The following is a 66,642-nucleotide window of genomic DNA, read 5'->3' as shown; positions in this document are numbered from 1 at the left end:
ATTGACATCATAATACGTAGACGCCTCATCGACTGCGGAGGGACATGTCAACAGCGCCGCCTGGACCGGTGGTGGTGGAGGCAGCGGTGCATGAACATAACGACAGAAACAGGTATTTCTCAATCTCTAAGTAGATTTATTTGTTGAATTTTGAACCAATATCCAAACTGTAAAATGTTTTTAAAAACGTCACACATATGGATATATTTATATATATTGATATATTTATTTTTACCACTCAACACTTAATAATAGTATAATAATAATACCACTAACTATAATATAAAATATTAACAATAATAGAAAATACAATAATATGAAAATATAAAGATGATTATAAAAATAGCAATAACAATAATACAGTAGTAGTAAAATTATACAATAATAATTGTCAAAAGCAATGAGAAAAACCTGAGCACATCTGAACGTTTTCTAGGTTCTTGTTCTATTTATGCCAATCTACCTATCTATATATCATGTCTGTCCCCGTGAAAATTGCTTGAGAATTGAGCGATATATGACAACTCTAATAGTGTAAACACATCATTCCTCTACAGATGTAAGGCACTGTAGGAGTGATTGCCACCGGTCCAAGATGGCCGCCCGGTACAAGCATCGCTCGCGTGGGCGGCAACAGTCGACGCGGCGTCTACATATTAGGGCGGTTCCTTTCCGCGGAGGGTGCAATTCTAAGTATTGTGACGGACTCATTTGGTGCTTACCAACGGTGCAAAGACATGAACTCCGTCGCTCGCTGTAAGTATATCTATCAATAATGAGTTTTAGTTGATTGACAAAGAGGAAATAAACGTTTGAGTTATTTTAAAGTGTTGTGATTTTGGTTGAATGAACTGGTGTGAATAACTTTTAATCATTAGTGAGTTTATCTCAGCACGAGAAAGTTGATCCAGCGCTTTAATGCGGTAGAACACGTGAAAACAATAAATAAATTAAGATATTATTAATATTTTTTTTGATTATTGTCTGACAAAACAAGTTGATAAATATTGTAATTATTTACATGTTTTTATTTTATTTTTATTTTTTAAACAAGTCATTTAGCGGAATCCAGGTGTTGTGATTGTTAGGACACGAATAAGTATCTAAAAAGTAGCTCTTACAACATGTCACCTGCAGTTTTAGTCAGAGAATACACACGTGATGTTTCGGATCTGATGAGCTCTTCCGGAGCGATGGTGGGGAGAGGGGAATAGGTGCGTGCTGACGTTCGTAAAGGGAAATCTTTAAGTCTTGTACGTATTTTTTGCAGATAAATGTCACATTTATAAAATATTACTCATAAAATACAATATTTTGAATTATTACTTGTTTAAACTAAACATAACGATCATTTTGTTTTAGTAAATACCGTGTGTGAGTTATTTGTACTTGTCTGAAGTCCAATAGGAAAATAGGTAGGTGATCCCAAACTTTTGACCTGAAGTGTAACATAATTAACCATAAGTGCAGTTTTTAATAACGACACCTCTGACTTTTATAACAAACAAAAACGTTTGAAAATCAGTAGAAAATTCATCAAGTTATTGTTATTTAAAAAGTGCATGTGCCATTCCTACAGTCTGCATATTGTACTCAGATAGAATATTCTGTTGTTATCATAGACCTAACATACAAATGTACCGTGTGCCTTTATTTACAGGTTGTCTTTCTCTACTATTTATAATAGTAGTACAATGTAAACCATCTTGCCGTCCCTATCAGAAGGATGGTCTCACACACTACGTGTTGTTAGACCCAGAGGGGGTTTTGAATGCCCCACCCACCGACTGTGATGTTTCATACGAACTTGAAAACGTAAGTCATGCATTTAATTTCAAACAATAATGAATGTGTGTCTTAGAAATGTTGATTATGAATCATTAATATGCATCACATACACCTTTAGAAACATTTTTTGTGATTAAAATTCTATTTAATATCATCATAAATTATGATAGATTGTATTATTAAGAGATTAAGTTAATATGTTATATGACATGTTTAACACTTATAGTGTTTATCTTTATTTCAGGGCACTAATATCGCCAACCTGAACGGAAACAAACTCCCTTACGTGAGAAATGATACCATCAATGGACTCACAACCACGATGTGTATTCCATATATTGACATCACGTGCGCCTGCAACTCAGAGGTATTTATTATTCAGTAAAACAAAGAGCTGTGTTAAATGTTTCTCACCTGTTAACATTATATTCTGTTGTCTGGTGTCTTAGGGGATTCTATATGAAGTACACTGTACCAGTGAGTATTTGGCTCTTCTTTGCATTTCTGCCTTTGTTACTGTTTATCCTGTCGAAGTGAACGTTTGCTCCTCACAATTTAAATATCGAAATTGTCTTTTCTTTTACAGTCAGCTGTAGTGAAACAACTCCCTCCATTGTGGATCAAAGCATCAAACCCACTCCCTCCACTGTGGATCAAAGTAAGGAAATAGTAATGAAAGTCTCTCTCTCTTTTTTTTTGTTTTTCCATCTTTACATTAAATTTTGATAAAATGGAAGAGTGGTTTTTAACTTTTGAGAATGGGATGAAGATCAGCTGATCACACCCTTTGATTACTCTGTGGTTTATCTTGAAAATAAGGACCACACAAATCCCCAAATTAATGTTTAAATATGCAGAAATGGTGAGAAATTACTACCACCAACCTAATGAGTATTTTTCTCATTATGATTTTATATCCAACCAGTTCACCAGTAAAAATCTGACCTTGAAGGGTTAATTGAAGTCAAAAACTGTTGCCTGATTGGCTGAACAGTGTTGATCAGAGACATCTGGGTTGAATCACACTGTAGTTTAATTCAACTAAGCAACCTGAGCAGTCATGTTGTAAATCATTAACAACCAGTTGTATTGTAATGTATCATAACCTCGTGGTATTTACCTGTGAAACTTGTATTCAGGAAACCATCTCATTCTCTTGATTTGCTTGATCATTGGACTTGTGGTGGTGGTGGCCATTGCTGCCATTGTGTGTTGATGCATGGGAACGGAAATCAGGTAAATTTTTCATCATGTTGAGACATGAAAATACTTGCATTTGTTTTTCTTAGAATTAACCAGTATATATTGTGTCACATAGGTCCTGCATGTTAAGACTCTTTACGTGTGTGAGGACAACCAATGAGGAACCCCAAGCAAACGACATTGAGCGTGGAGAAGTGAATTAGTAATTAGTATTTCTAAAATACTTTGGCCCATTTAAAAAAAAACCCAAAACATTTCAAATGGCTTATTTTTAGATACAATACTGTACATGCATCTATAGTAATATATAGACTTATCACCCCACACAGTGCTCTAAGTGATTCTCATGAAATCTTAGCACCTTTTAGAACACATTTTCCAAAAAAATTTCAAAATAATCTAATTACCGCAATGGTCTCAAAACGTCAAGATCACTAGAAAAAAAATAAAATAAAAATTTTCAAATTTTTAAAGTTTGATTACCGACAGTCCTGCACAGTTACTTGAAACTTTATTTAAATGAACACTTATGTGATTTAGACCTATTTCTCTCATTACTGCAACACCGTCCACAATCTGCCACCTAAAAGTTTTGTTATTTCAATGAAACCTATAGTTATTTTCAAAATGATTTGACAAACCTGAAAGGCATAAAGTATATATTATGCACACACATTTTAAAGCTCCTTCTATCTTTCTATTCATTAAATTGACATTAAATTAAACACCTGTTGCAGTAATGATAAATGGGTTTAGGAAATAAGGTTCAAAATTTCAGTGATGATAAATAAATATACTATATATAGTAAGTACTAAGACTGATGTATGGTTAAAAAAAATATAGTTTAACAGATTGGATGCAGGTATAATCAATTACATGACATACATGGACAAAATACATTACACACACAAAAATACAGCATTAGAAAATAAGCTAAAAATATTTTTTTTCTAAGTCACTGATAAGTGACTGTCCATTGAACCTAAATATTCTCAACTACATATTACTAACTCAAAACTAATTCATTTACTTCCTGTTACATTCTATTTACAACTTCTAATTCAACTGTTTTACATAAGCTTTTTTGCGTACTTTGCCCAGATCTCAAGCAACACACATTAGTGATGAGCTGAGGAGGTGCAGGTTGTGGCTCTATGATGATAGCTTTAATGTTATCAAAGTAATACCAGACCTTTTAATTAGCATTAATGTAGCAATAATTTAGCATTAGCCTAGTTAACCTAGCATTAGGCTAACTTTAGCAGTAGCAATAACCTGGCATTAGCCTTGTTATAAAAGTGCTCAGGGGTCAAATTCACAATGAAACGCATGTTGGTATAATAATAAAAGCAATTACAATAGGGTCCTTCTGGCCTTCGGACCCTAATAATACATTTTGTTAATGGAAAAAGCAATTTCTGTTGTTTTCATCTTTCATTTTGTGTTTATAATTGATGTTTTACGCACTTGTGAAATGGCTTTTTAGGGTTAAATTAAATAAATTATATGAATATGCAGCAGTGTGTGTTGAGCTAATTACTCTTGCTGTGACCTCTAAAACCCCTAACCTCTCTCTCTCTTTCCTTCTGTGCTCTTCCAGTAGTTCTGGGTTGGTGAAAAAAATCTTGTCTCTAAAGTTTTTCAGTCAGGTCTTTGCTAAAGCTTTCTTTCTGTCACTTGTTGACTGTCTGCAATAAAACAGGACATTAAAGGTGCAGTCCGCAACTCTCAGATCCCTCCCTCTCCGCTTCTCACTTGCCCTGCCTCCAAACTTTCCAAAGTCCCTCCCTCAGAGGAGCTAACAAGCTAATGTTAGTCCGACAGCAACATCACAGTAATATAACATGCTCTGTTAAAAGCATATTACTGCAGCGCTTCTCTCTCTCAATGTGCACACACCTCAGCAGCAGCAGCAGCAACAACACAGTGTCTTACTTACAGCAGCTCACACGGAAGCTGCTGCGCGCACATGAACAACAAATGCACTACAGAGTTTTAGTGCAACAATTACAAATCAAACATAATGTAAATCAAGCAGCAGTAATTACCTTTCAAGCAGAATTCCATCTTCTACTCCTCCAGACCACGCACTGTAAAAAAGACGGCGCTCTAGCGCCGGGAAAGGGGCGGGGACTGTGAGCAACAGCTGTCAGACACTCCATCAAACACAGTCCTGGCTCTGATTGGTTCTTTTTTGCTTGGTCACGGTGCATTCTGGCAATATGCCAAAGGCTGTAGGAGCAGCAGGGGGACTTTCACACAAACTACTAGTTTCATGTAAAGCTGTCCTTACATAGTGACAGCTCTAGCAAATATGACAAAAAGTCACTTTTACAAGAGTTGCAGACTGCACGTTTAAAGGGAAAATACCAAGTTAGTTTATAATATTAAAGTTATTAGTTAGGCTAGTTAAAAATATAGTTTGTATGGTTAAATTCTCATTACCGAAGTTCTCTCTACCGCAACTGGACTTAAATTGTAGCGGTAAGTGAGAATGGTGTTTCAGAGGATGAGGAGCTATAGCATGTTTTGCTAACAATAGAAAAGCCACAATGACTATGCAAATTTTTATTTAATGAACATAATTAGACAACTAACTTAGTATATTTTCAAAGAAATTTTTAAAACTAACTTTTTTCTTATTGTAGAAAAAAAACAATATCAGTAATGAGAATCAATACTGTGGTAATTGCATTCTGACAACAGCATGTTTAACTTTCAACTGGAGAAATATAAACAGTTCTATTTACCTGGTAACCATCTTGAACATACTGGAAGATGTGTTGCTTCATTCAAAATCAAACTTCATTAAAATTATTTGTGTGTTTGCAAACAGTCCTACAAAAATGTTGCAGAGGATGAGAACATCAGTCAGAGACACTTACATTTTCCATAATATCTAAATAATTAATATACATGAATATTCAGTTAATACTTTTTCTGTCATTGGGAAACATCTAGTACAGATTACATTATTTTTTTCCAAAATATTTTCATTTTACTCTGTTTAAATTACAACACAACATACATTCAGTCAAAACTGGACGAGGCGCGGTGATGAGAATTTAAGCAGAAAATGTGGTTGCTCCCTCCTTCCTCAGTCTGCACTTGTCTTGTGGTCTATGTGGCACTTCCTCAAGTACGCGCGCACACAAACACAATGATCAATGTTGTGCCTAAAACGAAGTTTAAATGAACAGGTTCATTCAGGGAGGATTTGTGATGCTGCCTTTGCCAGTTTGCCTAGTTTATAAGAAAGGATCCCATCAGTCATTGAGTCATGCTGGTGTTTCAAGCATAGTGTGACAGGCCTGAGCCAATCAAAACACCATAGGGCAGTGTTTTTCAACCTCGGGGTTGGCAATTTAAATAGGGTCGCCTGAAATGTCTAGTAATTGATAAAAAAAAAAAAAAAAGCCATAAAATTAATGATTAAAAATACATTCCTGTACGCTCACTTTGTGACTTTGTGGTAAGGATATGAGAAAATACCAGAAAATGAAAACCAAACGCAATCAAATCAGTTCAACTTTAGCTCACCAGCTCTTACAAAGCATGTGTGAAGAAAATATGATCTAAAAGGAAGTGAAAAGGTTTGTGATGTTGCCCTCAGTTATCACACAGCAGACTGCTGTGGTTGACTCAACTTCCGAGATCTGATTGAGAATTATATACTGCCAAATTTGGGTTTGATAAGTTGCTCTTTGAGGTGACCACGCCTGAATGATGTCATGTTTAACACTTCCTTATCTGTGTTTACATCTGGTTCACCAAATAAGATGACAAAATCCGTTGACAAGATCATTTTGATCTCTTTGTTGATATAAAATAATTGTTGATTTACTTTCACGTGTTATTGGACACTTCTAGGGGGTGGAAAGAAAATCTAAATACTTTTTTGAAGTCAAAAGTCTTTTTTTTTTGTGTATAACAAGCTGTTTTTTGTGTTCGTATGGTTAGTGTCCCATTAGTTTAAGTGGTCGTATTATGTTAAACTCTGTGGTAATGTATATTTCTTTTCAATCAAAGCTTAATCTGATTATCAGCTTGTCATGTTTTAACACAATCCTACAACATTTGACACAATTTCAGGTCCTAATTCAAAGCCATGTGAATTTATTTGGTAACTAACACTTTTGAGCTCTACTCATTAAAAGATATTACAGTAAGTGGAGGAAGTTACACAGAATAAAGGCAAAAGTGAAGAGTTGGACCTGCAGCTCCACCTTGTGTTCAAAACCATTACCAATTTGTTATAGTATTTCTGGATTTTATAAGAAAATTGTTGAAAATGTGAAAAAAAAAATTCTGTGTGTAAATTTGACAAACGTTGATCTTGATGTAGTTGAAGACGCAGTTCTATAAACTGCCTTAATACATACGCGTGATGTAAAAACCATACCCAAAGAAATCATTGCTGTTGATAGAATGATGTTCTAATAAAAAAGGTCAATAAATATTTTATTATTTATCTTTTTGGTAGGAATTTAAAGGTACACGTTACTTGTACTTTGAAAGACAGTACTTTCAATTCTTAAGTAAATAACACAACAGCTAATTTGAGACCTACTCAAGTCATATTGTCATTGATGTATTTTATTATTATTACTTGAGTTGTTTTTCAACAACAATTTTTTTTTAACTTTTACTCAAGTCGTCCATGACTTTCAGTACTTTATATATACACTGTATATATATATATATAGGTATATAGGTAATACACATGGAACACTTTACATGCTTTTGCAGTATCTTTACATGTGTGTAAAGTTTTGAATGCTTAATTAAGGGTTTTACAAGTGTTTGTAAACCTTAGGCAGAGGTGAAAGTAATGGATTACAAGTACTTACATTACTGTAATAAAGTTATTTTTATGGGTACTTGTACTTTTTTTTCAGTATATTTCTAAATTAGTAATTTTACTTGTACATAACTACGTGTTAAAAGAAGTAATTTGTTACATTTCTACACCCAACCATTATTGAATAAATTATAATTTTTTTGTTTTAAAATGATTCAATGGACGCTGTGAAACTACAAAAAAAAAAAAAAAAAAAAAAAAAAAAAATGACCAGACAACAATCAAATGCATCACATCATAGCCAACCAATCAGATTAAACGATAAAGTAATGCACTGTGCCAAAACAACATTAAATGCTGGTTACCATGAGTTTATAAGTGTAGCTATACTTTAAAGTGTTTTATTAAAAGAAAAAAAAGAAAAAAGAACATTTTGACACATTTTTTACTTTATACAGATGTCTTTGTGGAAAATAAATTAAATTCCAATCATGCAAGATTTAGTCTCTTCCTTTTTAAGTTTATAAATAAAATGTTTACTGTATGCAAGTGAACCGTGGCAAGATTCACTAGATTATTATTTTTTTTTTACTCAATATTTAAAGTCTCTTACCTCAACTTTTTCCTTACATTTCACTTCCCACTGGGCCACACGTGGGTTAACGCGTGCTGCTCGTGGCGCGCAGGACAGGCTTCCGTTTAATCACGTGCTTTACGTAGTTTAGTTTTAGCGCAACTCGCGCTCACGTGCTAGTTACGTTTTGAACACCTGCGTGCGTCATTAGCAGCTCCTGCTGGTGGCGTGGATGTGAAGCTGCTGGGTTTAAAACTGACGTGAGTTTATCAAGAATTTGACCAAAAAAAAAAAAGTTTAATTTCCACATGTTTTTAATGCTTTAATTTAACCAACTTTTCAGGCTAAAGTTTATCCATGCTTTTAACGGAGTGTCAGTGCTAATGTTAGCTAGCTGTGTGTAATTTTTAACCGATGCTATGAACTAACTACCGTGTTAACAATAGACAGTTATGTATATTTAAAGTTGTTTGCATATAATTTGACAAAGTAGTTCTTCAATATAAAAAAGTGAGGGGTAAATACATTTAACCACCCAATTCAATGTTACCAAAGTGGATTTACCTGGAGTAAGAGAAGTCAACGTGTAGCTTAGCTTAGCATTACTAAGCTACTGTGAGTATGATTATATTAATATACAAAAGCTGCTTGAGTTATTAGTTTAAAACCGAGATGGACAGGTTTTATCTCTATTAAGGCCACAGAAATATAATAATATAATATTTCAGTTACAATTACGTTTTCAATTATCCATGTTCAATCACAATTTAATTACGATTACAGTTACCAGCATTTTTCTTTTTTTTACTATTACAATTAAATTACAATTATTATTTATCTACAGAAAGTCAATTACGATTACGTTCTCAATTATGAAAGTTCAATTACAATCATTCACAATTACTGTGCCTGAAATAAATAACGTTGTAAAAGTTAACCTTCCTCTTCTGTTAGCTTTCTGTTAGCATCTCTTATGATAAGGGGTCCTAAATCAGCTGTAAAACACACGAAAAACAAATATCTATCATCTAATTTCTTTCCTATCTATTGGTTACCTTGTTAGGCTTCCTAATCAGTGAAGCTATAGGTTTTAATATTTTTTAAAAATGGTAAAATGTGGGAAAGCTGATATGAAACACATTTTAATAATTGTTTACTACATATGTGTAGAACTCTACATAGAACTGTAATATGGTTCCCCAGTTTTGTGTTAATTTATTGACATTTATTTTTTTTGTAGAATTTTCATGACAATTAAAATTACAAAGTCAATCATCTCAACTCAATTACAATTTAAATAGAATTACAACAGCAATAGATTCTTTAAATTACAATTATAGTCACACCATGATTTTAATTAATTATTAATTATGCGATTACAATTTTAATTGACCCTAACCCTGCCAGAATCCATAGCATTTTACCACGACCAGTTGCTATCAGGGTTGGGCTCAATTACATTCATAAATTACAATTACGTCTTCAATTATCATAGTTAATTACAACTCGTTACGATTACGATGACCAGCATTTTCTCCAATTACAATTACAATTAAAATTACAATTATTATTTTTTCCCTTGAATTCAATTGCAATTGCATTCCGAATTACTAAAGCTGAATTACTGAGCCTTTAATAAATAAGATCATAAAAGATAACCTTCCTGACGATGATTGACAGCTGTTATGTCTTGAAGAAATGCTGAGACACCATTTAACTAGATATTTGAGTTGAAATATATTGTGTTTTTGTACTAATCTCTATGATCTGAAAAAGTCGTTGGTTGAAGTTCCAATGGGATAGATACTTATGTTCTTATGGCGTAGCTGGGCAGTGTAACTGGGGGTTTCCACTGGATACATCTCCGCTGCGCCACGGCACTGATCCGGCTTTGCCCCGCTGTCCGCCATTCCGGTAATCCCCACTGGTTGGTGCACTCCGGTTGGACGACTGTGACGTCACGAGACAGAGCAGTTCTCACGATATCTATATAATTGTGCGAGAACGCAGTTAAAGGTAAACCTATCGGCTCCAGTGGCGCGGCGGAGATGTAACGGAGTGGAGCTGCATCCAGTGGAAATTGGGGGTTAGTCATCAGAGCAGTACGATAAATGGGCGGGGCGTGTTACCAGGGCTCCTCCCGCCGGACCCTACTGCACAGACTCTGGCTCCAAATGTCGTCACATTTGCAAGATGGAAGCATCCCTAAGTGGCGTATTTTGGCTTAAAGAACGTTGAGTGGGAACTGCTACAGTGCGCGCCCACTGTCTGAACTTCATAACAATTCAATTATGATTCCAACAGCAACATATTTTTTCCAATTACGACTACAATTATGACTACGTCACAATTGTAATTAATTACTCATTACAAGATTACAATTATAATTGACCCCAACCCCGTGTTGCTATTTTATTATCATTAAGTGCTTTATTAAACTTGATTTGTGTGTTTGTGTGAGTGAGATTTTTCTTCTTACAGGTGAGGGCGTAGAGACCAAGGTGAAATCATGACGTCTCACGTTACCTTTGTGACACCTGAGGAGCTGAAAACCATCAAACATGTGGATGAAGATAAGGGCTACTTCTCCCTGTCCACATCAGACTCCAGCCCTCTACCTGGGACATGTAAGGGTGAGCGTCACGTGGATGATGGACGCCTTGAAAAACCATCAGAACCATTAAGTCCCAAAGAAGAGGCAAACACCAAACAACACCTGACCTTCCTGGAGGAGGGGGAGGTGAGTCCCAGTACCAACAGGCAGCCCGTGGAGCCTGGAAACTTGGTGGTGGACTTGTTGGACAGCGATGTCGAGGAGCCGTGGAGCATCGGCACTCCGTTGTTTGAATCCTCCATCTGTCACAATCTGAAAGTGACGGTACACGACACCTCGACAGAACAGATCCGGCACGTGTTGGATGAGTCACAGGAAAGTGTTTCCAGTTCCTTCACCACATACCAGGTAACTTTATTATTGATGATAATGATCATGTGATGAAACACCAAACTTCTTAGCTTTATCATTCATTAGATAAGTTACTGTACATTTGTCTACATTATTCCCATAGTCTGTCTAAGGCTGTGCAATTAATCAAACACTCAACAATGACAACAATAACATAATTGAAATAAACAATTAAAAAAAAAAAAATATATATATATATATATATATATATATATTTTTTTTTTTTCAATTCCACAGCTATACACAAACGCAAAAATAATATAGTAAGCACATTTTCACGATTTAGGGTATCTACAAAGAATACAACTTGGAACGCACGAGAAAAAACAACTTTTAGTTGTTTACAAACATCCCTGAAGCCAGATCACGTAAACCGGTCGGTGTTCCTGGCCAAAAATCTATAACGCATTAAAGTTCAAATGGTTCTATGGTAATTTATAAGTGTTCGTGGCAGTTCAATTGCAGTGCACTGCGTTTGTTTACAAAAGGGAACATACTTGAATAATAATTTAATTAATACTTTGCACCTTTTTATTGATTTTCATTCAAATAATATATAATTTTTTGTTTTGTGCCAAGTGATAATTTACTTTTTGGTTGGCAAATAATTGTTTGAATTACCTTGATTTTTTATTATTTCTCTAATCGAGCTCTAAGTCGATCCCTATGTACACAAGGTCAATATTTTGATTATAAGTACACCTCAAGTAAGAGATTTAAAAATAAAAAATGTCATTTTTTATAAAAGCTAAATCATAAAACCCTAATAGTATGTGATTCAATTAAAGCCTAAATCAATTTGATTCAATGAGTTTTTCCTTCACTACTTTATTTATTCTGCATTTCATGTAGTTTATATACCATATGTCATCAATAAATAACTGCTTTCTGCTCTTTTTAAGGTGAAGTCCAAGGTGGTTGTTCCCCACAAACCTGCAGACACTCAGAGGTACTGTAGGTGGAGCTGTGGGATCAGCCTACAGTTTAATACTATGTGCAGGGAAAACAGGGTTAAATTACCTAGTGTATTGTCATGTGTGAAGGTTTGAATGTTTTTTCCTTTTTGAAACATGGATGTAAATGTAGAAATGGCAGTCAAGTGTTTTCGTTTTGCTTATTTCAGGCCAATCTGCTTTGATGAAGTTGAATGGAAGATAAAGAAGGAATGTTATGTCAACTCAGTGCGTCAACACATGAAAGAGAACAGTGCTCACGGTAAGACTGGAACTAAAACAGCCCACATCACAATATCTCTATCTCCTAAAGCTCTGTTTCTCAAATGGGGGTTCATGTACCCCTAGGGGTACGTGATGGCACTACAGGGGGTACTTGAGAGAGGGAGAGGAAAATTAACAAATGAAAGCATTCAAAAATTGGGGTTTAATAATGTAATTTTTTCATTAAAAATGATAATCACACTGAATATTACCAGCAAATCACAAAGGGAGAAAAACAAGAAAAAAATATACTGAACTGTAAAAAGAACAAACAGCAAAACACACAAAATGACACCGATTTAAATAATACCAATAACACAAAAAACGACAAGATTAGCATACAAAATAAGAGAAAATACTGTATATTGAATAGTGACAAGTACAGACAAACAACAACAAAATGACACAAAAACACAAAATTATGATAGTAATTATTTTAGGTACAACATGAACTGAAAATACAAGAGTCTGTCTTTGTTCCACACCATGCAGGAAATGACTGTAAAGTATAAAAACAATAGAAATAAATTTGGTTTCATTCCACTTGTTTACAAAATGAGGTTATTTAAAATGTGTTATCACTCAGTCATTCCATTATTATGCTTTAAAGGTATTTTTTCACAGAATTCCTAAAGTAAGAGAGAGAGGTTCTTGAGCCAAAAATGTTTAAGAACCACTGTCCTAAAGCAAACTGTATCTGCTCGATTTCATCATTAAAAATTCATCATTCACATGCATTGATCTAAAAATTGTAGAGTTGAATTCATTGTTATGGGCACATAAGATAAAGTATTCCTGCAGACTGCATCCACATACATCTGTGGAAGAATAAGTTGCTCATGATTGATTCATATTGAGATAATTCCAGACTGGATAAAAATTATTCTTGTCTTTAACATTTGCTTGTTTATTAGGATCCCCAATAGCTTAAGCTATCAGCTATTCTTGCTGGGGGGTCCACAAATTACACATTGACAATATAATTTATATAATGAAAATAATAATCACATTACACCTACAAAACAGACATTTCAACAATTACAATTCAAACAAAACTCAATAACAACCGACATAAATGCTCTGAAGTATTAGAATCAGTTTTTGGCACTAAAGTTTCTTAATTATGTTGTTTAATGTCACTTGGTAATGAATTCCATTCATACATAGCTTTGTATGTTACTGAGCACTAGCGCTGGGCAATATATCGAGTTTATTATTTATATATTTATTTTAGGAGTCCCTGCTTTTGCTACTTCTCAGAACAGCATGAAAGACAGTTAGATGGATTGCTGAGTGTGTCCTAATCCAGGCCTTCCTCTAAAAAAAAAAAAGCTACACTACAGAACTCACTCACATGTGCTGACTAGAGGAGAAAAAGCCAAAAGAAGCATGTATTGCGCAGCTGATGGTCAATAAATGTGCTTGTATGGCATTTTTCATCAGCAAATTTAACCGGAATTGTCTTTCTGGTCAGACTTTATTTGACTTAAAAATATCAAGCTTTATATCAAATATTACCATTTTGAGAAAACATGTTTTGGTCCATATGGCCCAGCCCTACTTAGCGCTGTACTAATGAAGTTCTTACTTTGGGTAAAATAAAACAACCACTAACTGCATGCCTAGTTGAGTAATGATGTGTTCCTATACTGAAGGAAAGCTTTTGGTATAAATAAGAATTATTTTTAGTTGTCATAATATTCTACAGGAAGACCATCAATGAAAATAATCTGTTTTTAACATATTAATGACATTTGCTGCAACATGAGTCTGTGTTTCATTGATTTATATTGTCTGATTTGTAGTCTCATGTTTATGTGGGTTTAATGATTACCCATTTATACACACACTCACACTGTGATTGTGGTGTAAAATGAAGACGTCATGTTGTGTGAAGGTGCAGTGTCAGAGCTGGAAAACCTAATGGCTCATGTGGCCGACCAGGCCAAAAGATCAAAGGGGGAGACATGGCAGCATCCATCCGACTTCACACGGCGGTAGGTCATTCCCAACGGAGTTGTAAGTGCGAGGAAAGGTGACTGAGAATTATTTCTTAGCAATGGTACTGATGAAATATCAGGAAATTCTGTTATTTGAAACAAAATGATATTCCTCCCCTGTACTGGATGGAAGTTGACTAAACGATTTAAGGTTGTAATGATTGTCATCACACAACTCTACAGAACGCCTGATAACATCTATCCACTTCATTCTTTTAACCTAGTGGTTCTCAACTGGTGGGTCGGAAACCCAGAAGTTTTAAAAATCCTTTGTTTTTATTTAAGAGACCTTGATTTTTCTCTTCCCTCTAAATTTAATTTTTTTTGATACGTTTGTTTTGCATTTCTTGGTGAAACTGTTTAAAAATAATACATTTTCTCAGCAAAACCCTGAAAATTTGTTTTCACTGTGACATACACTTGGATTTTGACATTTTAAATCTAACTTTTCCATATTTCCCTGGAAGTTGTATTTGTTAAAATTGAAAAAATTACACAGATTTGGGTCAGTTTGATGTTGGGTCCCAAAGTGGTATCATTTGAACCACTGTTTTAACTCATTCAACTCTAAAATCATGTTGCATGCTCAAGCCCTCTTCCGACTGACTCGTATTCTGATACTATTTTATTCCTTTTCTAAAACCTCAACTTAGACGACTGTTCATTTTAAAATGGACGATTAGACACATACAAGACAAATCTTTCAATTTCAACATGTTCAAAGCTTTGTGTCCTAATGCTCTTTAACATTTCAGGAACTACCAGAACCGAAACACGGAACCTAAAATGACGCTTCTGGAATGGCAGACCAAAAGCAACAAAGCCCACAAGCGCTTTTCCACAGTGCCAAAAAACTGTGTAAGATTTTAGAGTCAGTGACGGCGGAGACGACGAAGCAGCACTTCAAGTTAGACTCAGTTGTGTTTTGTACAAAAAAAATATTGTGAAAAATATTTCAAAGTTATCTTTGTCAGTGCTGGTTTATTTGTTTTTTTGTTGTTTGAATGTCTTGAACTGTTTGACTTTGCATGCTGTGTTCTATGCTTTTTTGTTTCATTTTAAGGTTGTGTAAATAAGAACTAAGCACTGAAACCATCAGGAATGACTGATATTTTTCAAACTCTTTAAATGTTTTCTCTCTTTCTTCCATCGTGCTTTGCTTTTTTGTGTTCTTAGTGAATGCATGTTAGATTTCAATTACTGCTAAGCACGTATATATAAAAAAATAAAAAATACACTGGCTTTTGACTAAAGCTGCCTCGTTTATTTTTTACATCAAATGATGTTTAAGGTGCATAAAAATGCATCTCTTGTAGAATAACAAATTGCGAAATAACTTATTTTTTGTTATTACCCTAAACATCACTTGGCAAGTCTTTAGTTTCCTGCTTGGAAAAGATAATTGAATTACTTTAACAAAATGTTTTACATTTCGGCTCAAACCCTGTTTATCTGTGCTCCGATTGTATTTTGTTTTTTTTTACTCTTAACAAGATGGAAACAATATTGAATATCAAATGATTATTTAATTTTTTTTCTTAACCAAAGCACAAATAATTTGCAAATTTTACTGCACTAGGGTTTCACAAAGTCAGCCTGACCTGGACTCTAGTTGCTTCTATTGGTGGGTAAAACTTTGAAGGCATTTGATCACAGATATTCTGTGTGGAAGCTCAATAACAAGTTGTTTAATAATTCAGACCATCCAGGAAACGGGTGTGTACAGTATATCTTTTTGATCCTCAGTGTGCTGACTCTTAATAGTCACGTACCTCTACTATACCAGACATAGGCATTTGGTGGTCCCATAACAAAGCGACAAATGTACAAAAAGGTGACGCAAAACTATAACAAGAACACAAAATGACCCCAAAAACATACAAAGATAAAATGACAAATAAATAAAAACCATTAGGCTTTATTCTCTGTGAACAAAATGTATATAAAAATATATTGATAGTTTTAACTAATAAGAGCCTAGCCGATAAAAACAAATTTTTGCTAAAAAACTAAGTTTTATTTTAGTCAAAAGATATGACTAATGCTACATCAACTTTTGCTGTCATTAACAGTGTCTGGAATCAAACAGCCATCTTTAGAAGAGAAAAACTTGGCCCGTAAAAGCAGAAACGGCTTCTGGTTTGGTTTTAAGATGAAAAACAAACAAGCTACAGGGAAATAAATATATTTTAGAAACATCAATAACGCTTATTTCTGAGAATCAGCTGTTAAACGAGGGTCCCTTAACATTAAAGACTGGTCAAAAACAAGCGAGCTTATACAGCCTCCTTATTAGTCATTACACACATCAGTAGACCAAGAAATGAATATTTGCTTCCTTTAAGTAACATGGCAACAAATTGGTTCCTATCGTTGACTGTAGAAGTATGTGGGTTCAAAAACTTGTTTGCTGTCTCACTAGAAAAAGTTTGGGGTGTTTAACTTTCAATGTGAAACATAAAGAGGATAGCCACAGGGGAATAGTATGAAGGTATAAAACCATGACAGTGATACTGTGTCCTTGAGGATTTTGTTTTTCATATGTCAAATTATGAACAGCACAAGGAATTATAGTTGGAATAAAATAAAACTATTGAACCAGAAACTCACACTGGTTGTTTTATGGATTAAACAATGTAATCCCTTCCTAGAGTACAACATATGCAATAAATGCCTGTAGGGCTGGGTGACATATTGACATTTAATATATGCCAATGTTTTAATGTTATACAATATAAAACAATTCTTTTTTTTTTTAGAGGTTATTTTGTGTAAAAAGTAGTTTTTAGAGTCGAGTAATAGAGCATAGTTTTTTTTTTTTTTTTTCGAAAGCTGCTAAAAAAAAAAAAAAAAAAAAAAAAAAAAATCAAAGAATAAAATTCTCACCAATGTCTCAGATTTATTTTACTGTACTAAGCGGTCATCAGTTTCAATATTCTGGTTGATTGGTTTAGTATTTATGTGTAATTGTAGTTTTTTCTTTCCCAGGCCTTTTCTCAGTTAGGTCAGAATGTTTGTCCCTTCTGATCCAAACCATGCATTTATGGACAAAATTGTGTCAAATCATCATTACAGGTTGAGTAGATTTATTACTCAGGTGGATCCTTTTTTTAATTTCTCAGAACTCAAAGTTTGGCTTTTCAATCACAAACAAATCCCTTGAGCATAATCAGCCCTAATCTGCTGCTCAAAACACGTTTAATATCAATGCTTTGATGTCTCTGAAGAGTGAACAATAAGTGATGCATTTTTTTTTTTTTTAATGTAACTCATGCATGTGTTCCTGCACAAGCTGCTGACTAGACAGGAACATGTATATGCCTGGAACCAGGTTGTCGGGTAAACTTGGTTTCTCTCTGGCAAGCATCAACGTTAGCTGGACAACAGAAGGTTTCTTAACTCTGCTGCTGCTACTTGCTGAAGTCTGAGTGAGCTTCACATGCATTATTTATACAGGAGGGAGAAGCCTGTCTTCTTTGACGTCCTAAAACTGCTTTCAAATCCACTTTTCCCACAGATGCCTTTTCAACGGACTGTTTTTAAAGCCATTTCTTGCTCGTTCCAGTTAGAAACTAAAAGTCTGATTTTTTTTTTTTGGAAAACATTGTTTTATTGAAGCATACACAAGAAAGCATACACCATATTCTTCACATATGAAGTTGTGTAACCTTGTGCATAATAGTTCAACCATGCTAGCCCTCATTAAGCAATGCCTTCATACAGTGGATATAAACATCATGGTGCAAAATTGAAATTTTAGCACATCATTTATTCAAACCATGCATCTTTGCAGAGATCGTTGTTGTGTGGTTCATGAACCCGATGAGGAAAGAGTTTGGTCAACATTACTTTGGGTTTCACTTTCCCAGACTGATACAAAATACTTTAATGTGAGCTTTAATTTGGAATACCTGGTGTTATATTTACAGAGCAGAGTGGATTGTAGTTAAACAGTAATCATCCCTTGAGCAGAGCATAACTGTCAGGAATGATAGTGGACGTACAGTAGTGTAAGTTGTTTGGTACCAAAGGGTTCAAGTGGAATGTTAAGTTAGCATAGTCGACATTGTCCGTTGAGTGGAATCATAGAAAGAAAACCCTAGCCCAGCTAGAGGCATTACACAGCGGTTTCACATTCACTAAAATATATATTCATGGCATTATATTTGTTTTATTTGTAATAACTTCATCGGCCACAAGTGCCAAAAATTTGCCAAATTCAAAACTAATCTCAACAAACTTGGACAGCTGTTAAAACTATTCTAGTTCTACATTAAAATCTTAGTATAACGTTCAGAATTACCAGCTAAATGGGTCATTTAGCTGGTTATACGGTCAACCTCTCAGCATAATTAAACTAAGTTGAGCCACTCAAGCAAGATAAGCGATAAACTAGGGATGTCCCAATAAAACTTCTTCAGTTCTGATATTATACCGATATTACAGCCTTGTGTATCGGCCAATACCGATATTGATCCGATATCAGCATGAATCATACTTTTTTTTTATTTTAAATTTAATAAAATAATAATTACTTATTTTGTAGTGTGAAATGTTAGAAAAGGCTTGATCAAGTGATGTTACTAAAACAGAGAACAATAGGTATGAGAAAAACTAACTCATTTATTATTAACCAATTGGTTTCATACATTTTACCTTCAACATAATATCTACAGTATTCTACAATTGAATAAAAATAAATAAAAAATGAATTTGGGGTGGGGGAATGAATAAAAATCGGTAAATCCGGAAATTTGAATCTGATATTCGTTTTCAGGTTAATATAACAACAAACCGCTATATGTCAATAAATACAAGTGTTTCTTTTTGGAGAAGAAACACAATGAAAAACTCTAGTCACGCTTATGATTGTGATTTATCATATTACTGTAGATCCAGCTATATTATTTAATCAAACATATTAGGGATAAATGCAGGTACATATAATTATCCCTGTATCAGGCCATGGTCTAAGCTTTAGTGGCCCCTAGTGGCTTTTTCAGCTCTATGCAATTACATATAGTCACAATGGGCTTGGATTTCTTACAATCTCAAATACAAAGATAATTATTCATTATCAAACATAATCAACATATCATGTTATCTTTTTTAGCCGTCCAAGCCAAATAAAATGTCACTGTCCTAATTATTGTTGGTTCTTAAACTGACTTACAACACCAGCTATTTGTGTTAAGTATTAGAAGTATTTGTGGTTGACCTTTTGTTCAATGGAATAGAATTCATACATACAACCTCTAGTGAAAAAAGAAGAAATTACACCATAACCTGTAAATATTTGGATAGCATGCTAACATCCAGTTATATGAAAAGCTACATATTGAAATGATGACTTTAAAATCATAGCTACGGCTAAGAGCAACATCTATTACAATTAATAGCTTTCCTGGATATCTGTTACAGATATTTAATAATTTAATTCTGCATAGACGAGATGAACAATGCAGATATCTACAATGTCATTCTGCAGTGGCAAAATTACGTCACTTTTCCTATTTACGTTTATGGGCAAGAGATATCTTAAATGTCATTTTGCCGAGTCAAAACTTGAGTCCAACATATATTCAACTGTATCTCGAGTTTTCACTTGGCAAACTGACACCTGAACAGCATTTTTTTTTTATATTGAGAGGGGTGTGTTACGTCATTTACCATGATAAAAAAAAGAACATGCATACTAAATGACAATGGTGGAATTCATGAATCATGACAAATAGGGGAAATGAGATTACTTGAAATGTTCCTAGAGATTAAGGTTTTTCTGCTGTGAACGTAATCTGCGACACATGAAAACAAGCAGCACAAAATAAGGACCATTTACCATGAAACTGCACAATAACCACATTGTTTATCCCCAGCAGTAACACACAACTGAAAACCATTCTGGGAATTATACACAGAACTTTCCAGCAAATAATTTCCAAGAACAAATATATTATACATTTTTTTATGTTTAAGAGCCAGGGTTGGGTTCAATTACCCATGTTCAATTACAATTCAATTACGATTACAGTGACCAGCGGTTTTTTCCAATTACAATTAAATGGCAATTACAGATACAAAGTCAATTATCTAAAGTCAATTACGACAGCAACAGAAAATTTAAATTATGATTACAATTATAACTATGCCATAATTGTAATTCATTGCCAATTACGCAATTACAATTATAAATGACCCCAACCCTGTTAAGGGCATTGAACATGACTAGGTTTGGTCCGTTCTCACACACTGGTTTAATAAAAACCACTAGCATACGTGATGGACAATCAGGTTTTGTACAGTTCATGTGGACAACTTCGCTCCGAAACTGTATGTTAATAAAAATTACAAATTGTAAAAGCAAGTAAAAGTTTAAAGAAATCTTTTAAGATGTCAAGGATGGAAACATTGTTGCGAAAACATGTAAATCAATTGATCCTATAGGGAAGAAAAGGGTTATGCTGCGTTCACACCGAACGCGTCTTCTGTGGCACCGGAGGCATCTGCCGCACGAAACGTACCGCAAATGTCCCCATTCGATTCATACGCACGTCTGAAGCAAATGGGGCAAACTCGGCGAGTTTCACTGGCTGCTGAAGTGAGGAGCTGCGCTCCTTTTTCTCCTCTCATAAACATAACCCACTCGTGAAAAAAGCCGGTGTGATTAGCGGCTAATGCTATCCCAGCTCAGTGCCGACTTTCAAAGATAAGAACTTAAACCTGCTATTACCACCTCCTCGCTTATTCTCCTCCACGCCAAATCCTTCCTAGTCTGGTCACGGTTATGAAGGCCGTGTCATACAGCTCCAGGTGGTCACACACAGCTTCTACTCCATGGTTGAATGGGTGAACAGATCGGTGTCCGTGTTGACGGCCTGACGTCATCGTCAACAAACACTCTGATTGGCTTTCGTCATGCAAAATGGTCGCAGGAGTTCAATATTTTCAACTCTTGCGAATGTGCGGGTATGCATAAAATCGGGAGCGCGCTCGCACGGCCCACGAACTTGACGTACGAATTGGACCGCACAGGAAAGATTTCACATCTGGGACACATCTATCCATTGACTTTGTATGTAATCTGGACGTACGGACATTTCGTGACGCATCTGGTGTGAACGCAGCATTAAGAAGTCAAAATTTGCCTAAAAACCACACACTGGCTATTGAAACAGTTTTAAGTTCCTCCTCTCTTATTAAACGTACAAGTAGACACGGGGAGGAATAAAAGCCTGCTATTGCATGAGTAATCATTCACTCTACTCCACTCAGGCCTAACCTCTATCGCACCCTTTCAAACTGCTCCAGTCTACACAAGCTGAGCCTACGTCAACTCATCTGTTCATACAATAAATCTGTATCTTTGAATACAAGTTTCCCGCTGCAAAAACAGACCTCATCTATTATGTTTGGATGGCTACTCAAAGTATCCGCTGCTTTTTCACTTCTCTATTTTAAAAGCATTCTTCTCACACGTTGGCGGCACAATGACACAATATAGTAAAAGCACAGAAGAGTAGGAGGAATGTTTTGAAAGGTTCTTCAATAATAAGACTTTAAACATGGTTTAGGAACAAATAAACTGTAACACTTGCCCTCTTACATAATGAGACTACAAGTTTTCTACATCAATTTAATAAAGGTGTGTTAGATAAATAGACACCTCCAAACAAAGATAAAAATATTATATTTACACTTTAAATGACACCTATCTCTGCACACACAGATTCACAGTAAATACTGGGTAAATAATACAACGTGAATGTTAGATACTGGGCTTTTTCCATCTTTCCCATGAATGTATTGGGGACAATTGTTTTAAGGCAATACTATTGTGTGTTAATCAGCCCTCAAATAAAACATTGGTTTCCCATCAGATGCAGGGCAATAAGTCATGTTTTCTTTTAAATTCCTTCTTCCACAAGGAATCTCAACATGACGTCTGACTTGAGGAAAGTCAAAAAGAAGCCCTTCTGTCTCGCTGACATCTACTGATAATGTCATGATTAAGCCCTAAGGTTGTGACTTTAGGCCCGTTTTCTTCCCAATGCTAGCCTTTGGGGTCGTTTACAACAGCGCTCAGTATTCTTAATGGTTCAGTTTCTATTTGTGTTGGAAGTGCAGTTTGTTCACATGCTAGGGGATCCAGTTTCCTTCAAACAGGAAAAGAAGAGTCCATGCTCCTCCATCTCCTCCTACAGATTGTTTTTTTATTGCTTATGTGAAAGTTTTCTTCACTTTCTCTTCGTGGACGCCTGTAGAGTCGAGCCAGTCCAAGAGACCATTATTAAACGATCACGCTCAGTGATGGCAGACCTGCTTAGAAATCCCTCAACCTTAAGCAGAAATACATAATAAAATGCTAAAGGGCTCGTCCTACAAAAAGAATGTAGCATTGCAGGAATCAAAAAGCAAAACACAGCATGTGACTCCAGAATCCAGAAGTTCTATTGTTGAGCTCACGCTTTACATCTTTACAAGTTCCAGATTTTGTTTAACAAATGGCTGCAAAAGGTGGTCAGTTTTATTTCCCAGAGGGGAAAATACGCTGGCCAGAATAAAAACCTTGCCTTTATGACCAACGCGGTTCTGCCTGAGGGAAGACCTAAAAAATTCAGCTCAAAAACGAACACCAGAGCTAAACAGCGCAATGGTGGCTTCTTGTTTCAAGGACTCCACGCTACAATGAGAACAAAACGGTACAAAGAAAAGCAAGGTATACTATAGCAACTACAAAATCAATTGAGGAGATAAAAAAAGGAACCTGTCCTGGGTTTGGTGTTGGAAAATGGGAAAAGAACAGGAAGGATAAGGTCTCTGGCTCGGTCCATGTGCTGATCCCTGCTGGAATTGGTTCCTCTGCAAGCTCTTTACCACAGGCGCCGCTCGGCCCTCGGCTCCCCATTGAGCGTTAGTGGTTGAGCACCTGTCGCAGTCCCTCGCTGCCAAACCGGCAACTCTGTCAGACGAGCTCAAACTGTGCACAAACGCCAAAAACCCACAGCTGGGCGCTTCCACAGCCTCGGGAATGTGGTCGTTCGGCTGAGGGGGTAAACACAGTCCCTGGATCAGCCTAGCAGGCTTCAACGAGGGCCCGCTTGGTTTTAATGAGTCTCTCAAACGAAGAGGAAACATCTTAATAGTCACACTTCGATGATGTTGACAGATGGCATCCTGTTGTTGTTGTTCTTGGTGAACTGTGGGAGAGAATGACAAGCATGAAAACTGACAGGCTTACGTGGAAGGGAGGAGACATTTTTTTTTCTGATTATGACGATGCCTCTGCAATGTTTTATTGCTCTTTTCAGCTTTTGACAAAGGCTTTTTCTGCTCAGAAGAAATGGACATGATATGAGGTTGTTTGTGCCAATCAAAGCAGCGCACATTCAAAGCCATGAATCTGCACTTTGATGCAGATGGCTGCATCATACCTGTCAAGTTTTGGATTTGAAAATGTGGGAAATTTTCTGGCGCCTGCTACAAACCGTCCCCCCACTTCTACCAAGCTTCAGTAGCCCTTATATTTAAAGACGGGTGTACAAGAAATCTAAAAAACCCACTTATATTCCTATGTATAATACAGCCTAAATGAAAACAAGGGTTTATGAAGCACATTTTTTAATTTAATATACTGACAGTTCATATACAAGTCAACACATTGTATATTTACTGTTATGTCATTACATATTTTCTGATATAAATATAGCGGTGTGAAAAAGTGTTTTTTTTTTCTTCCTCATTTATAAAACCCTTCATTTAAAAACTGCATTTTGTATTTACTTGACGATCTGACACATTCAAGTGTGGAAAACATGCAAACAAGTAAAAAATCCGGAAAGGGGCAAACCCTTTTTCACACGTCTTTCATATTTCTCATGCTCACTCGTGGTTCTCTGGTATTCACTAATGACTTATTATACAGATTTGTGGCAGACTTTTTTGAAAGGAGTGTATATTTGTGGTGCTTGTGCGTGGCTGATTTTTTCACGCTGAATTACGTTGTTCCTTCCCCCGTAGAAGACGCTAAAATCTCAGCTACAAACCATACGGAACGTGTAACTGTGCCCCATCCTGCACTATTTAGGAAGGTAAATTCGCTGTCCCATTGTCCCATTTGCACTAATCTCGCAAAAAAAATACGGGAGTTTCCAGGCCAAAACGAGAGACTTGACAGATATGGGCTGCATTGGTCATGCATGTCGCTGCTAAAGCCTGAGGTCGACGCTATGACAGCAAATGAAGCTTCGGTGGAAATGCATCCAGAAGTAACCGGGACAATTCACCTGCCCGGCGCTGAAGAAGGGAGAGGCACCCAGAGAGAGGAGTAGAAGGAGGAGGGGGGAGGGTGGGTTATACCTTACTGCGCAACAGCCCCCCCGACGGGTGCTCGGGAGTGCTGCACTCTGAGGAGTTTTTGGCTTTGTCCTTGTTGTTGTTGGGCTCGTTGTCTTTGATGATGTCGTACTGGCGACAGAAGAGAGCGATCACACCTGGCAGCAGAGAAATAGATTATCCAGCAAACATCCACCATCCTGGTTTGTTGAAGACCTTGGTCCTCACCTGCCCACATGATCAGCACCACCACGATAATGATGAGCTCCCCCGCCCTCAGCTGGGTAGCCTGGCCCACTTCCTCCATTGTCACTTCGTCTGAAAAAGACAAACAGTTGAAGGATTAAGATCAGTGCCACAAATACTTAGTTGTGTACATAGGAAGTAATAAAGTGCAAATATTCAGCTACTGTGATTTAGTTCAGTTATCTATACTTTACTACAGACATGAGCAACTTATTTCACAGCGAAGAAAATGTAATTATCTGATCCAAGGGCCACATGATCAACATTCATGTCAGCATTTAGAATAATGACCAATCTTTTTCTCATGCTGTGGACCTTTTCTCTCATTTTGTCAGTAATAATTTTCAAGTATGATGCTAAGAAATGTCTTGTTCTCCTCTCCTGTTTACACGTACCGCGCCATGTTTTCTCGGAGAGCAGTGGTCATGTGACCAGGTACCTCACGTTCTGTCACGTGTATTTGCAGGAAAAGTGTTTCCATAGCGATTTTGCGACACATTTCAATATCGAAACGTCTGAAAAACCTCCTCATGAAAGACTTTTTAGCAATATTTGGGTGGTTTTTTTTTCCTCAAAATTTAGGTTTCCATCACCAGTTTTTATTGCACTATTTAGATTTTGTGCATTTCCAAGGGTAATGGAAACGCAGCTATTGTCTCTTTTTCTCTGAACGTCTTACTCAATCCAATGAATTTTCAAGATGCATTTATTTCACAGCTGTTCTGTTCTTTAAATGGTGTTGTTCAGATCTCATTGCCTTCTCTGCGTTTAACAGTCAGTTTCATTCCTTCCATTACGGACGGCCGCTAACTCAAAGCCACATGGGTTTTTAGGCATTCGGAATAAAAGGAGGTGTTCTGTAGTGGTTTTAGTGAACCTTCTAAAAAAGCTTCATCTGGACCTATGGGGATCGTACATACAAAGATGAAGATGAAACGTTAATCAGTGGGATCAATTCAACCCAGCCTCAGTGAAATCCCTTCATCACCTTTGAAGTGTTAGCAGCAGAACAGGAGCATGTGCACAGCAGCCTGCCTGCGGGTGCCTGTGGCCTTCTATCTCACAGAGCAGCATCAACACGCACTCACATTTCCTCGCACTGCTGAGCGTGAAGAAAAAGTCCTAAGAGTGAGCGAAAGTTCATGGAGAGCACTCGTGTACTCTTTGTATTAAATGTAGAGGGTGACATTTGGAGGGGCTCAGCGTAGCAGAAATGCTCCAGCAGCTACTACAACAAACACTTCTCGCTGATCGATTTGGCCTCAATGACTTGTATTGAATAAGCTAAGACACAGAGGCTAGCCGCCATCAGCCGGGCTAACCGCTCAGCTGGAACACCTGCAATGCTCAGTGACCGACACAAGCGCTGAATGTATCATTTCACTTAATTCTAACATTTCAAACCAGGAACGTGAAAGGGTATCATCTGGAATTCATTTACATTTTCCCCTCGGGTGAAAATAAAGCTTTTAAAATGCTGAAGATTTTTGTTATAGGATTGAAAGCTAGAGTTCAATGTTTTCATTTAAGAGATTTAAAGACAAACTAAACCCCAAAATAACTTTTTTTTTCTACTGACAACAAATGTATTTTGGCATCAAATAGTGCTTCTGGTCCAACTTTCAACATTTTATTCAAAGTATTGAAATTTCCAGTTTTCGGCCTTTGTTTTTTCATTTCGGTTCTCGGTTTCGGCTAAGAATTTTGATTTGGTGCATCCCTAGTATTAAGTAGGTAATTAGCATAGCATAGACTGTTCTTTGGAGATTTTATAGAACAAACTGGGCGTGTCTTCACTGCTCCAGGAGTCCCGCCCATAAAAAAAAAAAAAAAACATTTTTCGAATTTCCCCCTAGTGGCAGATCACCAAAACTAGAGGGTTTAGTTACTCTTGAAATATAATAGTTCCAGCGAGATTCATTTTTGAATAGTATGTTAATTTGAGGTTTCATTTATTCAGACAAGGTTTTTCGGGACATTTTTTATCTCCTGACATGTTTCGACTGTCAACTGCCAGTCTTCATCAGAGGAGTTCTGTTGATCTCCTTTGATGGTTCCTTTGAAGTTTCACTTGACTTCCATGTAATACTTCCAGCTAGATTCATTTTCACAATAAAGACTGACAGTTGACTGTCGAAACATGTCAGGAGATAAACATTTCCTGAAAAACAAATACAAATAAACAAAACCTCAACTTAACATACATAATGTGTGTACACAGGAAACTGTTGCTTATGTGGCTACCAGAGGCCATGTCTGACATTTCTTTATCTTGAGCAAACAGTCCCGTCTTGGAATGCAGAAGAGAAGAGATGAAGGAGCAGTTCTGCAAGAAGCTGGGATTTTAAGTGTTCCAAGCTTTTTCCCATTATTGGTACATACACCCCCTCCAACTTGAGCGTCTGTTAAGGACTTCTGGTGTTTTCTCACCTGCCGTTTGCTTGGAACATGGAATGTAACACTGGTGCACTCCGTACCATGGAAGGCTGACAAGGCATGAAAGGTTTAAAGTGGTCAAAACAAAACCATATGGCTCTGCATACTGTACGTCCTCGGTGCCAAAACTCATGTTTCTGTGAATTTATGGAAGGAATGGAGGATTATTTAGACTAGTTATAATTCCAAAGAAAAGCAAATATATCAATTACTTCTCCTCAAAATGAAAAGTGATGAATATTCAGGATCATTTCGATGTTTTCTGTTGCATCTTTATAGAAGTCGTTATGCTAGGATTGGCTAGAGCAGTGTTTCTCAAATGGGAGTATGTGATGGCACTACATGGGGGTACAGAGAGAACGAAAAATTAACAAACAAAAGCATTAAAAATATGGGGTTGAATAATGTTTATTTTTTGTTAAAAATTATAATCATACTACATATTACCAGGAACTCACAAAACAACAAGAAAAACACAAAATAAGAGAAAAATATACTGAATAATAAAAAGAACGGACAAACAACATACACAAAACGACACCAAAAATACACAAAATGATGATAGAAATGATCTTGAATAGAACATGAACTGAAAATAAAATTAGCAGTCTTGGTCCCACACCAGGAGGGAGATGAGCAGAAATGATATAAAACATCTGTTCAGGAGGCACTAAATACTTTCATTTTTTTTATTTACAAAATGTGTTTATTTCAAATGTGTGTAATCACTCCTTCGTTCCATCATTGTACTCTGAAGTTATGTTTTCACACAATTCTGAGCTAAATATTCTAGTCGGACATGAGGGGGATTTGAATTTAACAAACAAGTTTGAGAACCACTGGCATAGAAAACATCCTGGCTTTTCTCCTCGCTATCTCTGAGATTGATGAGGATTTTCTGATTTAAATATAAGAAAATAGGAATGTAACGATTCGCTCAACTCCCGATACAATTCGATTCACAATACTGGGTTCACGATACGATTCTCTCACGATTTATTTTACAAAATGGGACTGTAGACAAAAAAGAATCTGTACTATTTTCCTTTTATTTTTCATTGTCAAAAGAATCCCTTGATAAACTATTCAAAACAATGCAATTTAACTAAAAATAAATCTTGAATGAAATAAATAAAGGAATAATACAAATGAAGAAGAAGCCTATTAATTTAAATTCTGGTTCTATAGTAAACAATGCAAAACTGCAAATAGTTCTTTTTCTTTTTAAAAGTGCAACTGAAAATGTATTTTGTGCCTTAACAATTAATAATAAAAAACAGTCATTGCACTGTATTTACGTCAGATATTTGTTTGGACCAGCAGAGGGCGCTGGTAACCCAGTGGTCGGTTGGGATGCAGCTATTCTAACAGTGAAGAAGAGATGCTATGCGCTAGCAGACAGAGCTAATAGCAAAATGTGACTTTTACAGATATTCTCGTAATATTACAGATATTCTTTCGGTGCTAAAGGGGTAAGGAATCATTTATGAACATGTTTAAGAATAGAAGGCTGGCAGAAAGAAAGTAGTAGCAAATTCCGCCCACCGCCTAAACTTCTGGACAAGAAAAGGATAAATATATAGCGCCCTTTGCTGTTTAAAAAAAGTACTGCGATTCAATTTTCAGAGTATCGATGTGAACCGTGATACCTATGAATCGATTTTTAACTGCCTTACGATTAATTGTTACATCCCTATTAGAAAACTATTCATTTTCATTTAATATCTGTTTTAATCATTGCCTTGTGTCATATTTTGATGTTGTTAACCTTGATGTCTAAAGTTTCTGGAAGACTAAAGTTCATTAAAGGATGCTTGCATCATTATTTATGTGCAGTCAGTTTTTCGCTCAGTGCTTGTGTGTAATTCCAATAATTTCCTCGGAATGTGCATCTGCAGTTTGTGTTGCTTGCTGACACTAATTATCAGGACTTCCTCTGCCTGCTCCGTCTGCGACCTCTCACACTTTTCTGCTCATCTCTTCCCCCTCTTCTTCACTTTGTCTCCCTCCCTTCTGGAGTAACTTGGGATTTCTTTCATCTATCACTTCACTACTTCCTTTGATCTCCCAAAGCCTAAAACTTATCATGGAAAAAGGAAATGATGAGAAACACAAATGCCTGACTGCATTTCAGGCTTTTCCTCTGAGACGAGTGTGACGCGACAACAGAAGGACTGAGCAGCTGAGCTGTGATGGAGAATAGTGACGTCGCCTGTCGTATCAGATCATAGTCTAACCCTGAGACACACTCCCAGCTGTGCAGGATAAAGCATTGAAGGAGAACAGAAGAATGGAGGAAAGATCACTGGCTGTGTTCAAAAGCACATACTAGCGTACTACTCATACTACGTCTGACGTCAAAATGAGTATGTAGTGCATTCCAATTAGATAGCATGGAAAGATTGAGTATGCAAGAAATACCCGGATGTATACTATATAGAGATATTTTTCAAGTATGCAAGTCATACTCAACCGTCCCATGATACATTGCGAGCGAAACGTACAATCTTCCTGGGACTGGATTCAAGCCAAAAGTCAAACATCCCCTTTTCAAAACAAAAGTATCTCTTCTTGTCTTCCATTAGTTTTTTTATGCTTTTGTAAATAGGACTCTTGTTTTGAAGTTAACTGGAAGCACAATGGCGGATCTGAAAATCACTGAAATGTCGGCATGAAATGTGTTTCCGAGAGTTTTATGGATCAAATGACCACATGTTGATATTCTACTTGGTCACTTTCTGGCTTAAAATGCTTTCAGAACTTTCAAAGGTGGAAAATTAACAGAGATATTTAGCCTCAGTGTGCTTCAGGTTTTTGTCGTAGGTTCGAAATGTATACTAGTACAGTGCCCGTCAGAAGTCTGTATTCATATAGTAAGTAGAGTTGTCAATTATGGCCAAATGAGTTGAATGTTTTTGAAGGTTGGATGAACAAAGAGGTGTACATACTCTGTATTCTGTAGTGTCATAAAGGGGTATATTTGCGGGTGCAAAATAAAATAGTGTGTGTGATTTCCCTTGTTTAATTGTATGGGACATGTGCATGATAAATGTGTTTGTTGTTTTCTTTTTTTACTCATTTTTATATTTTTTTGTTTAGTGTATTTTTCTGTAATGTATGTTTTTTGGAGTCATGTGTATTTTTGTATCTTTCTGTTGTGTTTTTGTACATTTTTAATATACTTGCCATTGTAGTGTGATTCTGGAGCCATTTTGTGTATTTTTGGATCTTTTTTTAGTGTAGTTTTGTGCATTTCTGTTGTCATTTTGTGTAATTTTTTTGTATATATATATATATACCTGTATATATAGTTTTGTGTATTTTGAGTCATTTTCATATTTTTGTCATTTCGTGTGTGTGTGTGTGACTCGCTACTCTGTGGCTCTCACACACACGTGAACGCACATCAGTGACTCACATCGGGCCCAATAAGTGAGACTTGAGAGCTTTGGTAGTAGACGCCCCTCCCCCCTCTTCGGTCTAAACTATCTTCCCCTCTCTCACTCGTATGTTTGCAGTCCGTGTCTGCTTGGCTGTGTGTGCAGCGATCGGCTCTGGCTGCACACGTGACTCTAGCTCGCCACTGTGCAGTAAAATAGATATAGACACACTGAGGTCAAAGCTGAATAGGTTTGACTTCTGGGCAAACTTGAACGTGCCATTTCGGTGAAATAAAATTTAAATAAAAGATTTGGAAATTACCAAATTACTCCAAAATAACAGATGCACAAACTCGGTGTATCTGGAAGCCATTGACAAAGTTTCAGGTCGAACAGGCCACTCCACACACAGCTTTTATAGATAGATTTCCAGAGGTGGATTGAAGTCTAGCACTCAATGGATCAGGGCTGTTTTGGCTGCCAACAACTGGAAAGTATCCTTCAATATCTCAGGAGAGTGGAGTGCCAATGAGAGCAGGAATAGATGAAGTGTTTGCTCCTGCCAAAAGCGAATTGATCGCCCCTGGCAGTTCACACTAGTTCCTTGGTTTTTGGTGATGTTTGTGAAAGATGAGGTGTGAAAAGATGCATCAGAGCACGGTGAAGGAAGCCCTCCCCTCCCCTCTGTCATTTCTTTACCCTGAGTTGTGGTCAGCGGCTGCAGCTGAAAGCGTTCTGTTGTAAAATTTCATTTCATGCTTTGTCTCTTTATTGATTATTATTTGTCTTTGAGATAAAATTGGTCAAAACATCGTCCAAAGGCTGCGTTGACTTTGATGTTCGGCCTAAAACAGATTTGTTCTCAAGTGTGAGCTTGTTGGGTTGGATGTCTGCGCCTCACCTTTACTCTTAGAGGCCTGAGTCTCCGCCTCCCTCGGTGTTCGAAAGCGCAGCGGTTCGCTCAGTGGACTCGTCCCGGACATGCTGATGGACTGGACATGCACGATGTAATCCGTCTCCCCGTCCAGGTCCCATAATGCACAGGAGCGAGTGGTGGTGTTGACTTCCTGGATGAACCGCAGCATGCGCACATCTTTCTTCTGTTAGAGACAATTGACCATTAAAGTTTGAATTGGTAATGAACAAGGAACTGAGCAACAAAATAACAGATTGAGATGCCAAATTTAGACAACCACCTGCGCCCCTTGCATGCATATGTTGATGATTGGGGTAAACCTAAGGAAAACCATACAATTATGGGAAAACGTGCAAATTCCACATTGTGTGGTCTCTGTACAAAGGTTCCTAGAGCTTCAGTCAAATTAAATTCAATACTTTTTATTGAAATAAAATTTAAGACCAACTTCAAAGTAAACAAAATTGGGGGGAAAAAAACGCCACATCAATTAGATAGAGTTAGGGTAATTTTTTTCCAAGTGTCTAGTGCAGACGTGCAACTGGCGGCCCCCAAAGTAAACACGCAAATACACAAAATGACAGTAAAATACACAAAAAAACTGACTAAAATAAACCAAATCACTCCAAACCCCCCTAAAAAAAGATAACTGCAAAAATAACCAGAAATCTATAAAACAACAAAATTACAAAAAATAAAAACCATTAACAAAAGCTATTGGGAAAATCTTCGTTGGACAGACAATTTTCGTAAAATGTACATTTCCCCATGTTGTTGAAACTTGCTACAAGCATGACGCGCATCTGCAACCACGTCACAAATTTGTAGTTAGTTACGCTGTCGTGATTGCAACAATGTTAGGGTAAATTATATTAAAAAAAAAACATTTATTTTGAAATGTGAGACTTATTACAATCATAAAATCGTACTTATGTGTTAAAATTTAAGACTTTTGAAACACTGATTCAAGACATTTTAATTACAATTAAAGCCCTATTTTTAGATTCATTAATTTCATGTTTATTAAGAATTTTTAAGGAACCGTGGGAACCCTGAGTACAACATAGGAATCAAACCCAGCCTTCTTGCTGAAAGGACAACAGTTGGAACCACTACTACAGCTCCACCACAGGAGCTGAAAAACGTTACTCAGTCATCTGGATCTTCTCCGCTGGATGGGTCAAATATTTCAAAAGTTGTCTGGTCTGCCCTTTCACTTTATATAGACTTTATTTAAATTTGAAAGGGACTGTGCACATCATAACTGCTCATACACTCCATAGGCTTTAAAGAAGAGGTGTGTGTGTGTGTGAATATGTAAGGCTTATTTGTTACAGTTCAGAGGAAATAGACTCAACATGACAGCAGACAACTTTAGATGAGCTGACACGTGTCTCCACATTAGGGGTGTGGGAAAAAAAAAAATCAATTTCACGATATATCGCGATTTTTCGGGTGCCAATTTTTTTTTTTTATTTAAAGAAAAAAAAAATATATGTAATTTTTTAATTTTTTTAAATCAATATTTTTGTGCATTTGTGCAATATTTCAGTGGTTACAATGCTTTCAATGTGTTGCAATGGTTACTTGATTTAATGATGGTAGTGTGTAACAATGCATTTTCTTTTTTTTCAGTGAAAAAGTGCAAAAACACTAACAATAAATAATAAATAGGATGTTTTGAAGCAAATGGTTTAGACTCAATTTGTCCTCTGAATGATCAATATTTTCTGATGAACATATACAGCAACTTGATTTTTCATCTCTACATTTAATTTTGACATTAACTGGGTAGAATATCGCAATATTATCGTATCGCGGCCCAAGTATCGTGATACGTATCGTATTGCAACATCCTTGCCAATACTCACCCCTACTCCACAGTGGATTAAAACTCATGAAAAGGACACATAGTAGTAAACTTGGTTTAAAGTTATAGTTTAGGCCAGCAATTCTCAACTGGTGGGTTGCGGACCTGTACTGGGAAAGGCCGCAGACAGCTGGTCAAAAATAAATAAATAAATAAATAAATAAATAAATACTTATAGTCTCTCATGTTGGACTTGTATTTTATTTTGAAAGAAATTTTTCGTTTGACAGGCATGCTGTGAAATGCATGTTGCACAGGAAAATATTTAGATTTACATTTTATAAAAGATTATATTTGCATGTTTTCATCAGCTGTTTTTAAAAACCGAAATTTGGTTGGTTCAATTAAAAAAAAAAAAAAAAAAAAAAAAAAAAAGTGTGTCGCGATTTAATGACTGTGGCAAAATGTGGGTCCCACAGGGTCAGACCAGTTGAGAACCCCTAGTTTAAGGAACTTCAAGTTCTTATTTAAAGAAAAAAATTACAGGTAAATGAGAAGTGTATCCGTATGCTTATGTTTCCAAAAATAAAAAAAGAATATTTAAAAAAAAAAAAAAAAAACACTTCGTTCACATCATACTGCGTGTTACGCACCTGTTGTGTGATGGCAAAGCCAATGACGGGGTCTCCCTCGGGGATGTCCCATGACACCACAGCAGAGTTAGCCTTCACCTCTCTGATGGTCACATTGACAGGAGGAGACAAGCTATCTGTAAACACACACACACACACAGACACACCTCTAAGCTGGTATCCACTGGCTTCCATCACTCAACCATGTGAATCCCAACGCAACCATCAACTGTTGAAAGGCTTGTTATTTCATCATAATCAGCGACAGTGAAATAGGATTTGACAGAGTGAAAACATTAAGATGTCATCTTACAAAGCCACATCATAAATACTTCCAACACTTTAAATCTATGAATAACAGAATTAAAACACTACTTGCATAACATTTTGTTAAATGGCAAAACTGATCTATTTGTAAATGAGATTGAAACAGAAGCTGTCAGCATCGATCGAGGAATTAATCACAATGATTTCATCAGATCATCTACATACAGTCAAACTTGGGTTTTAAAATAGGATGTGCTTCCAAATAAAAGCAATCTTTCATGTGAAAAATGGTAAAATGCATCGTCAGTTACAGAGTCCTGTAATATCTTTCTATCATTTTCAGGTGGAATGGACTGATGGTAGAAAATGAAGCTCAGCAGGAGTTTTATTAGTGAATGACAACCTGAGGATGGGATAACTGTGTTAATGATGGCACAGTGCAGAGCCACATGTTGGTGGTAAAACAGTGATTAAAAGCATTTTAATGGTAAAAACTTTAGGAATATTCACTATGTTCTATGGATGTCCCGACAGAACTGTTTCACTCCCGAAATGATACCGATATTTCAGCCTTGCATATCGGCCATTGCCGATAATGATCCGATACGATATCAGCACGAATCATACATACTTTTACTGCTTTTTTTGTAGTGTGGAATGTTAGAAAAGGCTTGATCAAGTGATGTTAATCAAACAGAGAACAATAGTCAGCAACAGTAGGTTACTATGTTGGAGTGTGAACCACAGTCACCTATTGATAGGAGTGCTGCAGTCCGATAAAATCCGATTTTCTTTTTCTGGCTGATATCGGACCGATATCGGATTGGGACACCTCTACTATGTACATAAATGACCTACCGCTGCTGTGGAACACAGTAATGTAGGGTTTTTTGTTGCTGTTTTTATGATTTTAAAATGCTTTAAAAATGATTTTATACTTGTTTTCAAGCCTTACATGAATCACTTTGAATGCCTTGTTGCTAAGATATGCTTCATAATGTTGCCTTGCTTTGTTGGGCCAATATATAAATACTATTCAGAATAATCATAGCTTTAATCACACAAACATTATTGCCTTTATTGTAACTTCTGAGAATTTTCAAAGAGAAAGGCAGAAAAGCGCTGAAACGGAGACGTCAGAGTTTTTTTTTTTTTTTTTTGGTTTATTTTAACGAGTCCATCCAGTTTTCTGGCGGCCCACCCACAATCAAAATCCTGGTGCCATTCCTGTTGTGAACTTGAACATAGACTTATTCTTAATAGATACTGATGACTGGATCCTCACCATAAAAGCTAAAGCTTTAAAGATCTTGTTAAATGACTAGAATTAATCATTAGGATTGTGATGAAAATAGATGAGCCGTTGACCTCTACAGTCGCACCTCCTCCACCCTTAATTGAAAATAACTCTAATTAAGCTGTCAATGAGTTATTGAATGTGTTAATGGCTCTTTGATGGCTAAAGATTACCCAGCTGCCATTAAAGAATGATGATATAGCACTTGTCTAACATCCACACAGCATCACTTTCCCTCGAGCCTGACTTTCTTTAGTGAAGTGATGAGATCTGCAGCACAGGTGGTGAAGCTCTGATGTCTGAGGTTTTCATGTTGGCATAGCGCTGTTGGAAACACATTTCTCATCAGAGGCCTGAGGGACAGGCTTCAGGGACTCGGGGAGAGCGTTTGGGACTAAAGACGTCACAGATCGCACTCATTATCTCATCGCACATCCTCGCTCTATTTCTTTCTCTCAATCACGAGTGCTCACTCAGCTCTGAACTGCCCTGAGGGGAGGTAAACTCCCTTATCAAACACTGACCAGAGCTTTCTTTATACAGGCTAAAAACTCACATCATACATTAAAGTGTTTTTAGCTTTTAACACTTCTTACATTCTATACTTTCCACACAATCTGCACAAAGATCATTGCATAAAGAAGCACGGAACAGGTGCTAATCTTCATTTAAAAATCTGAAATTATATTTCATTGATGGAGGTGACCTGAGACCTTCAGAGCACTGGTTTTTAACTCTATCAGTATAATATCAGTATATTGCGTTTCATGTTGTACCCATTTTCTTGTCACATCCGTGTCAGTTTACACTTTTCTGCTTCATTGCTTTTCCCTTTTTAAATGACTTTACTGGCTGTTAAACGTCCCAAAATCGTGTTAACCATTATAATTAATTTCATATTTCTCTGCTGTATCTGTGCCGAATACACGTGCTAAAAAATCATACAAGAACTTTGCATGAAGTTTCCCGTCTGTCTGTTTGCTTATTTTGCTACACATTAGGCCACCTGTTTTATTATAAGAAATTATGCGTAAATGCATGATATTGTCCTAAAATGTGCTTGTGAAAATATAGTCTCATAAAAACTCATAAGCAGCCGTGTGATTGGAGCGGTGTAATGTTTCTGCTGTGACGTGTCATCAGGTAAAATGATCACCAGTTGCCAACAGCTGAACCGATCTTTGTAAACTGGCCAATGACTGACCTATCACATGACCTAAACTGGCCAAATAGGGGCGCCGTGTACGGATAGAATGTCGCTATATATATACAGCAATCATACGGGTAGCCACTGCCTTTAATTAACATTAAATAGCCTCTTCTTGTTATTTGGTCCCCCACTTTATGTTTTTTCATTATTCTTCAGCAGAGAGGAGCGACTTTTATCACACTGGGGACACAAACATGTCTTTTACATATTTGATGTTCTTCTGTATGTTTTTGGAAGGGTTTCGTGTATTTTTGTTGTTCCTTTACATATTTTCCTCTCTTCTTGTATTTATCTAGAATAATTTTGGCCATCTATTTTATTTTATTTTGTGAGTCATTTTGGTGCATTTTTCCTTTTGTGTGTTTTTTATGTTCTTTTGTGCATTTACTTTGGGGGGGCCTGCACAAAATTAGACCGAGGGCAGAATGTGACCCTAGGGTGGCCAGTGGCCAATCTCTGGTCAAACGCTGTTTCCATTTCTTGGCGATACATTTTTTATTAAACGTCTTTCCTGCTCCACTTTATTGACTGAGTGGAAACCTCTTTCAGCGGCACATTCAGAGTTAACTACTTCTGTCAGTGAACTGAGACACCTCATCATTGGCTGAACTTCGTGTTTCTATAAATGAACATGGCCCTCCCACTGGCCCGGAGAAAGCAGCAGAAAGAGGATAATCTGAGAGAGGAGAGAAAATTACAAATGAATAATCCATTATATCTACAATTCAAGGCATTTTGTAAAGCACTGCACCTCATACTTTACGTCTGTTCGGCAAAGAATGTCTTAAGCCTCTACAATCATCCTCCAATCTAGAACTGGCATGTTGACATTTTACGTATTAGGATTTTGTCCTTTAAGGTAAACCTCCTCTCTTTAGCACCTGTTCTCTTCTTTTGTCAGTGTGTCTTTGATTATTCGATAAAAGTGGACGTTGACCATAAATTAATATGAATAAATAGAGAGGATGAAGTCAGCCAACTTTAATTAAACACCACACAGATGTCTTTATAAACTCTCTGGGGCACTAAATCTGTCACCTGAGAGATGAGGGTGACTTTGAGCCATAACCCAAGTGTGTGTGTGTGTGTGTATTTATTGATGATCAGAGTGACAGCTCCTTGTCTAACCCACGCTAAGCAGGGTGAGTGGTGACAGACGTCCTCCTTCATCAGTGAAAAGATGAAACACACACACACACATTCCTTGTTTCTCATTCAAATTTTGAGACAAATCTCACAATTGTTCTTCAGGCCTGAGCCGTTTCTCCACTAGTATCAGGAGTCCTGAACTCAAATCCTGGCTGCCGTCCACACATTTTAGGTATTACTGCTCCAACAGACCTGAATCTGAAGTTGCACAGTGAGAAATCCTTGCTAACTCATTCAGTGCCAGCCATTTTCAGAATTTCTACCTCCTCAGCGCTAGCCGTTTTAGAGTATTTTGACTGATTTTTATAGACCTACAGAAAATTTTGTCCTATGACAACCAGATTCTGACAGATTAGACTCTCTACTTTCATCAGGAAAAGAAAATGCTTCTAGCTTGTTTCGTTCTTCCGTAATCTGCAGTTGAATAGAGGAAAGTTTCACACAAATCGCCAGTTTGTAACAAAAAGCTGAGAAAAACGTCTTTTCCTGAAAAAACCTATTAGTGACTTAGAAGCATAAGTCTATAAGTATCGGTTTTTTTTTCAAAACCTTTTCTGCTTTTTCACTAAAATGTGCAGGTAGGTCTTCACAGAAATTATGTCACTGTTTGTTGAAGCAACCAATATACTGTTTACTGGAACATTGCACTATAATGGTGTCACTGGTAAAAAAAGACCCTATGTTTTGTTCACAGAAAGCACTATTGGAGATACTTATTTGTTACTTATTTGACACTTATTTACAGAAATGTTGCACTAAAATAGTGTCACTGTTCATAGGACACTTCTTCAATTTATTGTCTTTCACAGATATAAAATAAAAATTGCATTTTTTCACTTAATCTTTTTTTCTTGTTATGTCATAGATTATCATAGATTGATTTCTAACCAATATATCGATAATCGCAGCATCGTCATATCGCGAGATAGTCGTTATCGTGAGCTTTGTATCGTGTATCGTATCGTGAGGTACCCAGAGGTTCCCAACCCTAGTAAACAGTAGCGCTCTGGTGTTAGTTGCGGTGTAAATCATACATGTAATGGATAAGAAACACACAATTGAAAGCTCTGAAGCTGCATGTGAGCATGTACCTCACTCGCCACTCACGGACACGGAGACACGGTTAGCTTAGCATGTCGGCAGTAATACACAAAAAAAAGAGAGCAAAGGATCACAATTTGTAATTCCTATAATGCGAAAATAAGTCTGCAAAACAAAACGCTACCTTATTCACCATAAGAAACCACCACACCACTGAGTATGTAGAATTTAAAGCTAGAAATTAAGCTAATGCTAAAGCTAAGCTAGCGCGTCAAATCATGACAGTAAAATAGACCATCCTAAGTCAATCTACTGCAGTAATTCCTCTCTCAACCAGTAGAAAATGCTGTGCGTGGAAAAAAAAATACCATCATATACATTTTTGGTCAAACCGTCCAGCCCTACGTCTACATCTGAGCATGATAATGCTGGAACAATTCTGTACTGTATCTCTGCAAATGTCTAAAGCCTCTGTTCTGGGTCACAGAAAGGTAGCCACAGGCTGGTTGTTTCCATGAGACACACTATGCTAAAGCGCTAGCATAAAAATTGCCTGTTAGCAGCATCACGTTTCAGTGTTTACACTCATTTCAGATGAAGCAAAGCTCCAAGTGTTTGTCCTAATTTAATTGTCAACTTTAAAATGCCTCACACACACACACACTTCACGCTCATGGACGCAAAACAGCTAAATGCTAGCAGTGAGTAAACTGGCACTTTGTATGGATAGTGTGACAAGCAGCAGATGGGTGATGATATCGAAGCCGTGTGGGTTTGGAGAAACATTTCTGTTGGGGGAAGAAATTAAACGCTGCTGCAGCCATTATGACTCAAAAGTGTGAGCCCGGGGGGAATTGGGTGTCTACAAATTAGCACACGTTGATTAATGGCGTCGCTAACAGCAGGAACATGGGAATTGCACTTGGTTGTCGCTCCGTTTCTCAGAGCTTGCCGTGGCACCTCGTCCTCAGCCTCATTCATAGTTAATGTGCCATGATAAAGCTATCAGGGTTTGGTGCTGATGTGTGCACTGCCCTTGCATGTGTCGGAGCAGACCTCGGCATTAGGCCTCGTCTAGGCTCATACACACATCCACGTGCAGCAGAGGAGTTGAAGGTAGAGCTGCTGGAGTGTCTCCTCTAGAAACATCTGGTGTTTGACACGTGTGCGGTCAAACTGCTACTGCGTGTCATGTTTCAAAATTGATTGCCTGTAATGTGTTTTTATGAGAGGCTGACAACTGTTTTACAGTCTCCCATTTAAAAAAACATTACATAAACCACAATAGGGAACTTCCCTGCAGATTTCCTCTTCACATTATTTATTCCGACCAAGTGATTTGGTTAGACGACAGACATTCCAACGCACTGGGACATCTTACGGATCATATCACTCCGCTGTACAGCTGATCTTAATACCGTTGATTACATCTTGGGCTACACTCCGTAAACCGTCACCACGTTCACACTTCAGTTCTCAATGCACAATTCAGATTTTTTGAAAAACTCCGATATTTTTGTGTGAGTGGTCATTTATATTACATATTAAATGCATTAGGGATGTAACGATTAATCGTAAGGCAGTTAAAAATCGATTCATAGGTATCACGGTTGATATCAATTTTCTGAAAATTGAATCGCAGTACTTTTTTTAACCACAAGTGGAGGCGGCGGGCGGAATCTGCTAATACTTTCTTTCTGGCCGCCTTCTACTCTTAAATATGTTTATAAATGATTAATTACCCCTTTAGCACCGAAAGAATATCTGTAATATTACTTGAATATCTGTAAAAGTCACGTTTTTCTATTAGCTCTGTCTGCTAGCATAGCTTCTCTTCTTCACTGCAAGATATCTGCATGCCAACCGACCACTGTATTACCAGCGCCCTCTGCTGGTCCAAACAAATATGGCGTAAATCAGTGTAATCACGTTTTTTGTTTTTTTTTAAGTCCAATTGTTAAGGCACAAAATACATTTTCAGTTGCACTTTTAAAAGAAAAAGAACTATTATGCAGTTTTGCATTGTTTATTATAGAACCAGAATTTAAATTAATAGGCTTCATTTTCATTTCTATTATTCCTTTATTTCATTCAAGATTTATTTTTAGTTAAATTGCATTGTTTTGAATTGTTTATCAAGGAATTCTTTTGACAATGAAAAATAAAAGGAAAACAGTACAGTATTTCTATTTTCTATTTTCTAATTTGTCTACAGTCCCCTTTTGTAAAATAAATCGTGAGAGAATCGTATCGTGAACCCAGTATCGTGAATCGAATCGTATCGGGAGTTGAGTGAATCGTTACATCCCTAAAATGCATCTTCAATCAGTTTGGAGTATGAACTGAATGTGACCCTGAAGTGATGCGCAGACAAAATTCTAGGACTGTGTGTCGAGCTGACATATTTTCTTTCCAACAGACTGTCTTTAACAGATCGGGTACAGGTCGCATATGGGCAAAAAGATGAGATTTGGGTTGCATTTGCCTGCAGTGTGAACATAGCGTGTGTGCTCTCGACTTGTGGAACCAAATTATTCAATAAACAAACAAATCATAATCTCTTGTCACTGTTAACTAATAAAATGCGCTTGTAGAGCTGTTGTATCAAAGCCTTCGGCCTCGTGCCTACGCCGATCACAACAGCACTCCCTCTCGTGTGATATTGCTTAAATATCGTAGTGCGAAATAAAAACGTCCATCATACGATATAACCCTCTATCGTTGATATAGCAAATCTAATGTGTGTGGTCTTGGTGCCACTTTGTTGCTAAAACATCATGAAGAAAGCTAATCTACTTTTTTTTCCCACCAGATTGGTTCACCCGGATCGACCGGAATCATCAATTAGTCTGGTTACAAACTGTGTCACGACAGCCAATATGACTCTTCCAAGCAAAATAGCTGCAAACGTGTCTCACAAAAGGAAGTGTTCATTCATCTCCTGCTGCTCTAGAAGGACTTTTAAAGAATATGACCAAATAAAACCTCTACTACACTATCATTTATTATCTTTAATGGAGCTTGTGCATAAAATTCACTAAAGGTACTGTTTAAAACCACTATTATGGTTTATGTCCCCCCTGGTGGCGTTTCTACATATAAATGTATAAATCAGAACACGTGACAACAGTATATGTAGCAAAAGTCAAGAATATTCCTTCATTGAGAAGATTCTTAAAGGAGAAGTAACGTTTAATAATGAAAGTGTCTATTCGTACAGGTGCCGTACGGACAACCTCCGGTGCTATTGGTACGTTTACCAAAGTACACGTCACGTACGTAGAGTCTTAAGGATGGGGTTAGGTTTGGGTTATAACCCTATATCACAACAATTTTTAGGGTTATGTTTACAGTAGTCACGTGACCTAAACTAGCCAATGAGGGCCGCTGCGTACGGATAGAATATCGGTATATTGATATGGCAACCGTAAGGACAGCCACTGCCTTTAATGATTCCAGTCAGTTAATTTTGTCTTTTTTTTTTTTTAATATACGTTAAGGTTTTGTTTATTCAGACAAAGTTTTTTAGGAATTTTTTTTTATCTCTTGACATGTCTTTATAAGGGAACTCATCAAGGCATATCACCTCTGAGGAAGACTGGCAGTGTACAGTCAAAACATGTCAGGAGATAAAACATTCCTGAAGAACCTTGTCTGAATAAATGAAACCTTAACATGTACATAAGTACCATTTATTTTGGGTTTTTTTTAGGTCATTTTTATATGTTACAATATATAATGAATAGCAATTTTCCATTCATTTCATGTAATTTCAAGGAAGAAATACTTTATTTGGATATAAATCTACCTATATCATGAGATAAAAAATTCTCCATATCGCACAGCACTACCTACTATTGTCGAAGGACTCTGCCTTGTATACATTTATACGTTTCTCACAACAGCTATCCTGACTCTCCGCTGTGTTCCGGTGCAGCTCCAGCTTTAAAGCAGAAGTTTCTAGCGGCTCCTCTAAAGCTCTGTGTGTCTGTTACAGCTTTCAGCTTGTAAGTGACACTTCAGTAGGAATCTGGGTGCTGGGAGAAGATTCAAAATAAAGGAGAAGATGGTAGCCTGTGACTCACTCATGTACTATTGATTCACATTGTGTTCCTTACACACAGGCTGCTGATCAGCTGGTTTATAGGCTAGCTCGATGTGAGCAGCTTGGAGGCGAGAAATGGTCCGAATACAGTGAAGTCACTCATCAACAAAAGTTGACGATTTCATTATACTTTTATGTAGAACAATTTGTATTAAAGGACCTGAAAGAAACTTTAAATTAAATAGCTTTCCAATTTTTTACGAGTTTAAATTCACTATATCTAATAGGATACTGGACGTTTAAATACCACAACAACACCGAAAATTGTACATTATTTACAGTAATCAGTGTTCTTTCTTTTTTAGGATTAACTTCCAAAAACGGAGATGCTGATTAACAGCTGTCAAAATGTACACAAACGTCACAGCTCTTCCAAACACACATTTATTTTAATCTATTGAATGTGTGCGGTGAATATTGCGTTTGTCAAACAAGTATAAATAACACGCGCAATCTAAATCTGTTTTGCACATTTGCCTCTGGTGAACATGTAGTCTGATTGCTTCTGCCAAAACGTGCAAGACACTAGAAGGGGATACAAATATATACATTTAGCACAAGCAATTTGACTTCCTAAACAAGCAACTGAAGTGCGGGGAGTGTTTTGTGCATTTATTTAGCATGTTTGACAGGCAGGTGTTCATTTTCAAGCATAAATGCTTCCACTACTTTCCACAAGCAATCTTGGCAAATGGTGCACAACAGGTGAACAAATAGCGTGTGCAATCTATTTGTATTTGCACCCAATTCAGCACTTTTTATTTGTGATCTGAGTAAATCAGGCTATTGGTCTGTAAAGTCTTTGATTTTTCTATACGCAGCGCAATAAAGCCATTGTATGATGACGGTTCCTTTTGAAACTTTCTGTCATGTTGCTAGGTAGTATACACTATGCATTTCCTTATTCGGTGTCTGTGCATCCCTGGTGCTCTGCCTCCTCCTAAGCTGTTCACTGACGTCTAATAAACCCACCGAAGGGTCTTTTTCTTCTGTGTAGAAATTGTTTACTCATAGGAAATGAAATTTCAAATGCCCCTGGCAATGAGAACAGGGAGTAATTGAGGCCGGAGCGGAATAACGGTCCCTTTCTCCTTCTCTTTACTCTAATTAAATGTCAAAAGGCCCGGTACGAAAATCATTGCAGCATTGTGTGAGAAGAGAAGGAAAGCCAGCAAATTCAAAAAGGGAACGAAGTGCCGTGAGGCTGATCATTTGATTGCTATTGAAATCTGCCCTCAAATCAGAAGCGTCACCCTCCCTGCAGGCAGCAGTAATATCAGATAACCCTACAGTAGCACAGAGTAAGATATACAGTGATGTATACCATAATAATGTTTCACATTGTGTCCGCCCCTCCTCATTCTCCTTCACGTCACATGTCCGTCCGCCTGTCTGCCCTTTGGTAAGATTTCTTCAAAGCGTCTCTGTTCTGGTGGACTGATGGGGTCCATAGGGATTCATCCATGTTCTCCTCACTTCTTTCACCAACAGCGTTTAGTCTCTGACTGGATGTCTTTATCTGACTCATGGCTGCAAGTCGTGCACCCTCTGCCTTTTGGATACATTCATTTTCTGCGTCCACGTCGATCAATCAAAGTCAGCGTGACTGATTGTCGGCCTCGTAATGCAGCGTGAGACTTCACATCTACAACGCCCACACAGCTGCAGGCGGGCACAGCGACATGAGAAACACACACATAACCACAGGTTTATACCTTAATACAGAGGTGGCAGCAAAGGGAGCCCCTAAAGAGGCAACAGGAAACAGAAGTCACATCATAATCAGTGAGAGAAATCAAGACGCATAATATAACCGTCAAAGCAACTATTCCTTCATACAAATGTTCCTTCATTTTGGTTTTCATTTTTATTTGTTTATTTTTTATGTTGATATGGCAAAATGTACATATATTTATTATGAATATATCATATTGATAATTTATCTTCCTACTTATAATATGTGCTTCTTCTATGTGTTTTTCCTCCTTCTACTCTGGGACAGGGCAAGATTACAAACTCACACACACAGTCACAACACACATCCACATGGCCTATCAAGGCCACACTAAAGATAAACAGTGGCGCCTGCCTTCCTCACAATAGAAGAGCTTGTTATACTATTTTACATTTAGTTTCAGTTAAATCCTTTTTTTGAAATATAATCAATCACGCTTTCGTTTGGACCTCATCAGTCAACACAGAGCACAAATCACGGTTTTAAACGAGGACAACCGTAAATTTTAACTGTTGATTTTTAAACTGATAATCATGTGTATAGTAGGAGTGTGATCTCGATACGGCGATATATCGCGATAGTTTTCGCACAATCGATATATTATTGATATGCTCGCACTAAGTATCAATTTATTTTATTATTTTCAAAACCTTTTCTGCTTTTTTACTAAAATGTGGAGGTAGGTCTTCACACAAATATCGTCACTGTTTATTGAAGGAACCAATATATTGTTTAGTGGAATATTGCACTATAATGGTGTCACTGGTAAGAAAGACCCTATTCTTTGTTTACAGAAAGCACTATTGGAGATACGTATGTTGACACTTATTTACAGAAATGTTGCACTAAAATGGTGTCACTGGTCATAGGACACTTTTATTATCTTTCGGAGATATAAAATAAAAAATAGATTATTTCACCTAATCTTTTTTTTTTTCTTGTTATGTCAGATTATCGTCGATTGATTTCTGACCAATATATCGATTATGGCAGTATTGTCATATTGTGAGATAATCGTTATCGTGAGCTTTGTATCGCATATCGTGAAGTAACCAGAGGTTCCCACCTCTAGTGTATAGCACATTAAATTGCCTTGTGTATAAAATATGATAAATAAATCGGCCTTGCCTCGTCTCAATAACTGGATAAAAGGTCCTGTTAGGCCTGGGAAATATATAATAAATAGATTCAAGATATATCGCAATTTCCATTTTGGCAATAGGGCTGGGCAATATATGGAGATTTAAGTTAGGTCGAGTTTTCCATTTATATATTTATATATTTTATACAGCATATTTTGTATTAAAATACTAATTTTTCACTATTTCTCTACACTACAGAATTGTGGAAATTTGTCTACATGAATGAAATTTGGCACACTGGCAGTTTTTGACCTGCTGAATTCAAATCTGGCAGGAGCCGGAGCCAATTCTCAATGGGGTCGCCATATTGGACAATTCAAAATGGCAGCCAGCCAACAACAGGTTTTTTTTATTACCAGAAAACCAAAAGACACATAATTAAAACTAAAAGCACGTTTTTGCATCAGCAACTTTAACCCTGAATTGTATTTCTTGTCAGGCTTCATTTCAATTAAAATGATCAAGATTTATTTATCGTATATCGCCATTTTGAGAAAAAATATCGAGACTTGAATATTGGTCCTTATTGACCACCAGCCATTTAGAACATTACAATATTGGCTATAGCGATATATATATTTTTATTTTATAGCTTATTTTGTGTCACAATACTTGTTTTAGGAGTCACTGCTTTCACTATGTCTCAGAACAGCAAGAAAAGCACAGGTAGATGGATAAATGGATCCAGACCTTCCCCTAAACAAGCCACACTACAGAACTCACTCACACGTGCTGTCCTTAATAGGAGAAAAAGCCAAAAGTGTCACATACTGTATTTTGCAGCTATTTGTTATTAAATGTGCCTGTGTGGCATTTTTTATTTGCAAATATAACACTGAATTATCGATCTGGTATGACTTTGAGTTAAAAAAAAATATCTAAATTCATATCGTATATCACCATTTTGAGTAAAAATACTTAGATATGAGGGCTCTAGGCCCTGCTGCTCCAAACTAAGAATGGTACAAGAGAAATTTCCTTGTCGTCGACATATTTGTTGGTTAAATTAGTAATTTTACAGATGAACTGTACTGTCTTTGAATTGCAAACTGTTTCCTCAAATTGTATTAATATAAAAAACTCCGCTAATGACATTCATTTGGAGTACATCTGTGTTAACGACGTAGCAATATCATATTATAGTCCTCACCACAGCGACACTAACGATCTTTATTTCCATTCTAACAGAAAACTAAGAGTTATTAATATTTCATGACAGTGGTCACTCTTCCCTAGAACATGCCTTTTCTCTATCTGTGTCCTGCTAGCCATTGGCTAGCTCTCAAACTCGTAATAACGAGTAAGGATTTATTTATTTTTTTTAAAAGGTGAGCGTTTTTGTGTTGCATGAAGAAAGAGCAGCAGCATTGATACAAATGTTCTGCTGCGATTCCGCTTTGTGAATTTTTCTCATGCTTTGATTCAGAATGTCAGGTTGACGGAGAAGTTGGGAGAAAGAGCAGAAACTAAAAAAGGATTAAAAGATTAGCTGACTGACAGGCGGGAAAGGAAGCAAAGCCTGGAGAGAGGAAAAATGTTCTAACTTCATTTCTATAGGCCTACTCTCTCATACGCTTCCTGTTATTACAAAAAGAATAATACATTCAAGTATACGTCCAGAAAACACCAAACACAAGGTCCTAAATTCAATCTGAAAGATAAATCCTGGAGCTTTTTGCGTCGCGGCAGCAACCGTGTTTCCCATACGGGGATTTCCTGCTTTGGATTGAATTAGAATTCATCATGTAGGTTCAACATTTAAGGGTGTGCCCTTCCCCCCTCCTGCTTTTATGCAAATTAGTGTATGACTCAGTTTGGCAAACTCAACTAGCCAATTACGTAAAAGGAGAGCTGTGACAGGTACACTAAATCTGTAGTTTGAAGTTGGCTATATACACATCACCCAGAACTCAGCAAAGACTTTGAAAGTTATCAACGGATTTATGATCGCACAACTTCTGTGGGAAGTTTGTTCCAACTGCCCATTTTTAGACAAAGAAAGTATTATTTGTCCAACCATGAAATACAATTGCTTGAATATTTAGCACAAAACTAGTGATAATGTTTCTATGAATATTTATTGGGCCTATGAATATTGATGGTGGAAAACCAACGGAAAAAATTCATTCATGTTCTGAAACGGATAAAGCAATGTGACCAATTTTTTTCTCTCTTTATCTAAAATCATGTCAAGGCCTCACATACATGTTTTGGGAAAATATTACTTATGTACACACTATTTTTTGACCAGAAAATGGGTGACTGAATGTGTTAAAACTGTGACACATGGATAAATGTATCCAATTCTGGCAATAACCTTTAAAATCTCTCGCTACGTGTAACAAATCAAGCGCGATTCATTGTAAATGAATGAAGGGCTTCATACAAAAAGTTTCACAAATAATGTTTTTGGACCATATCTTAGATTACCATGGTATTTTTCCTGGTGCTGAGGGTCCAGCAACGTCGCCTTCGTGATTTCAGCGTAACATTTCGTCTACGTAAATACTCTGAAGCATATAAAATGTTATATAATAACAGTAGTTGACTCTAATATGCCTATTTAGCATGTTTGGTCTGATTTTGTGAAGTTCAATAGCCAGTAAAGTCCTCTAAACAGGCAAAGATGATTAAACGGAAATGGAAATGAAACAAAAAATTATAAAGTGATGCGGACGTGACGTGGAAATCCGTAAACCCTGAAACGGAATTTGGGAAATACGGAAATGTAAAATCCAAAGCCCCATATTTTTACATGAAATAATCCAACTATTGAACACTCACTCTGGATTTTCTTTCTGTGAGGCAGACGTGCTAACCACTATATCGTGGTCCGTGCTGCCATCATCAAACAGTGGGTATACAACATTTCCTGCTCTGCAATACAGTGAGAATTTCAGCTTAAAGGACCTTGAGTTGATGCGACTTATTAAGACAAGAAGATTAAACGATTGTGTAGCATTTCAGAATAAAAGCTAAAGAAACGGAGCCCAAAAAACGAATTAAGTGAAGTATGGGATGGCCAATAGTGCATTGACTGCAAAACGGACACACAAAATGTCCAAAATTGATACGTGCCATCAGACGTCTCATCATTAGTGTGGCCTCTTAAATAGACTTTTAAGACCACATATCAATGAGTCTGTCTTTTAATTAGTGAGTTTCCCAGCAGGTGTTAAACATAGTGATTTCATCAAAAACATGACATTGGAACAGGAAAGTAGGCTTACACGTCAGGGTTTTCGGGATGATCATCGATCACAGAGTTTAAAAAAATCCATCACCTATCGATCATATGAATTCAGGTAGTTTTTTTTTTTAGGTATCGACCGAATTCCTTCAGTACTACCGGATACAGATTCACACAAACAAACGATACCATTTATCGGGACCTAAACACAGCCTTGTGACGCAATCTACGGAAAGTTGCATCACAACATTACAGCTGATCACATTAATTGCACAAAATGCAAAATATCGGCCGATCCGGTACGGCCCATCAGATCGGTGCAAATGACGTCACATGTTTCTCAAACAAAGAGAACAGCCCGTCCCACAGCGATACATTTTTTTAAAAAACATAATTATTTTCTCAAGACGTCATACTGGACATGTGGCAAAGCAAAGTAAAACTCCCACAAATATGTAGGATGTGCTTCTGAGGAATGTGAAAGAGTCGATTTACATTTTAAATAGAAACATTACGGTTCCTTCTCTAATGCTTTATGAGTCTCTATAAACTCAGACGCAGTAAAGACATCACTTACTGTAAATTCGCTGCTGCTGTCGGAGAGCGCTCGCTCACACTGTAAACACATCCAACCTCCACATTGATTGGCTCTTATTCGCAGCAGTGTTATTGTTTTAGAGACAAACCCTTGAATCCGTTTAGTTTATTTAAAAGCCCAATTATGATCACAATCCATCTTTATTCATGTATGGATTTTGAAAGTTTAGTTACACCATGGTTATGTAGCCAACGTGGCAGAAACTTTTGAGGGAAGATTGCACGAGCCGGCAATGTACTTTAACCAATTTAATATTCAGATATAAGATCAAAAAAGCATGTTTTCAAAATAAAACAACCAAAAGAAAAGACTGAATTGCTGGATATAGAAATCCTTTCCAAAATAAAAACACAACAATTTTCACCTTCCAAAGTCACTCGGCGCACTTAAAATATGTCCCCGACCCACCATTTGAGAACCACTATAATAGAGAATTTATGTGTTCAATGCATTATTCGTTCAAACCATCACATCCTGTTTAGCATTAACTTAGCACTGTAGCTAATAATACACAACACATTAAAGCCTACACTTAATTTAGGAACTCTATTGAACTCTGTGTATTTTGAGAAGTGGATTGTAGAGAAATATTGAAGTAAAGCCAATGTATGCAAACCTTTCTCACAAAAACAACATTTAAAGGTGCAATTAAAGCACAAAATATGTCTGAAATCACATCTTAAAGATCATATAATGGAGCTCAGATGGCTTTGATTACTGTAAGTCGCTTCAAAACATATTTGCTAATGAACTGTAGGTTTAATAATGTAACAAAAAGGTGAATCAAAATATGTAAATGCTGAACATAAACACATTTCATGAGGCTATCCACACTCACTCAGACAATTCCTTAACGGTCCAGGCTTCAGAGTGTTGATGCATTTGTTTCTTCCAGGTATTGCTTTCATGAAGAATCCAATACTGCATAATGGAAAACGCCAGATAGCATAACACAATATATTTGAATTGAGACAATAATGCAGTTTCCCTAATGCACTGCGATGATTTGCATCTTCTTTATGGCACCGCAATTCAACACAATCGCTCACTCTTGCCTTTAAGTGCTTACATCGGAGTTTGAAACTGAGAAGGACACAGAAAGTTCCGTGGGTCTCATCTATGAAAAAGCAATAATAAAAATCAAGTTTATGCAATAGTATTTTTTTAGCTTATTAAATTAAATATTTACTGTCGGTGTCAATATAGAGACTGTTTATATAGAGACCGAATTGTGTGTCTGATGCACCTGCCGGAGGGAGAAACAGTGTAAAAAGGTGAAATGCTGAGTGAAAGCGAAGGTGCACTTTGAAGGCAGGGAGTGAAGTGTGTCAGCCCAGAGCAGTGAGTGAGCGATCACCTGTGTGTTTGGTTTAGGATCTAAAAAGCATCTCTTATGGATGAACTCAATACTCCAGCGCATGTTGGATAGCAGTTCCTTACAGACACAGCACGGATGATTGGTGTTTCCATGGATGTTGTGTGGGAGTGGGCAGCTCTTGCTCTTTATCGTGAGGCTTTTTGGGCTAGATGTTGGAAAATAACATGTATGTCGCCTCAAGTACATTTTCTGACCTGCAATGTTGCTCAACATACATAATATATACCAGTATATATATACAGTATTAGGCGTGGGCCAATACACTCAGTTCATGATACAAAACAATAAAGGAAACATTTTTGAAAATGCAATTATCTTTTATTATGTATTAAATTAAAATCGACTTGACTCTGAACTCTGTCTGAGCTTTCCCAGTTTCGAACTCGCTATGCAAACAATTGAAGGAGTCTTTTTCCTTTTAAAGTCCAAAAAAACTTAAAATGCTGCTGCCAGACTGACAAATCATGCTATTTTGAACACAAATAAATATAAAAACAAATACTGAATTTAGATTCGATTTTCCTTTAAGAGCAAGCAAACAAGAAAGCTAAATACACATACAGAAAAGAAAAATTAAGGCAAAAATAAAATGTACAATAAAATAAAGTAAATAATAAAAAATTAAATACATAATAGATATTGGTCAAGATAACAGTACAGAAAATAAATAAATAAATAAGCGGTATATGGAGTTTTACAATGAGTACTGAGTATATTCAAACTTTACCTTTACCTAAAGTTCAAAACAAGCCTGTTGGCATTAATGCTCAACATTAACCTTTTGTCTGCATTCTTTGATTAATATTTCTGTATGTTTTCAGTAAGTTTAACACTCTAGACCATATGGAGCAGCACCACAGGAGCAATGTGGGTTACACTGTTTAATTGGTCTAAAATTGTACATTTTCTAAACTGTTATTTTTTCCCATAAACAGTGCTGTCGAGGTCAGATTTGGTAACATCTATGCTAGGACACGACAGGGATGAAAAGAGAAAAAGACAATGAAAATTTAAGCCAAACATGATATTTTTCACTTTCAAACAACTGACATGTAACAACAGAAAAGAATGAAAACACTCAAATGTAAAAAAAATTATTTTACCTACGTACAAATGTAACATGTCATGATTTAATGTAGTTTTTATGCTTACGTTTATGATATGGCGTCAACCGTCCTGTTGAATCAGCTGAAGCCCTTTCAGTTCCATAAGAAGGTTATATGGTATTTGCTTTGTGATACATGGGTATGAAATGGTCAATAAGGAAACAGACAATAAACCAACATTTAAAAAAATGCTTAATTGATGCCAAGAACATCTCATGGTTTTCATGGTGTGCACGTGAAATTCTGACTGAACCGTACGATGCATCGTCAACTGTCTGATTTTTGCAAACCTCATTTCCTTCATCAGCTGACGATATATGTGGTATGTGTTACATTAAAGCTGCACTATCTGATTCTTTAACCATGACAGAGGGGCATGGCTGAATTCTATCTAATAATCCCTCCCAGTCTCCTCCTCTCACGGAAGTGCACGAAATCGTACGCGAGAGCTGAACGTGCACAAATCGGTAAAACACGTCGCCACGCAAAAGGATGCACACAAAATATAGGAAAATGGAACATTCAGAATACCTGTCTAGAAGGAAAACAGCCACATGCAAGTCCAAAGTTAGTCCAAGACTGAAAACAAGTTTGCACCGTGCACACGCTTCACTATATATCGCAGCAGCCAATGAGGAGGCTCCTTCGTGGGCTCTGCTCACCCCTCCTTTCTCTAAACCCTGTGATTGGAGCTGGAGGCGGTGACCGCCAACATTTTGTCTTCCGGGGTTTTATGAACTAAAATACTTAATTATAAGGCACAGACAGCACACAGATGTACGATTTTTTCAGAAAGTATTACTTTTACAATATATTATATGATGCTAAAAAGAATTTTTTTTTTCATTAAAGAAAATAAATCAAGCTACCCCAGCTTTAACAATTATATTTTGACTAAATCTTCTCTTTTTGTTGAACGTCAGAGTCCTTCAGGAGTTTCTATCCTACATGTTTCAGATGTTTCTGCTCCAACACACCTGGATCTAATGACGGTTATCATGCAACTCTACAAAAAGGCTGATGACGAGCCTTTACAATCAGCTGTGGTGGACCAAGGTAGCGTCTAAAACATGCTGGATAGGGGCTTATTATCATTAAAACTGATGTGCTTAATATTTCTATAATGGCACCAAATGCCACCTTCAAAGGGAATGAAAAGGTTTTTCTTCTTCTTCTTAGTTTTGGTGCCCTGTCTTCAGCTTGCTCAAAAATGCATGAAAAGGGCTGCCATAAGAGCACAAAACCTCCGCTATGCGCCAAAATAATCCTCTTTATCAAATAATCACAGTTATCTGGATCAGTGATCCTGATCGTGTCATCATGATCCCTTTAAAGGCTTGGAAGAAATGTGCTATAATAACAATACTGGGAAAAATCACAATGAAATGTGCCATCTGGAGCTAGAGCATCCGTAACTAGACTGGGTAATTGAGGCACCGACTCGAGTCAAATTTCATCAAGATTTGTCAATTACAAACCAAAATGTGAATATCTGAAAGTTTGTCAATGACGAGCCATACGGATTTTTATTTATTTCCTTTTGTTTTTTAAATTCAGATTCAATATTTATTTGAATGCCCTCCAAAATGAAATGGAATCTTCCATAATGAAACATATATTAGTTGTTTAAATTTTGTCAAAATCTGTTCATTTTTGACGTAACCCTGCTAATAGACAAAAAAAAAAAAAAAAAAAAAACTTATATACCTCGTTTTGTGCTTTTATTATGAAGGGATTTTTTTACGCAGCCTGCACCTTTAAGTCACACCTGTAAATATAAGTGGAGATAACTCAGTGTTTACCTACTAATAATCTTACTTCAAAAAAATATAAATGTATATTTCTGGGTTTAAAAAAAATCATCATATTTTCATATTTTGAAAATCCACCTGTTATAAATAACAAGGCTTTCGTCATTTCAATACTCCTCTCTCTATTGTAACATTATGTGGTTTTTCAAAGTGCAGCAGGGTTTAGTTAAAACGGTTTGAGAATTTGAATTGACATGTTCCTTTCTTTAGATCTCAGCTTTGTTAAGCATTAATGAAAACCACGTTGCTATTTGTCATATAACCTTTAATCCCGTTTATATCAGTGTGAGTCAAAGCAGATGGAACCAGAAACGGGTCAGCCTCACAATGGAACCGGTTGAAAACCCAAACCCAGCACAACAACAGCGTCTCTCCAGCCAAATGATTAATAATACTGAAGAGTCGAACACATTAAACATTAAACTTACCCGCTGAGGCTCGAGAAACGCCGAGACAACCGAGAACCAGCAGGAAAAACCGCTCCATGTTTCCACCGCTCGGACGACGCGCGGTCCCATTTACTCCGACCGAGAAAAGCCGCTGCTGCTCGGCATTCACGTCCGAGTTTAGTGCCGTACCGTACCGCCTCGACTGGAGGAAAGCACGGAGGTGGTCGATGAGCACCTTTACATCCAGCAGCAGATCAGACGGTCACCACCGAGCATGGAGCCTCCTGGTGGAGCTGCTGCACACACACCAAATCGTGCTGCGTGCGTGTGTGTGTGTGTGTGTGTCTGTCTGTGACTGCACACACACCAAACCTCATCACAAAATATCATCATCCTGGATCAAACCAACATCAAAGTCCTTATCTCCCAACTTCAAAGCTCAACCATTCAAGCCTTGCAGATCAAGTTCAAACTAATCACCAAAAAAAAAAAAAAGATCCCTTCACATTTCTACATCCTGTCTAATATCCATGATTAAAGTGTGAATATTCTGCCTGTGGGGTTTTTGAACACCTACTGCCATCATCACCCCCCCAAGACTGCTTTAGAAGCTCATGGTTCAAGAGACACGAGTGGAGAAATGCATACAGTACCTGACAGAGTCCCAGCAGTGAGGAGATCACTTGTGGGGTGTGTGTTTTGCACTGTCCCCTAGCTGTGTCCCCAGGAACTGTTTTCTTCCCCCTGCAGAGCATCTCCACATGGTGAGCAGCCTCTGATGTCTTTGAGGAGGTCAGTGGAGGGCTGATAGTTTATAGTAGCTGTACTTTAACACACACTCTCCTCCAGGGGAGGACTGGAACCAAAGACCAGCCCAGTACATTATCAGCTACACCATGGAGGAGCTGATATTACTTCAGTGATGCTCAACATGTGGCTTTTTATGTCTTAATATTCATAATTATTTCCCCAAAAAACCTTAAAAGGGGGAAACTTTTTAACCCCCATTTACCTATTTCCTTTGTCTTTTTTGCAACTTTCTTTCTCCCATTTTTGCCCCTTTTTAAAAGTTCTGACAGTTTTTTCCAACTTTTGTCTATTTTTGCAAGTTCTTTTTCACACTTTCATCCAATTTTTGTCCTTTCTTCATTTTTTTGGGCCAGTTTTCATGGAAATAAGCTAACTTTTTCCCAATAAATACCACTTGTTTCCTTATTCCCCTACATTTTGCCTCTTTTTGTTCCACATTTTTGCCTTTTGTCATTATTGTTTGCTGCATTTTGCCCCTTTTCACTATTGTTTGCCACATTTTGCTTATTTAAACTACCCTTTACCATTACATACCACCAAGTTCCTCTGTATTTCCCCTTGTTTTTGGCCACTCGACTACTTTTGGCCCAGTCACTTTACATTCTATTCTTGCCACATTTTTACCACTTTTGGACCATTTTTGGCCCACTGTTACCATTTCTGCCTCCACTCGCTCATCAAAAAACCCCAAAAAAGAAGCGGAACGGACCGGCCCACTTTGGGTCGACGATGCCCAGTATGCCAGATGGCCAGTCCACCCCTGCTGTCCTATAAACTCCTCCTTTCTCTCTCTTCTCTGTTCATGGATGGGTTTGTGCTCCACAGAAACCTGCTTCAAAACAAAACCACTCTTCCTTTATCTACAGTAATTGCACCAGACTGGCAGCTAAAAAAAAACAATGAGCCTGGTGTCAAATTACAACACACCTTGCTGATCAACCAAATATAGAAATAACAGGGATAGATAATGAACTTTGGGCGTATCCCCTACAACAGGGTAGTGGTCCAATAACCAAGGGTTTGGTGGTTCGAATCCCGCTCTATCCAAGTTATGTTGTGAAAACCAGAGGTGGTGCAACAAAGTATTAGTGGTGAATTGTAGTTTTTTTGTGATTCCACAATTTTTCCCTCTGCTTGATCTAAGAAAGCAATTGTTATGACTTCCACAATTTTTTTTCTTGATTTCTTTTAGTGTTTCTTAAAGCCAGAAAGTTGCCATTTTAAATGACCAGTTTTGTTTGTGGCATGTCTGTGATCTACCTTTTTTTTCCCATGAAATTAAACAACTGAATAAACACTTGATTGACTTGTGATTTCATAAATTTTTTGCCAGGGGTCGTAGTAAAAGTGTGACAAGTGCAGTATTGACAATGCATTGAAAAAGTCCAACGGAAACAGGCCAGTTATGCTTGTTTAACTGTAGCCACGATGTGTTAAAGTGCACGTGAAGCACGCTCACTCATGATTGTGTACAATGAGCTGCAGATTAAAGCAGCGACCATTACCTGAGCAAATTGACTCAATGAAGGGTCAACAGTTTCCACAGTGATGGTAGGAAGTCCCAGAGTCCCCTCCAAAGTCCTGTCCTAACAATATTAATGGGCTTTAAATTCAGCACTCAGCACAGGACTCAGCCCAAGCGAGTAATTTGCTTCTGGAAATTGCTCTCATTGATACCTCACAGTCTTCCACATTAAACGCAGATCAGGCAGAAAATCAGCAATAAATCTGATGTCTTTATGGACATTCTGGATTTGCTGGGTTTCCTATGAGATTTAGCCTGGCAAAGGGGGTTGTTTGTTTGTGTGTGTGTGTGTGTGTGTGTTTTTATGTTCGGTCAGAAGAAGGTACTCGGTAATTATTTTCTAAATGGGGGTAGCAGGAGCCCATGAGCTGGATTAAAGTCATAAAGGTTATGTTCCCCAAAGAGTCCAGTCTTCACACACTGGCTGTCACTATCTCGTGAAGGTTTGCTTGCAGACATAAAAGGAGATGGAAATAGATCAGAGAAGGCAGTGTTGCTACATTTGTAGTCATTCATCACCACTCAGTAAAACTCATGGAATACAATCAGCGACAAATCATGCAGAGATAATTGCAACCTTTGATCGTTTCAGGAGTCTAAAGTAGGACACTGTATACATTTATTTTGAAATACATATTACAGTCCTCCTAATCAACTCAGTCTGTAATGCTGCGTTCACACCGGATGCGTCACGAAATGTTCGTACGACCAGACTACATACAAAGTCAATGGATAGACGCATTCCGGAGGCGAAATCTTTCCTGTGTGGTTGTGCGATCTGATCCACACATCAAGAGTGTTGGCCGTGCGAGTGCGCTCCCAATTTTACGCACATTCGCAACAGTTGAAAATATTGAAATCCTGCGACTGTTTCGCATGACGAAATCCAATCAGAGTCTTTGTTGACAATGTCAGGCCGTTAACACGGACGCTGTTCTGTTCACCCATTCAACCATGGAGTAGAAGCTGTGTGTGACCACCTGGAGCTGTATGACGGCCATTATGACCGGGACCGGACTAGGAAGGATTTGGCGTGGAGGAGAATCAGTGAGGAGGTGGTAGTAGCAGGTAAAAGTGTAGTTTTCATCTTTGAAAGTCAGCACTGAGCTAGGATAGGATAGGATTAGCCACTAATCACACCGGCTTTTTTCACTGGTGGTTTATGTTTACGAGAGGAGAAAAAGGAGCTGCAGAAGACGCATTTGGTTTGAACGCAGCATAAGACTCCAAATCCTAGGGTTATAGGTTTGAGTCCCAGGTTTATAAAATATGTATTTTTCCAGGTACTCTACGTATGCTACAGGCTCGCTCCTGGATGTTTTGTTGCTGTTTTTCATAATCACTTCTACTTTGTTATAGTACTACTAGCAGTTAATTGTTTGGTATCTCTCAAGGAAATTCCACAGCTGGTCTTTTTGCATACGGTGTCATCCTATCGCTGCACCACACTGGAATTCCCGAAGCTCCTTAGAGATTGGCATCAGCAGAAACTCACAAACATCTGAACAGAAATTATCCATTATTGTTTATATATACAATAATGGATCTCAAGTTTTAAGTATTTACACAGTTTTGCTGTTGTGAATGGGTTTGGTCCAGAATATATCGGTAGGATGTTAGTCAGGTCTCTCAGATCTATGGACACAGGTCAGATAGTGGAGCCCAGATTTCACAGCAAACATGGTGATGCTGCTTTTAGTTGTTATAGTGCAAAGAAGTGGAACAAACTGCCAGCAGAGCTAAAGCCAGCCACCAATGTAAATTTTTTTTTTTTTAAAAATCCAAGTTAAAGGCACTTTTTTTCTCTGCTGCTTTTAACATTCTTATTGATATATTTTTTTTTCTTTTTAAACTGTTAAATGTTTTCTGCTGCACTTTTTCATCATGTAAAGCACATTGAAGTGCATTGGGTATGAAATGTACTATACAAAAAAAATGCCTTGCCTATATATTGTTATATGTGTATATTGTTGCAAACTGAGTTTACATAAAGTACAATGATAATACTGACATTTTTAGTGTGTATTAATAGTTACAAGATATAGTACAGCAACACATTATACGATATCAACAAATATCGGCTTTCAAATTAGGTATTGGGCATCGCATATTACACCAATGTAATTCCTTATACCAAGGAGTTATTTTATGTATTATATATTTATTTATATTATAAAAGGGATGTAAGCTGTTTCCTTATGCATGTGTTATTGTGTATACTGAGTATATACAGATGTGTCATCATAGTGTATATGTGTATTCCATCCATTTTCTGACTCGCTTGCTCTTTTTTCAGGGTCGCGGGGGGATGCCTATTGCATATTTAATAACTGTATGTTTATTTGTGCCGATTCAATCTACTCAGCAAATCATCCTAATTTTGAGGGTTTTCTTGCTAATCTTATGTACACTGTAGATGAAGGCATTAGTTCATGGTTGTTTGAGACAGTTCACCTACTTTGTCATGCATTTAATTTGAGTTTGCTGAGGCATGAAGCTCAGTCAATATCACTTGTAGTCACAAAGTAGGAACCCCGTCTGACCAAGCACTATTCACGGAGGATTACAGGAAAAAAAAAAAGGGCAAAAAACTCCCCAACAGTTGCTGAAATCCGCATCACGATTTAGCACTTCCATTCTCAAATGTTTGCCCTGCCATGAATATTTTACATGCACTGTTATTTCCTGTCATCACAATTTAGATTTTCCATGACATTTCTACTTTTTGAAATGTTTGGGGATTATTGGACGCTCGAACCAAGAGGGGGTTTTTCCTCATTGGGTGAGAGGAGAATAAGGATGGAGAAGAGCCTTTGTCCTTGTTTCTAATTCAAAGGATTGGGAATCTGAATGAGGATCTACTGCCTAGAGCTGTGACAAATAATTTGCACATTAGTCTTAATCAAAGACAAATCTAAATAGTTTCCTTTTTAGTTTGAGTCGGTTTTCATCGGCGTTCCCTGTTGACAGGTTTTGCAGGCACACATGCTTCATTTGTGGAGACACATGCAGATGATTGAGCTGCCCTTCATAATCCCATTAGAATGCTGCAGATTCAGAGTCAATTTGTGCTTTTCTCGCCCAAAAATGAAGGAAATGTTAACTGGCAGCAGCTCGTCGACTCAAAAACTCTGAAGGAATAACAGGAAGCAAGAAGCTTTTTAAACTAACCCAGAATCAAACTGAATTTAATTTCATCATTAATGGGAGGAGAAGTTGCAAGGAATGTCATAACATTTCTTGTTAAGTAGAAAATCACACTCACTTAATTAAAATGGCTTCGTTGGTGTCAACATGGAGCACTTACCAGTTTAATTATACACAAGCATTAATAGGCTATCAAATGTTGGATTGCAAAGAATTTTAATTGTGGTGCAAAGTGTCAAAACATTTTTGACTGCATTGGGTTTGTGTTTAATATACTTCAAACGGAGCCACGCAGGTCTGATTCAGGGCACGTTCATATCGTACTCATTAATTGGATTTAGTCCAAACATTTTGCTACAAATCCATAACCGTACTGTGTTTTGTTTGGTGTTTTTTCTTCTGGCTTAATAGGTAGCAACTTTTGTGATGATGAATAGCAATTTTTTAGGTTTCTAAGTTAATAAAGGGACACAATAGATTTCTAAATATTTTCAATGAACCCCAATTCAAAGGTATTTTGATGAGAAGATGAGCTTGTGCAATCAGAAGGTTGCTTACATTTATGCTCTTTTCAATGATGTAAAAGTCTAATTAAATTTGATTTACTTCAAAAAACAACCACAACCTTATTAACCACAAGCAGATGTCCCAAAATGTGCATAAAGGTGGCCTGTTCCTTAGACAGAAGTGTGTAATTTAAAGACAAAAGAAGCAGATTCCAGTTGTCCTGAATGCAGAATGCAGCTCCTAAAGGGACAGATGAAAGCAGCCAGTTATGGGATATAGTTGCAATCCTGCCCTTTATCACAAACTCCTTAGCATTTGATGAAGTCTGACAAATTACTGCCTCATTAAAATGATCTCTGACCACAGGAGCTCCTTATCTCTCCATCTTGCTTTGGGTTAATTTACTCCTCTCTTTATGTCCTTCTATTTTGCCATTTGAACATTTTAGTTTTGCCACGGTCACTCAGTTCCAGCCTATCTTTTCTAAACAGCTCCCTGATAGGATCTTAAAGTCTAAAAGAGTTCACCTTGATGAGAAGCTTTGATCTAAATCAGGTCTGAATGTCAGGGCTCCTCGGTGCTTTCACAGATATAACGGCGTTGTCCTCTAAAATAAAAACCACCATTAATCAACACATGAATCAACCACTTCTGTCCATGGCCGGCGCTTGTGCATTTACCAACTCTCGGAGCGGACGTTAAGGCAGCAGTGAAGCCGTTTGTGCTGTAATAAGTGGTACAAGCGCCTTTTCGTGGTAGTCCGAGACGATGTGAATCGTTGGAATAGTTACAGTGGAGAGAGGAAAGTCTCTGCTCCCTCGGTGAAGGAGTCAATTTAATTGGCCTTGTTTTGCATCGCAGAGCACGAGTGCATAGCTGTGTTTTTATGAGAGGCTGTTACAGGGCTCATTGCAATAAAGGTCTCGACTCGGCAGCAGCTCTATTTATAAGGACGGTAATCTTTGCTTTAACAAGGAAGAGTTAATATTTACTTTGTGAGGTGCAAAGAAAATCCCCCAAAAAGAACAAAAAAACAAACCGTCCCCCTGCTGTGCAACTGAGAAAATAACTGGCAATCATTTGTGTGTTCTTTGTGTATATGGTGCATGTACTCTGAACACCATTTGAGCTTCCAGTGAGCTTAGAAACAGCTTTGCAATACTTGGTTGAGCTTTGAATAAACCGTTTGACTCGAAAGTAAACTTCGTACTACCTGAGCCAAATGATCCTCTGCATGATTAACCATCCAAACAACCTAAAAATAATCCCATTTGAAAATCCTTAAAGCTGCGATAAAAACAAGCACTTATCAGAGCTCAGGGGGTGCACGCTGCACAGATCAAACAGTGATGACTGATTGACAGGAACCCTACCAGGCCCACGTGTATATCTGAATTCTGGCACTCTAAGATACTGATTTCTAATCAGAGTTAGAAGATATGAAGGAAAACAATTTAGTTATTTTACAAGCCTTTTGTTTTTCACATGCTATAGGACACGAATGGACCTGGACAGAGTGAATGAATCAGATTCTCTATTTTTAGCACTCTTTGTGTGTCTCCGCATCTGCAACTTGGACAATAATTTGCATGTGAGCAGCGACTACAGTGATCGTTGGCGTAGAGTTTGTCGCCATTCTTCGTCTTATGAAATGCTGGCACATTTTTACCCGCGTTTATTTGTTTGCGAGTCTGTTAGCAGGATTACGTCAAAAGTACTAAATGGATTTTGGCAACATTTTTACCAGAGATAGACCATGTGCCATGAAAGATTGTTGTACATTTTGGAGAGGATCCGGATCAATATACTGATTCTGGTTCAGTTTGAAAGTTTGCGTAATCCTTATTGCTCATCATCAGCGAAATTTAAAAAAAAAATCATATCTTGGTTCGTGATCGATTGATCGTTGTGAAGTTTGGTTGGTTCCTCAATTACCACCAAGTAATATTTGGATCAGATCTGGATTCTGCATTTCAAGACTTTTCTAAAAACAAATGGAAGTGTCCGCATACATTTGGACCTATTGTATTGTTATTAATGGAGATTCCAAGCGTGATCATGGTACCATAATCAGGATCACTCATCCAGATAACTGCCAATATCTTGCAAAGACAAGATTTGATGCTTGGTGGAAGTTTGTACTCTCTCTTGTTATTGTATTTTTGTAGTAAATGTTTCTGGCTAGTATGTTTACGGAGGATTTGAAATCTAAAAACTGGGTCCCTCCCTGTTGTCCACAGTCGATACCACCTGGGAAAAGTCATCAACATCAACATGCCCCGCCAGATTGGTTGTCATTATTACTCAACATTTTCCTAAATGTCTTAAATCTAAGAACTTAGATGTATACATAAGAAAATATTATCACATCAGAATATAAAATTACTGACTATCTTAAACGGTTTCCAAGAAAAGATGTCCCCTTTGAAGATACCTCGAACAGAGTAAAAAAAATGGCACAAGGGCAATAACTCTGGAAAAAATATTTGCGCACTCATTTTCGAACTCCATCAAGGTATTGATACCCTGAAACCACACACCAAATTTGGTTATCCTATCTTAAACAGCTTCTGAGAAAAGCTGTCCCCTTTAACTCCTACGGATGCACGGAGCTCAAACCTATATCCCCTTTTCACACTTTGTGACGGAGGATAATAAACAATACACACTTTCAACTCATGACCAAACCTCTGACTTCATTGCTTCTTCCCCCTGTCTGCATTTCCCTCTATTGGAAATATGAAGTTAGCTGACCAATCAAATAGCTTGGTATGGAATGATCAAATATGTGAAAATTTCCTTTGAGTTGTGATGAAGCGTTTGTCTTTACAGCTCCCTTTAAGCTACACAAATTCACACATGCCCGCCCACAGACACACAAAACAAGAGAAGACATTAGGAGCTGAGGCTTCATGGCGTAGAATCTGAATCATCACATGGGTGGAATAAACACAAACTACAGCAACTGGAAAAAAGCAAGTGTACTCAGCTGCACCACATGAAGTCAGACACTGAGCTCGTGGGGGTGGATCCACAGGCTTCAGGAGCAAAATTATTGACAGCATCATTTTGCTCCCGAAGCCTTGCTCTGCTGTACACAGAAAATCCTGCTACGTTTTCCCGCTGCGCCCCAAAATAATCAAAACAACTTTGCTCTGTGTGAATCCCCTGAACCATGCGTCGTGTTATCAATTTCCCTTTATCTCATCCTCCTTTTTGACTGTGGGCTTTATACACAGAGCAGTTCTCCATCAGTTCCTCCTGCACAAAAACAAAAACGAATACAAATGTTTGCTTTATTCACTGACATCAAAACGTTATTGCTTTTGCACTGCATTGCCTGCTTGGATTATTTCACAACTTCAAATATAAAGGTTAAACTTCCATCACACATGCTCATAAAAACATAGCCTATCACTACTGTATGAGTGTAATTTAAAAGTGTCATTAATTCATTTCACAAATGCTTCTTTAGTGATAAACTTTTTTATTCTTCTTATGAAACAAAGACCATAAATTTAGTTCACTTTTAAATTGATTACATTTTTTTTTTTTCAATGATTTGCATGATTCGCTTTCCATCATAAGGAAGTGACACTTGGGGATTAACACGACTAACACTGCCTCTCTACCCTTTTTAGTCTTGTCCTCCTTAACCTTTTTACATATTTCCCCCTAATAAAGTTAATTACACCCTTCATCCAAGAGGCTGTTAGTGGTCACAACTATCTAATATCCTTAAAAAAAATATGTTTCTTGCAAGAAAAAACATGTATTTGTCACATAAAGGTTACAATACATTAAGTGTCAACTAGAGTTGGGACGATATCTAAAGGTCACAGTAAGGGGCAATAAACGATACAGGACTCATTGTAACAATACTGGACGACTATTATTTGTTTGTTATTATTATTATTTTGGAAAGAAAGAAAAAAAAATGCAGTTTGAAAAATACTCTCAGCGCTTTTATTTGACTAACTCTGGGCATGACCTTTTCAACTCAAGTAAATATACAATAACCAAATAATCAAAGTGCAAAAAAGGGCCACTCAGCAAACAGAACACAAAAGCAGAGATTGACAATTCATACCCAGTCTAAAATTAAAACCAAAGATGTCATCGTCATAACTTTTTTCATTCAAAAAAATATTCAACAACAGTATAGACGGTCTAGATTTAGGATAAGGATGTATTCATTTTCAACAATATGAACAATTCTACATTTTCTGGCAGTACGGTAATTGAGACCTTTGGACATACACTTGGGACAGATACTGCAGGGATGGAAAGGTCATAATATGGTGATACCAATTGTCCCCTCAACTAATCTTTTCATATTGATTTTTTTGACCGGGGCCATGAAAAACAAAACTTTCAAACCAAAGTTAGTTATAAGGCAAATCTTCGTTTTTCATTTTGTTATTGTGATATCTTGTTGCATGATGCATTGTCCCACTGTAAGTGTCAACCCAAGACAACCAATGCAGACATGGAAGTGAAAAAAAAAAGCAGATAATTAAAACAAGTGCAATGTTTCAAGTATTCATCTTAATATGGTAACTATTTCTTGATACTGGGTGCAACGTCTTGCATGATAAATATGTAAAAGGCATATAGAAAATTGCTAACAGAGGGTTCAACTCTATTTATTGCTATACTTGACCAAATATTAACATCTGCTTCTAACCTTTCACAACAAAAACCCTCGTGTTTTTTTTATAAAGGGTAGAAATAAGTTAAATCTCTGTAAAACTAGACACCCGTTGATATTAAAATGCAATTAAAATGCCACTTTTACTGTATTTCTTTGCACTGTAAATTAACAGATAACTCAAGCTTACATGTTAAAATAACGAAAAAGAATCATCAAAACAGGACTGTACTTTTTGACTTTTTGAAACTGCACAAAAGAGTTTGTAATGGGAATGTGAAAGTTATTAAGGTTGTGACCACCATTTAGGATTAAACTATTGGCAAGGCTCCCTTGTTTGACAAACACATGCTGAAGAGAATCCAGAGAAACAGTCACTAACAACACAATTGCCATTCCTGTTGGAGCTCTGTCTTTCCCAGCAGTGGCAGGTCAGTAAATTGAGAGCATGTACGAGATGCACACAGCCCCCCCCCACCCCCCCACCCCCTGCTCCATCAGCAGGCACCCTATCACCTCTTTTCACCTGACACTCTCTGCCTTTCTCAATTAAATGGACCACTAAGCACCGGCGCTCATTGCAGTGAAGCACATCACTCAGAGGCGAGCGTCAGTGATTTGGCTTTGCCGAGTCATAAGGTAGACATGTGCATGTTTGGGTTTGTGGTCAATGATTGGATTGTATGTTCTGCTCTTTTCTCTACATGTGTCACTCAGGCACAGACAGCATGACTATGAACCCTTTTACACTGAACATACAAAGATGTATCTAATACTTTCCACCAAGCAGAGGTGTAAAGAGTACTGATATATCCTACACAAATAGAACTACTGTAACTTGATTGAAATTGTACTCAAGTACAAGTAAGTCATACATAAAATACTCATGTACAAGTTAAAAGTAGCTCAATTAAAGAGTACTTAAAGTAAAAGTTACTAGTTACTTTCAGCCCCCACATTTATTTTTGGTAATAAATCTTGCCACGGTTCCCTTGCATTCAGTAAACATCTCACGTATGAACTTAAAAAAGAAGAGACAAAATCTTACACAATTGGAGCTTAATTTATTTTCCACAAAGGCATCTGTATAAAATACAAGCTTTGTCAAAATGTATAAATAAAACACCAATAAATTCAATTCAAAATGTAAAAAAAAAATTTCAGGCTCTAAGGATAGCTACATTTATGAACGCTAAACCTGTGCCAGAAGTGAAAGTGATGGATTATAAGTACTCACGTTAGTGTAATTGAGTTGCTTTTATGGGTACTTGTACTTTGAGTAT

At 37.1% G+C, this 66,642-nt stretch overlaps 2 protein-coding genes across 5 annotated transcripts; one reads left to right on the top strand and one right to left on the bottom strand.

The window, feature by feature from the left end:
• Nucleotides 1-8,508: 8,508 nt before the first annotated feature.
• Nucleotides 8,509-15,443, top strand: kop (askopos). 2 transcript variants are annotated; one of them, XM_028438665.1, is made up of 6 exons: nt 8,509-8,627; nt 10,849-11,329; nt 12,235-12,281; nt 12,456-12,547; nt 14,447-14,546; nt 15,305-15,443. In XM_028438665.1, exons 2-6 carry the CDS (start codon nt 10,877-10,879, stop codon nt 15,417-15,419), a joined length of 807 nt encoding a protein of 268 aa, XP_028294466.1. In that variant the 5' UTR covers nt 8,509-8,627; nt 10,849-10,876; the 3' UTR covers nt 15,420-15,443. The 2 variants fall into 2 exon arrangements, with proteins under 2 accessions (XP_028294466.1, XP_028294465.1); XM_028438664.1 differs by having other exon boundaries at nt 8,525-8,627; nt 10,829-11,329.
• Nucleotides 15,444-21,428: 5,985 nt separating this feature from the next.
• On the bottom strand, nt 21,429-55,458 carry fndc5a (fibronectin type III domain containing 5a). Of its 3 annotated transcripts, XM_028439059.1 has the most exons (7): nt 52,566-52,592; nt 50,874-50,956; nt 34,323-34,438; nt 31,845-32,043; nt 25,110-25,199; nt 24,906-25,039; nt 21,429-23,746 (listed from the first exon to the last, which is right to left on the bottom strand). In XM_028439059.1, exons 2-7 carry the CDS (start codon nt 50,941-50,943, stop codon nt 23,693-23,695), a joined length of 663 nt encoding a protein of 220 aa, XP_028294860.1. In that variant the 5' UTR covers nt 50,944-50,956; nt 52,566-52,592; the 3' UTR covers nt 21,429-23,692. The 3 variants fall into 3 exon arrangements, with proteins under 3 accessions (XP_028294860.1, XP_028294862.1, XP_028294861.1); XM_028439061.1 differs by lacking the exons at nt 50,874-50,956; nt 52,566-52,592 and adding an exon at nt 55,373-55,458; XM_028439060.1 differs by lacking the exons at nt 50,874-50,956; nt 52,566-52,592 and adding an exon at nt 54,759-55,000.
• Between the last annotated feature and the right edge of the window lie 11,184 nt (nt 55,459-66,642).

This window comes from Gouania willdenowi, chromosome 22 (assembly GCF_900634775.1).
Source record: "Gouania willdenowi chromosome 22, fGouWil2.1, whole genome shotgun sequence".
Taxonomy (NCBI): domain Eukaryota; kingdom Metazoa; phylum Chordata; class Actinopteri; order Blenniiformes; family Gobiesocidae; genus Gouania; species Gouania willdenowi.
The sequence above is the reverse complement of the archived record's forward strand: the minus strand, read 5'-3'. Positions and strand labels throughout refer to the sequence as shown.

Excerpts from the sequence above, each read along its gene's own strand:
- kop (XM_028438665.1), top strand. The coding sequence starts at position 10,877 with ATGACGTCTCACGTTACCTTTGTGACACCTGAGGAGCTGAAAACCATC. Across the intron at positions 12,548-14,446 it reads GAAAGAGAACAGTGCTCACG|GTGCAGTGTCAGAGCTGGAA; the intron begins GTAAGACTGGAA and ends TGTTGTGTGAAG. Across the intron at positions 14,547-15,304 it reads CCATCCGACTTCACACGGCG|GAACTACCAGAACCGAAACA; the intron begins GTAGGTCATTCC and ends TTAACATTTCAG.
- fndc5a (XM_028439059.1), bottom strand. The coding sequence starts at position 50,943 with ATGAAAGCAATACCTGGAAGAAACAAATGCATCAACACTCTGAAGCCT. Across the intron at positions 32,044-34,322 it reads GCTTTGCCATCACACAACAG|AAGAAAGATGTGCGCATGCT; the intron begins GTGCGTAACACG and ends TGTCTCTAACAG. Across the intron at positions 25,200-31,844 it reads TCAGGCCTCTAAGAGTAAAG|ACGAAGTGACAATGGAGGAA; the intron begins GTGAGGCGCAGA and ends TGTCTTTTTCAG.